Source organism: Bidens hawaiensis, unplaced genomic scaffold, assembly GCF_021521415.1.
Source record: "Bidens hawaiensis isolate Kalapana, Puna unplaced genomic scaffold, B.hawaiensis_p1.1 tig00020329_1, whole genome shotgun sequence".
NCBI lineage: Eukaryota > Viridiplantae > Streptophyta > Magnoliopsida > Asterales > Asteraceae > Bidens > Bidens hawaiensis.
This window is the reverse complement of record NW_027493092.1, coordinates 1-72,089: the sequence shown is the minus strand read 5'-3', so window position 1 is coordinate 72,089 and position 72,089 is coordinate 1. Positions and strand designations below refer to the sequence as shown.

Below are 72,089 nucleotides of genomic sequence, written 5' to 3'. Positions count from 1 at the left end.
GATATAGCACACTCGTACCCGAGGAACGTTGATCGTATACAAGTAAGTCGATACACGCTTCTTCACATATGGTCACGAAAACCGAAACTCTAAAAATTATTACAGAAAAGTCAATTGAGTGTTATAATCATTTCTAATTTTAAAAGTCCTTGAATTAACTTATTACTTTCAAACTTCTTAATTTAACCATTTAATGTAATCTATACCTTTTGGTTAGGACGGGCTTAATGGCATACATCGTATATGAAGTTGGATGTTCTCTTGACATTTCATTATAGCGTCTATCGTGAGAATTTAACACTTTACCTCATATAAATGGATACGTTTCAATACATCTTGATACCACCAAGCTACTAGCTCTTTGAGCATGGTTAATACTTATTTCTTTAAATGCCATGATACACAAGACAACTTTGTACCAAGTCGTCATACAAATAGCAACCCCCCCCCCCCCTCTCTCTCTCTCTCTCTCTTATTTTATTTTTTGTTTGTTTTCGCCCAACAAGGATGAATCAGCTGCAGCTAAAACTGAACTCAACTACAAATTCGAGGTAAGATCCAATTGCAACCATATACTAATTAAATCCCAAACTCTACTAGCAACCAAACACTCTCCCAAAATATGATGCGCCGTTTCCACATGAATCAAGCATATCAGGCATAGAACGTAAAGCATATCAATACTTTTATTCACTAAATTAACTCTAGTCAGAAGATGATTAACATCACCCACCAAGACAAAATATTGACTTTCTTATGAATGAATTTATTCCGTATATTATAGATACTACAATGCAAAAGCGTCTATCAATATATAACACGACTGATTTGACCAAGAAATAATCTTCATGGTCTAAATCTCAATCCCATTTGTCTTCATCCGGATTGACCGACTGTTAACGAGGTTGTTACTCGGTTTGAAACGATGCTCAACACAATAGATTAAACGATTTTTTTCTCTCAATTAGAATTTGGGTTTTATGCTAAAGTGAGATTGACAATTGCAAAGAAAAATGAAAATCTAATTTGCGTGTAACTAATTAAAGTAAATTCTAATCAAAATGGCTTATCTAACTACATGTCGATTAAAGGTTGATAGGTTGGGTTTAATTCTATGCATCTTTTTTCAATTTTTATGAATGTATTTTAACCATGACAATAAACATGCTATACTATATTTTTTAGATTTTAATATTTTGAGTATCTAACACATTTTGAAAGTAGATTACCATTTGACTTTCAACTAATTATCATATTTTACTCGGTTGACAATTATAAATTAACTATAAACTAATCCTAAACTCTATTTAAACAACTATTTGACTTTCAACTAATTATCATATTTTACTCGGTTGACAGTTATGTATAAACTAAACAAGTCAACAACATAATAAATAACATAAAGGTAATAATAAGAGATTGTCCAACATGCCCATTTAATTAAGATGCAAATGAGGATAAAATAGAAAGTGTTATTTTTGTAAGAATTTTAAAACAATTAAAATAGAGCAAATGAAAAATAATAATCAAATAAGAAGGATAATATGATAAAATATGATCTATTTAATTCCTATAATCAAGCATCACCGGTTACAATTTCCCACCATCTCTAATACCATCAATCAGGCGTTGTAATTCACTTAGCACATGTTTTATCAAACATCCCAAACACCTTAAACAAACCAACACAAAGATGTTATAACAACCCATCACAAGCATAATATTACCTGTAACCCCCACAATTGGAGAACATACTCCAACCAAATTAGGTTTGTTAGCTACACCTGGCATCCCAACACAGCCTAGATGCAACCACATAAATAACACAACTTATACCAGCATATTTTCCTCAAACACAGGACATAAATGTAACATTCGTTACTTTTCAAACCCGAAAACCCGAACCATTTTAAATTTTCGGTTTTGTTTATATATATATAACTAGTTTCGTTGCACGTATTTGTCATTTTTATTTGTAGTTGGATTTGTATTCATCTCCGTTAAATCGACCCGTTTCGTCGTTTCATTTTATTCATGCTAAACGTTCATCATTATTATTATGTTAATTATGATTTATTGTAACATCCTAGGCAAATCCCACATCGACGTGGTGGTGGTGGTGGTGGGCAAAACGGACAATATTGGTGGTGCGAGGGCCGAATGTTACATTTTCGATTATCGTTCATTCGTTTAGTGCAATAAACGAAATTCCGTGATTAACGTCTTTGTTTAAAGTGTTTATTAAAGTTTAAACAATTTACAAAATCCGGGTATAATAAATAATCCAAGAATATTAACTTTATCCCATTTATAAAACATTTCAAAGTACGAGGTTTAAATTGTAATTATAGTTTAATTTCAGTTTTAAAACCTATAGAAACTTGAGGGGCCAAAATATAAATTTATTTAAATTCATAATAATATTTTCTTAAAACATAACCCAACCCCCTCCCCCCCCCCCCCCTTTTCGGCGAACCCCCGCTTGCGGCAGCGGAGTTTTCCGGCGACCATTAAAGACCACCCAATAACGCGTTTAAACCCATTAAATTATTGAAATTCGTTTCTCCGTTAACATAAAACATTAATCAACGATTATAACTTGTAATAACAACATATAATGGCTAATTTAATCCCCCCCAATGGCCGGATTGCTATTAAAACTAACTAACGGCTAATTAAGCTTCAGCGGCACAATTAGAGCTATAAATAGATCAAGCAACATCGTGTAAACTTGCTCATAAACTCTTATTGCACTAAAATTCCCTGTAAATATTATTAATTCTCCGTCAAAGACACTATTTCCGGCCATCCCCGTTTACCATCAAACAAGTTCGTCCCCAGGTAACTAATTTAGGGTTTCTACTCGTTTTTACCCGTATACCAAAAGCCCTAACATAATTTGATCACACATGGAACCAATTTGAGAATTAGAATTCTAGGGTTTCATATTGAAGAAGATGAACTAGGCCAAGGTTAAATATAATCTGTTTCATCTTTAAATCAACTTGTAGTGTTAGCTCATGTAGTTAAATATAATTCGCACCCGGGTCAGCTCACATTTTCTTTTATTAAATTTTTAAACCTTTATCTTGTTTGTTTAAATCTAAACAATATATATTAAATTATTTAAAAATCATAATAAATCAAATAAATTATTTTAAACCAAATAAAATTTTTATAAAATAAGTATAAATTATGTTTAACCATTTCCCATACAAAACTAACTTCCAAAATCGTTAACTCTTTCGTTAATCTTAAATCGTTAAACTTTAATTATTTAGCTTATTCGTTAAAGCATTAAAATTAGTTTTAGCTCGTAAACTTTAACCCGTGCCTTGCAAATGTCACATTTCTCATATTTACGTTAAGCTATTTATCAAATAATATTAAATACTATTAAATCCTTAAAATTTCGTTAAAACATAAAATATTATTAAATGCCTTAAATTAATAAAACTATAATAAAATAATGCATTTCCCTAACAAATTATACAATAATTAACTTTAATAATCCCGTTAGTTAGTCGTTAAAATTTCGTATTATTTTATTTATAGTTCGCGAGGTTCAACCGTTTCGATTTCTTTGACGCGTTTTCGGCTTTTTCTTTATTTACGCTTCATATCAAAGGTGAGCTCCTCACCCCCCCCCCTTTTTAACGATTTTATTACTTTTGGGGGTAGCATATGTATCTTACAACTTCAAAGTATTTACGATTTCGTTTACAAACTACAATTCATTATATGGATTTGTGTGTTTACTTGATTACCTGCTCAGAATTATTTGCTCATGGTTGCCTCAATAATTATGATCATACACCCCACTTTGCACTCAGGACTATTTGTTTCGAGTGGAAAATGACCTCATTATTCGAGTACATTGGTTGTCCCCAACTGGAAAGGATATTCGTTTATTCTTTACACTCAGGACCTTAATTTGAGTTTAAAGAACCTTTATTTGCGTTTTTCATAAGTTTCATGAAATTGTATGTTTTTTTATGTACTTATACAAAACTATGTGAACTCACCTACTATTCATATAGTTAACATTATTTTATGCATATGTTACAGGTATAATTATCAGGGGTTGACACACAACGAAGACATTAGACTTAGGTTACAATAATAAATGGACAAGTTGATTTAGTTTTCGTCATTTAATGTATTTCCTTGCTTTAAACTTGTGTATTTGAGATTTTAAATAAATTAATGATAATATTGTCACATAATAGTGTCACGTGTGTTTGAACAATCTGTACGTCACACTCGGGTGTTTCCGCTTAAGACGGGGTGTTACAATAAACCAACACAACCCTAACCCTAACCATAACCAAGGACAATATACTTCAACCTACATATTTATCTTACCGACACGACACAAACCAACACACTCCCAACCATCACAAAACCTTACCATCAAAACAACGCCCACAAACACAAACTTTTAGGCATGCCACTCATAACAGCACCAGTCGTCAATTTAACACAATCAAAACATGGAAAAATCAACAAGCCAACTGCATGTTCATAAAATATATTAGCAATTAAACTAAGAGTTCTGTAGAAAACTGTCAAATGATAGGGCGTTTGTGCTTATATGTTATTGGATTTCGAAATTAACAAAGCAAAAAATATAAGGTTGTTTTTACACATTAATGCTAAAATAAACACAAATAGGATGCACTTACTAGTTGAAATCCTTTCGATGATCTTCAGTTTTATTAATCGGTGGTGGAGTGAATTCCATGAGCGAACAATCTGTTTAGTCGGACTAGATGTTGAAGGCGAATGACCAAGCAATTTTTAAGCACACTACTTTAAAAAAAAATACTTGATCTTTTTGCCCATTATTAACCATTTAAACATTAAAATAAATGGTTATGGTTGTTTCCTACGTTTCCTATCCAATACATAGTTTCTATCTGAAAAAACGGTAAAGATTGATTTTCTTATTGATTATGATACATCATACACACACACGTAAATAAGCAATGATCTTAGGAGTGAATAACTAACTATGAAGAAACACTAAGTGAACCCTGGACAGATTATAGATAATCTGGGGTTTAAGTAATGTTTCCCACGGATGAGGTCTAGCTGAGAAGGCTGTTCTTCAGGAGACCTGCAAAACAAACACCGTAAGCTCGTCACTGAGAAGGGGGGGGGGTTCCTCCTTGTGACCACCCTCCGGCGTGAGAATCAGACTAGATTGCTCTGAATATAAGTGTATATTAGGAGATTGCTAGATAACTGGATAGCAGATGATCTTACCATTCCAAGATGTTGGAGTATTTATAGCCGAAGGTAGGTTTCCAAGCAGGTACAGCCGGCTGAATAGTATTCCTGTTCTACCAACAGTGGATTATGCACAGGCCATACTGGTTGGTGGATAAGTTACGGCCAACAGTAACAAAGTCGGCTGCACTATTCCACCAACTGTAGATTATGCACGTCCCACCTACTGTGGATTATACGCAGGCCATGCTGGTTGGTGAATAGGTTACGGCCAACAGTAACACTATTCTACCAACTGTAGGCTACGTACGCCCGTCAGTAAGAGTTGGTGAGTAGGCAGCGGCTAATAGTGACAAACAGTACTAGAGGGTGCTCCTCCTCGTACTGTTGTCGGTGAGCTGTCACCCTGTGATTGGCTCATGGGTTGTTCTGGTCAGATCGTCTGTCCTATCCATACCTTGGTAGGTATAGTACAAAAGATCTTTCAGAATCATACGGACTGGCTCATTTTGGCGGGATTGTTCCCGCCTTGCTCATTCCTTCATGTGACTACTGAAGTAGCTATTGCCTTGTGCGTGTAGCCCTGCTGTCTGCGGGTAGCCTTCCCTGATGGCTTGTATCCGCAACTGCGGGAACAGGCGGGGTACTTCACCATTGGGAGGCTTTCCATGCGTGTACAGCTTGCGTACTGCGCGTAAGATTCTATGAGCATGGTGGGTCCTGCGGGAGCAGAAGGCCTTTGCGCAGACGTCCCTATTCAAGGTGAGTCTTGCGGGACCAACTGGTCTCTGCTGGGACCTACCTCTTCAAGTCCCCCCAGTCCAATGTTCTTCTCATGAATGTTTAATAAAGTGAGGTGAACTTTTGGACTTTAAGCAAGGGGTTTTGAAAAGGGTTTTTAGTTTTTAGGTTCTCCGTGGGGATTCTTCCCGCGGGTTTCCTAATGTCACTTGCAAAAATTCCCGATTTTTTTGCTTGATCTTTGGGTATGATGCGGGTAGGTATGTAACCTTCTCGCAAGTCAGGAGCGTTGAGTCTCACTTGTGTGGATTCTCCTTGAGGTTTTAGTGGTTTTGAACATAGTGATCAATTATGTTTAAACCACAAATTCCATCCTGGAGCCTCAAACAATGTAGTTCTCGACGTTCCCGCTATGCGGGGATGTTATTTCCGTTTCCGCAAGCATTGCCCAGAAGATCCTTCTTGGTTTCAATTCCCTGCGGAGCGCTAGGTATGTGAAGGGTTTTGCCTTAACACTGTACCCGCGCTTGTCTTACGGTTACTTTACTTTCAAGGTACCCCTGGCGTCAATTCCCTGCGGGTGCTAGGTATGTGAAGGGTTTTGCCTTAACACTGTACCCGCACCCGCCTTATAGTTACTTTGTTGCCGGGGTTTTCTTGGCTTCAATTCCCTGCGGGTGCTAGGTATGTGAAGGGTTTTGCCTTAACACTGTACCCGCATCCGTCTTATGGTTACTTGGTTGCCAAGGTAAGGGGTATTTTCCCGCTTACTTTTGAATCTTTTTGAATTTTGAATTTTGAAATTCGAAAGGTTGGTGAGGATAAGAACAGTCCAAACATCTGAAACGTCGTGCGACGGTTTCTTCTGACTGTGTCAGGACGTGCAGGAAGTTATGGTGACGTGACAGTACATGGTCATTCCAGACGCTTTTTCAGGCGCGTGGGCGCGATTTTCCGGGCGCGTGGCCGCGAAATTACTGGCACGCGTCCTTTTTACAGCTGTTGCCAGCTTGCTTTTTGCCACGCGTCATAGTTTCATTGCACCCTCGATTTCTCTCTCCTCCGCATTAAATTCACCGCATTAATTGCGATTAGTATATAAAGGGGGAGAGGGTCCTTTTTAATTCACACCTTCACCCTTCTCTTCTTCTTCTTAGCGATTTCCGGCAAATACTCCCCTTTTCAGGCAAGCATTTTCCCGAAATCGCTTTCTTTCTGCAAGATGTCTTCACATGATCTCGAGTCTACCACCGATGACAGGAGTACTGCTGGCGAGTGCCAGTGTGCTCTGCCCGGCGATCAGTACCGGTATGTTAGGAAGTTCATGCTCGATCCTCTCGAGCCTGAGTTTCCTGAACCCCATCAGACCGTGTACGATGCCCCCAGTGGCAAGATCGGGGTATATGCTGCATTCTTTGTTTATGGGAACCTTAGGTTCCCATTGACAAAGTTTGTTTACCGTGTCCTCGAAAGGCACGGTGTTCATCTGACCGAGCTGCACCCAATGGCGATCGCGAAGATTCGCCACTTCGAGTGGGTGTGCCGGATATTGGGTGTTGAGCCCTACGTGGACCGCCTGATGACCTTCTATACTTGGAGGTGCATCCAGGGGTGGTACACCCTGACAACCCGGATCAAGGGTTTGAAGATTTGCGCGACCGAGTGCAGTCTCCGATCGTGGAAGCGGGAGTTCTTCTACATTTCTGCTCGCGCCGTCCCCATTGCCATGAAGTTTAAAAATGGCCAAGCCATTCCGAGCCACCACGCCACCAACTACCAGGAGGCGGAATGGTTTGCAAAGATATCCCGGGTCCAATCTCCGGTTTACCGGTTTGCGGAGTCCGGGATGGTGATGTTGGGGATGAGCCGGGTATGGAAGGAGGCGTCTCAGGTTCCCATCCTTCTCGAATACGGTTTGAACTCTACTCCTTATGGTATGTCTTGTCTTTCTTGCTGATATGAGTTTGTCTTCTAACTGTTTCTTTTCTTTCAGAGGGGAACAATTTGGAGTCGCTCCTGTACCCGCGGGAAGCTGACGATCCCGTGCGGGTGGGTACTCGTGCTCTTGACGAGAATGAGTTGCCCATCCTGGAGCAAACAGCGGATCGGTTTGTGGAGGTCTACCCGCTGGGCCACGAGATCCTGAGCCACCGGCGGCCAGGTAAGGCGTTATTCTCTCCTCCCCCCCTCAGTGCTGTACCCGCTTCTGGAATTCCTGACCTGTCTTCTTCTGAGGAATCCGCAGATGGTCCTCCGTTAGTGCGGAAGAAGAGGACTGCCGGCGGGAAAGGGAAGGAGAAGGCGGCCTCCACAGCCGATCCAGTGCTCCTATCTGACACTGAGTCAGATAGTGAAGAGGTGGCGGGGAACCCCGGTGGTGAGAAGACCACTGTTCCGGAGGCTACGACTGTTACCTCCGGAGAACCAATGACGACGACGGTGACCGGCATCAAGAGACCGGCTCCATCGGGTTCGTCCCCGCCCGTCCGTACGTTCAAGCTCAAGAAAACCCGTAAGTACAACTCTTGGCTTTTATCTTCGTAATTTAATCTTCCAAGTCTTTTAACACTTTTCTTCTTTACGCAGGTGTGGATGTTGGCGCATTCCAGGGTGAGGGGCCGAGTACTACCTCTCCGCCAATGACGGTAGGCTTGGTCAGCCTACCTGAGGCGTCGACCCAGGCGCCTGCGCCTGCTTCCGCTGGTTCAGTTGCTCATTCTGAGCCGACTGTTCCAGCCGAGATGACGTCACCGCCGGCTGTGAGTGCAATTTTTACAGCATCCTTCACAGAGCCGGCGGTTACTTTTGCCGCAGATTCTGCGGCAGCGACCGCGGCGGCAACCACGGCTGCTGCTACTACGCCCCCGGCAACGATGGCCGGTCCCTCAGGTACGCGTGGGGCTTCTCGCATCTTTCCGCCACCTTCCCATCTGTCTGACCTCTTGGATGGATTTCCATTGGGTTCAGGTGATGGGTTCGGCGGCTATCGGCCTGTAATTGACCCTACAGGTGCGTAGGGTTCCTTTGGCCCTTTTTCACTTATATATTTTATCATCTTTTCCTAACTGCTTTTTGTTTTCTGCAGTTTCGGATTCCAATGAAGTGTATGTTCCGCGATGGAACATACGCCGAGGAACAACCCTTCGTACCCCTGTGGAGTGCGTGGAATGGGCTCGCCACGCTGCTCCCCATGGTGCGTTGGGGGAAGCCATGGCTAGCTACCAGGAGGGTAGGCTAACCAATGAGCTTCGGGTTCTCCAAGCCCGGATGCAGCCGCGCGTCGAGCTGCTTTGTCGTGAAAACGACAAGTTAAAAGCAGCTCGCGCCAAGGAAGTATCTCAAGCGCGGGCTCTTCGGGAGGAGAACCAAAAGTTGGCCGCAGCTGCTGCGGAGAAGGAGAAGGCCTTCAAGGCCCTCGAGGTTGAGGTTCAAGCGCGACTCGAGGCCCGCTCCAAGGCTGCCCAAGCTGTTAACGAACAGCTTCGGCTGGCTAAGGAGACTGCGAGGAACGCAACCGAGAGGGCTACCAAGGCTGAAGCCGTTGCTGAGCCTTTACGCGTGGAGAACGAGGAACTCAAGGCCAAATTGGAGGCTCTCCAACGTGCTCATGATGCCTTGGCGATGGAGGATGCCAAGAAACTTCAAGAGATCCTGGACCAGAGGGGCGTGCTTGATCACACCGAGCGGAAGCTTAAGGGCGTCGAAGAGGCTGCCGCAAAGGAAGTGCTACTTGCCAAACTTAACAAAAGCGAAGCCGAACGCGCCTGCACCCAAGCTCAAGCCGCCCTTAAAGAAGCTCTGGTTGCCAAGGAATGGCTTTTTCGAGAAGCGTTGTCTCAGGTAAGTCTATCTTCATGTCTTCACGCTTATCTTTGTAATTAGGGTGTTGACACTTGTATATTTTCTTATGTAGGTTGTGCATCGGGTCTTCTCAGAGACATCTTACGATGATGCAATGAGCGCAGCCCTCAACGCTTCTCACGAGGATGGGGAACGGGTCGGTTTCCTGCTTGGTCTAGGGTTTGTTGAGAAAGGCGTCCCGCCATCCAACTTCCCTTTGTACAACGTAGATACCGAAGCCATATATGACCAAGCAGTAAATCAATACGCTGCCTTCCCACATCCGGTGGTGGAGAAGGTGAACCAAGTAGCTGCTGCTGATGATGGGTTAGCTATCCTTAAAGCTTTCCTTGAACCGCCCCGTTCCTCTGATGGAGCAGGTCCAAGTGGAAGCGGCCCTGAAGCTTGATCCCGAAGATCCCTTCCCATTGCTAGGATAGTCTTGTACGGATGTATTTATTTTTCTTTTTGTAGGCGGGTAGTTACCCGGCCATTCTTGTAATAATTTATTTGTGAAATATAAATCTTTTTGCGTATAAAATTGTTATTTCTTTCTTTGGGTTCCTTGCTTTATAAACTTATGACTTGCATACTTAGTTTAAATTAGCAATTTTCCAAGTGTTTAGAATAAGTTAACCTGTTGAACGTGGTTGATAATGGGTTAAAGTTTTGCTTCCTCTTTCGTGATTGTGCGGGTAGAACCGTCACTTGCACTTAGTAGGATGGTTAAACTTTAACCTTCATCTGACCTGCGTGTAGGTTTTCCTCATCTTTTGAGGATAAGTTAACCTTTGAACGTGGTTGATAATAGGTGTGAAGTTTTGCTTCCTCTTCCGTGATTGTGCGGGTAGTACCGTCACTTGCACTTAGTAGGATGGCAAAACTTTACCCTTATCTGACCTGCGTGTAGGTTTTCCTTATATATATATATATATATATATATATATATATATATATATATATATATATATATATATATATATATATATATATATATATTTTTTAGGATAACCTTTGAACGTGGTAGATGATAGGTTGAAGTTTTGCTTCCTTGTTTGTGATTGTGCGGGTAAGACCGTCACTTGCACTTACAAGGATGGCTAAACTTTACTTACATCATACCTGCGTGTAGGTTTCCCTTATTTTTAACGTTGTGTTTATGCGGGTTTTGTCGCCTTCCACACGTAACGACTTACTTCTCCCCGTTTATGCGGTAAATACCGGCACCAGTGGGAAGTTCTTATGAAAGGAGAATCATTTCCATTAGAAGTGGCTCTAGGCCTTTACAAGTTTTGGAATTGATCTACATATAACATTTGCGTAATTGAGCTCCATTCCATGTTCTTGGGATGGGAGTGCCATCGAGCCTTTCGAGCCGGTATGCGCCCTTTCCCAGGACTTCTTTGATAATGTATGGCCTTCCCAAACCGGGGCCAGCTTTCCCGGGCGCTCTTGGTTTGAAGCCTCGTTGTTACGCAGTATGTAGTCTCCTATTTTGAAGTTGCAGAGTTTTACCCGCGTGTTGTAGTACTTTTGCATTTGTCGTTTGTAGTTCTCTTCACGCACTGCGGCTAAGTCTCTGCGTTCCTCGGTTAGCATAAGATCCAACCGTCTTTCCGCATCATTGTCTTCTGGCTGAATCAAGACCCTTGGCGAGGGTAGACCAATTTCGACCGGGACCATGGCTTCAGTGCCATAAGTGAGGCTGAACGGGGTTTCTCCCGTACTGGCCTTCTTCAGCGTTCTGTTTGCCCAAAGGACGTGCGGAAGCTCGTCCACCCAGCCGGATCTGTGTTTTAAGAGTCTTTTCTTTATGCCATCGACGATGCTCTTGTTTGCTCTTTCCACCTCACCATTACCTTGCGGGTGTGCCACTGAGGTAAAGGTGTGGGTAATTTGAAGTTCTTTCAGCCACTGTTGTAGCTTCTTGTCAGCAAAGTTGGTGCCGTTATCGCTCACCAAATTCTGTGGAAGTCCAAAACGATAAATAATAAATTCCCAAATAAATTTTTTGATATGCTTCGCGGTTGTTTGGGCTAAAGGTTTTGCTTCTATCCACTTGGTGAAGTAGTCGATGGCTACCACTAGGAACTGAACATTTCCTGCTGCTGTAGGAAATGGGCCTGTCACATCGATGGCCCAATTCTGAAATGGCCATGAAGAAGTGACTGGAACCAGTTCATTCTTCGGGCGGTGAGTGTTGGGTGCGTAAAGTTGGCAAGACTTGCATTTTCTGATGTATGCCAGTGCATCCGTATGCATCCCCGGCCAAAAGTATCCCGCGTTGTTTAGCTTGGCTACAACAGCGCGAGGACCTGCGTGTACTCCACAGATGCCTTCGTGTACTTCCCTTAGGAGGTAATCGGCATCTTGGTTGTCCACGCATCTCAAGAGTGGGCCAAGAAAGTTACGTCTGTAAAGGATGTCGTTGACGAGCTGATAATTCAGTGCTTTACAGCGTAGTTTTCTTGCCTGTGTTTTTGACTCTGGTAGTGTTCCTGCTGCAAGGTAATTTATTATTGGTGTCATCCACGTTTCTGTACCGGTTTGGATGACACAAATTTCCTTGTGTGGGACTGATGGTGCTTCGAGGAGTTCAATGCGGATGTCCTTTCCCAAGTGGGTGAAGGCTAGTGACGCAAGCTTGCTTAACGCATCCGCAGATTTGTTTTCGCTGCGCTTGACGTGTATGACTTTACAATCACTAAAATCACGCGAAGCGGGGACTTCTGCAATAAAATCGGCCAGGACCTGGCCTTTAATGGCTGGTCTTGGCTTGTACTTAATTGCATATTCTCCCAATTCAATTGCCCATTTGGCTAGACGTCCCGATAATTCGGGTTTGCCTAGAACGTTTGAGAGTTTGAAGTTGGTGAGAATGGTGATTGGGTGGCCCTGGAAATATCGTCTTAACCTGCGTGAAGCGTGTATAAGTGCTAAGACCAATTTTTCGAGGGTAGAGTACCGGGTTTCTACGTCTGTTAGTACACGGCTAACATAATAGATTGGCATCTGGATGCCTTTTCGTTCTGTTAGCAGGACTGCCCCGGTTGCTCTATCTGTTGCGGAAAGGTATAGGATTAACTCCTCTCCCGCTTGTGGTGCTGTAAGTGTTGGGAGTTCGATCAAGCGTGACCGAATCTCCTGAAAAGCTGCTTCCGCTTCTGGTGTCCAGCGGAAGTGCGTTTTCTTTAAGCAGTTTCTCAATGTTGACACGAAAGGAAACGACCTATCCGCATGGTTTGCCAAAAAGCGATTAAGTGCGACTAGTCGTCCATTCAGTGTCTGAGCCTGTTTGATGGTGGTAGGTGATTCCATTTTAACAATGGCTTCGACCTTTTCAGGGTTCGCTCTGAAGCCATCTTTAGTAACAATGACTCCCAAGAACTTCCCTTCTTCCATCCCAAATGAACATTTGCTCGGGTTGAGCTTCATGTTTATCTTTCTAAGCGTGTTGAAAGTTTCTTCAATGTCTTTCAACATTGCTTCTGGCTCGGGGCTTTTGATGACCAAATCATCCATATAGACTTCCAAGTTTCTCCCGATTTGGGCATGAAACTCTTTGTCCATCAGTCGTTGGTACGTGGACCCTGCATTCTTAAGTCCGAATGGCATCATTTTATAACAAAATGTACCATCGGGCGTCCGAAATGCGGTTTTGTCCTGGTCATCTACGGCCATGTGGATTTGATGGTACCCCTTATACGCATCCAGGAAGCATTTAAGGCGAAATGGTGCCAACGAATCCACCTTAAGATCAATTTCTGGTAACGGATAACAATCTTTGGGGCATGCTTTGTTCAAATCTTTGAAATCTATGCACATGCGCCATTGTTTGTCATTCTTCGGTACCATTACGGGATTTGCAACCCATGTTTGATATCTACTAACGCGTATGATGCCTGCGTCAAGGAGTTCCTTGACTTGGGTTCTACACGCGTTAGTTTGTTCAGGCCCCATTACTATGCGCTTTTGTACGACTGGCGTGACAGCCGGATCGCACTTGAGCTTATGCTCCGCCTTACTTCGGGGTACACCAGTCATGTCAGCTGGTGCCCACGCAAAGATGTCAGCATTTTTCTGCAGTAAGCGTTTGAGTAGGGTGCGGGTGGGATCCACGATTGTTGGTCCAATGGTAACGGCCTGGTCGGGGTATTTGCCATTGAAGGCCCATTTTTCCGGTTCGGTGATGGTTGGTTTAGCCATCTTTGGTTTGGGTTTAGATGAGACAGATGCGATGCATACCTGAGGAATGCCAGTGATCATCGCCACACCCTCAGCTGTTGGCCATCCCATCATGCCGTGGACTGAAGATACCACGGCGTTGAATCTTGCCATCCCGTCTCTCCCGAAGAGGATGTCGTACGTGTGGTGTGGCTTCCTCATCACGACAAAGTCCACATCCTCTGTGCGGGAGTGTTTTCCATCTGTAAGAGTGACGGGGAAAGATAGGATACCCAGGGGGGTTTCTGTACTGCCGTCAAACCCTTCCATTGAAGCGTAGACCGTTTCCAGGCGTTCTTTGTCTTCATCATCCAGCTTGTCAAAGAACTGCCTGTACATCACTGTTGACGAAGCGCCGTTGTCAACAAGAGTGCGGGAAGTGATGTAATGCCCCAGCTGGCTTTTGATGACGATGGGGCCTTCTTTGCTGGGGCCTCCTGGCACTCGCGGGAAGCGCACCTCAGCTTCCTTCCACGCGCATGGTTCTGTCATTCGTCTTTTTCTTCCTCCGACCTTGCCATGAACCATGTTGATGCTGATGTCGACGGGCTTTTGTCCGTTACCTCTGTACCGGTTGTCATTCCTTCCTCCCTTCCTGATTGATGCCACGAGATGTGCAAGTCGTCCATCCTTGACAAATGTTTCAACAATGTCTTTCAAGGATGTGCACTCTTCAGTACCATGACCCTTTGTCCCGTGAAAATCACAGGACTTGCTTTGATCCGCATTAGGTTTCTGCCGGATCAATGGGGCTTTTGGCCATGGCAATTTTTCCGTGGCAAATATCTCCGTGACGCTCTTCGTGAGTGGCGTCCACCGGTGTTTTCGGTTTGAAGGGTGTGTGTTGTCTCTTCCGCCAACAAGAGGGCGAGAGCTGGATGAGGTGTCAAAGTTTACCCTTGACTGCCAAATACCTAGCCTCCTCTTTTTGTTCTGCCGGGCGGTCCTAACGTTGTTCTCCCTTGTCCTCTGCGTGTAGAGGTGTGTACTCTGGGGAAGATCCCTTCCCAGTTGCTTTTCCGTCTCGGCAAAGCGCTTTGCCGCCGTCATGATGGCATCCCAAGTTGATGGCATGCCATCCTTACCCGTCAATGTGCGGATAAGTTCTGGGTATTCGGCGCCTTGGATGAAGGCGGCGCGAACCAGATCCTCACTTATGTTGCCGAGACTTAGCTTTTTGGAGTTGAAGCGAGTGATGAAGTCTAGTAAAGATTCATCCTCCTCTCTCACGCAGTTGAGGATCGTCCACTGCTCTTCAGTGTACTTCCTCTGTTGGCTGAAGTGCTGGCTGAACTTGTTCTGAAAGTCCGCCCAGTCATATATGTGGTGGATCGGTAAACGATCGAACCATGCCCTGGCCGCTCCGACCAGAGTCATCTGGAACATGTAGCACCACGTGGGTTCCGTCCAGTTGCTGACGGTAGCCCCCGCAATGAACCTGTTCAAATGGTTGTCTGGGTCGGATAGACCATCGTAAGTGCCAATGTTGGACATCTGTTTGGCACTTCTCGGGGCGATTGCTTCCGCAATGTCCCTTGCGAATTTTGACTTTCCTGCATTTGTAGCAGTTGGTCTAAAGGTTTTGGAGAAGTCACGCGGGTTTCTCTCCGTGATTGGTTTAAAAGCTTCCCCAAAATTCCTTTTTGGTTGGACGTCCGTTTCCTTACGCTTCCCTTTCGCCTTATGGCGAGGGTTTGCGTCGGTATCGGACTCCAACTCATCTGAGTACTCACCGTCACTGCTCATATTGAGGTGTTGGCGAGTACTGCCGAACTCGTCAGCCTGTTGAGCTGAACGCAAGCGTTCATCTAATTCGGCTTGGAATTCTCTTTGCCTTGCTTCGGCCCACGCCTTCACTTGATCTAGTGTTTGGCGAGGGGCCCTTGTTCGTTTTTCCAACTGGGTGTCGGTGAACCCCAGTGGAATATTTACTGCACTTGCCCCGGCTTTGGTAGTCGGGGTAGTGTTCGTAAGGATTGTATAACCGCCGGTATTCCCCCCAGTTGCTGGGGTTGTTACCGGGGTTTCTTGGTCGGTTACTGGCCTTTGGACCGGAGTAACGTTAACCATTTCTTCAAAAATTGTGAAAAAACTAAAATAGTTCTAGCTTTTATGCACGGATGGCGCCAATGAAGAAACACTAAGTGAACCCTGGACAGATTATAGATAATCTGGGGTTTAAGTAATGTTTCCCACGGATGAGGTCTAGCTGAGAAGGCTGTTCTTCAGGAGACCTGCAAAACAAACACCGTAAGCTCGTCACTGAGAAGGGGGGGTTCCTCCTTGTAACCACCCTCCGGCGTGAGAATCAGACTAGATTGCTCTGAATATAAGTGTATATTAGGAGATTGCTAGATAACTGGATAGCAGATGATCTTACCATTCCAAGATGTTGGAGTATTTATAGCCGAAGGTAGGTTTCCAAGCAGGTACAGCCGGCTGAATAGTATTCCTGTTCTACCAACAGTGGATTATGCACAGGCCATACTGGTTGGTGGATAAGTTACGGCCAACAGTAACAAAGTCGGCTGCACTATTCCACCAACTGTAGATTATGCACGTCCCACCTACTGTGGATTATACGCAGGCCATGCTGGTTGGTGAATAGGTTACGGCCAACAGTAACACTATTCTACCAACTGTAGGCTACGTACGCCCGTCAGTAAGAGTTGGTGAGTAGGCAGCGGCTAATAGTGACAAACAGTACTAGAGGGTGCTCCTCCTCGTACTGTTGTCGGTGAGCTGTCACCCTGTGATTGGCTCATGGGTTGTTCTGGTCAGATCGTCTGTCCTATCCATACCTTGGTAGGTATAGTACAAAAGATCTTTCAGAATCATACGGACTGGCTCATTTTGGCGGGATTGTTCCCGCCTTGCTCATTCCTTCATGTGACTACTGAAGTAGCTATTGCCTTGTGCGTGTAGCCCTGCTGTCTGCGGGTAACCTTCCCTGATGGCTTGTATCCGCAACTGCGGGAACAGGCGGGGTACTTCACCATTGGGAGGCTTTCCATGCGTGTACAGCTTGCGTACTGCGCTTAAGATTCTATGAGCATGGTGGGTCCTGCGGGAGCAGAAGGCCTTTGCGCAGACGTCCCTATTCAAGGTGAGTCTTGCGGGACCAACTGGTCTCTGCTGGGACCTACCTCTTCAAACTACTTGACTAAAATAGAAGATATTACAGTAAATACAAATAAATACATGGTCAACCCCATTTGAATATTGAAGTTTGTTTAGCTGCTATTACTATTGTATCCAAATCCGATTAAAAAAATTTTAAATGTGGTTCAAAAAACTCCATTTAAAATAGTTAAAAAAAATACGCATTTAATATTGTTTTATCGATTGCAAACTCTACATTTTTAGGATATATCTATAGTTGTAAATCACTTTGTTTATTTATCGATTGTTTGTTTTTTTTAAGTTGTTTTTGTAGTATAAAATAGAACTTTAAAACAAAAGAAATAAAATAAAAAGGAAAAAAAGCCAGGAGGAATTAAGTGTCAACGCACCTAATTGATTCGTTTGGTGACGCGGCGACACGAGACAGAGTGCCTGCCAGCCAACCAATCAGAATCAAGATAATTAACGTTAATAAATAAATTTGAATAAAATAAGGAAATGAGCTGTCGATGAGTTGGCTCAAACCGACACGTGGGCTTTCAGAATGACTTTTTATGATGGGTCCACATCAACCGACCTCCTTTCCCGCCATTGGTCGCCGACACAGCACGACTTGACGTACGAGGACCCTTTCTATTTCTTTATTATTTTTGTTAAGAATTTTTTGAATAAAAGTTGAATATTTTGGTAATTTATGACTTGTTTGTTTTTGTTTTTTAACATACCGCATGTCTTAAATATAACTTAATTTAAGTGCTCCTTTTAAGATTATTCAAAATTGTCTATTAGCTGGTGGTGGAGTAGTAAGAGAGATACTTTTTGTGTAACCCAAGTTTGATTCATGCTTCTAGCATTTAGTTTCAGAGACACCAGTGTAATGATGAGAGGCTAGACAAGTAGGTGGTTTTCAATAGTTGGATCCTTGAACTGAACGAGTTTTATCTCACGCACTATCGTGCCTTTGGGCGAGTGCTCACGGGCGTTTACCTTAGGTGAAGGTTTTTCCCGGATCGAAAGACGAGTGTATCATGATGTAGTGAATTTAGCTAGTAGTTTATTTGGAGTATTTATTGACGGTTAAAAAAAAAATATTTAGAATTAATAAAATAAACTTGGATGAAATGATTTATATTGTTTAGGCGGGCCCAATATCTGGACAAGCCAAGACACGTTTGGACAATCCTCGATGACTAACTAATAGTTTGAGTCTCGGGAAAACTAGTAAGTAGAAAACTACAAGACATGTAGAAAGAACGGCCCTCCCATGAACTTTGATACTGATATGTTGACAGAAGAACGAATCATTACCACAACTGATATTTTAGAAGATGACAAGATGATTATGGTTGTTAACTATGACTAATAAATGATACATGACAAAACACACGCATCTATTGGTGGTGGTATGACAGTAGAATGGCAATAGTACATTGACTAGCATGACAAGGATATACACCTCAACCAAGCTAAGAGTAGCATGAGAGGCTATACAAACAATAGTAGCATAGTGGAGCATCATCGAATTTTCAACACTTCTATGCCAGTGGCATGGGAGGCTACACAAACCTTAGTGTGGATACACTCGGTCTATAAATAGGGTCGTCTCATGGGTAAGCTAAATGAGGCCATGACTTTAGGCCTCCAGTTTTATAGGCCCTACATCTTAAATAGGAGTTATGTATTATGAAATTTTGAAAGTAAAATTCTTTTAGAATAGTAATCAATTGATAGGCCATAAGCCAAGAAGGATTGCTTCATATCCATTATCACTATATATAATTCATATTCTGTAATTCTTGTATACTCTCTAGCGTTATATGCATAAAGAAAAGAAAAGAGAAGGGCCTTAACATTTTAGTTAGTTTTAAGCCTCCGAAAACATTGAGCTAGGCCTTTCTATAAAACAACACAATAGTAATTCCAACCAAAGGCATATTGAATCACTTGGTTCACACTAAATATTGAAGTTTATAATCTCAATTTTGAGTGATGAGTGGTCAATCAAGAAGAAATATACATTTCATAAGTTTTTAATTGACCACTGCTTGATCCCTTATGAATGAATTAATGGCTATTTTAGCCATAAAGTTCGATCGTTACACTTTTAATCCTAACAATCATTTTTCTTGACTTTTAGCTTCAATTTAGTGAGATGACAAAACTAATTAATATCGACACGTCATAAGGAATATTCTTATTTGAACTAAATATTCTATATATTCAACATAAATTTCAATCACCTATAACAATTAGAAGTGATGTATCCAATTAGAGGCCCATCATTGATGATAATTATGAAAGAAGACAACTAGACATTCGATTGAGACCATCGTACACATATTGATGACCATAATATAGAAGGTACAGGAAACTCACAACCCTCAAACACAAGAGACACCAAAAAGTATTATAAGTTTCATAATGACACATAACACACCGATTATTATCAACTAAAAAGCAAATCGAGGAGGTAAGAAAGTTCATTAAGTTATCCCACCTTGGAAAAGAGGTCAGCTAGACAAAGTTGAAGCAAGAAAACTAAGCTAGACAACTAAGAAATAAGTAAAAAAAGGGCCAAGTGATACGCCTAAATAAAAGTTGGAAGAACTAAAAGATCACATCAATGAAGTTTATCCAACGCATGCCTATTATTATTGAAGCGAGCACTAGAAACAAGAGAGTTGGTTGAGCCAAAGGCCCGGTCCAGGATAAGAAGTATGATGTCTGGCTAATATGTTTCTCAAGAGAATGGGTTGAGCCGATATGTCAAATTTAATTTTCAATTGCAATAGAAAACTTGTGACTCTAACGAATCAAAGTGATGGACTCCTTAGTAGTCCATTCATGATGACAATATGCATGGTCTTTGCTACCCTCGTCAAATCTTGTAATGCGCACGTACAATATTGATATATATGAATGAAAATAAGAATTACTACATTGTCTTTTCAGTTTATAAGGCTTTTCAGTTATTTACGATATAATAATCATAGAGGGTGTTTGGGATTGCTTATTTTCACCAACTTATAATTTATTAAGTTTTTAAAAAGTAATAAGGTGTTTGGGATTATTTTTGGTGTGAAAGAGAAAAGTTAATAAGTTGTATTTTTTAAACTTATTAACTTATTAAATAATTATAAGGAGGTGAAATAAGGAATCCCAAACACCTCCGTAATATAAAGTTTAAGAGCTGGTGGAAGTTAAAAAAAGTATTAGGAATGGACGATAGAATGGAATGGATGAGGGAATAGAATGAACAAAGGAATGGAATGGATCATTACCATTCCATTGCCTTGTTTGGTTACCATCTAGATAACTAAAAATGAAATTAATAATTAATTAATGTTGTTAGTCAGACAAAAAAAAGAGGGAATAAAATAAAATTGGAGGTAAGCGGTGGTGAACTGGTGATGGTGAGCGGTGGTGGGCGGCGGTGGCGAGAGTGGGAGGCGATTGGTGATGGTGGTTGGCGGTGGTCAATGACGGTGGTTGGCGGTGGTGGTAGTGAGAGGTGGTGGGTAGGTTGCGGTGGTGGGTGGCGGTGGTAGTGGTTATGGATGGTAAATGTGGCGGCGGTAGTCGACGGCGACGGCAGTAGTCGGAGGCGACAACGGTGGTCGGCGGCGGCGGGGGTGGGGGCGGTGATGGTGGTAGTGTTGGTGGTGGGTGGTGGTAGTGTTGGTGGTGGGTGGCGGTGGTGATGGTTATCGATGGTAATGGTGGGAGGGTGGTGGAGACGAGTAGGGTGAAAGAGGAGATGGAATGAAAAAAAAAAAGGGTGGATGGAATGAATTTGGGGTGTTTTAAAGAGAATAGAATAGACAAGGTAATGAGTGATTCAATTCCTTTAACCAACCAAACACACTTTTCATCATTCCTTCGTAATGGTCCATTCTATTCCACCTTCCATTCCTGCATACCAAATGCTACTTTAGTGTCCAACACATGTTTGAAGTATATTTACTTAAAATAAAATATGAATAAGAATATTAATGAACTTTGGTCCCATAGTTTATATAGTTGAAAGGGGAATACACTTTCGGTAGATCACATATCAAGGTCTTCGCATAAAGTTGTTATTCTAAGTTCTAACAGAAAAAGAAAGAAGAATATACTCTACGGAGACAAGAAAATAAATAATTGGTTATATTATTATTATTATTATTATTATTATTATTATAAGCTAAATGCTACATGTCAAAAAAAAAATATTGCACTTTATATAAATCGAACCCTTAACCTCCTATGCATTCTATAAACCTTATCACCCTATCAAACTGGAAATGACGATTATAATATTATTTTCAAGTTATTTATCAAAATGCATTTTGTGAAGACGAATATGAAAATTTTTGCAGATTTTTTTATTTCATCTTTTTAGTAATAAAGTAACGATGTTTGATGCTACAGTTGATAGTAACTAGGAAACTAATCAAAAAACAAGTGGTGGAAATTTGGAGTCAATATTCTAAATCCAAGACAATCATATACGTAGTGTTAAAATCAAATATAAACAACTTTTAGCGTAAAAATGTTTATATAATTTGAGTAATTATCATAACGCTAGAGTAATTATTATTATGTTACAATGTTTGAACTAGAGTAATTATTCTTGTTAAAGAAAGAAGTAATTATTATTACACTCCTTCGTTTTTCGTAGTGTAATAACTATTACAGTACAACAAACTTAAGTAGCGTAATTATTACTCTAACTTTAAACTGCAGCGTGATAATATTTACTCTAGTTCAATCATAATACTTTATTATTTATGCTATTCTCACGTTAATATCTATTTGTATCGAAACTCACTTTGTCACTCCTATATATCCGGCTAAACCTTATTTGAAATATAACATTTAAAGTATACAAAATGCCAAATTGTCAAAGTAAGAAGGTTAGATATATACATAATCAAAGTTAAAGAGAGGACCATAAGAAATTAAGAACCATATGAAAACATGGACATTGTTGTCTATATTGTCAAAATGGAACGATTATAACTTTACGTAACCATTTACATATCACAATTAACGTGATAGTTACAAATAAAATTAAGATTCTTACAAAATTATTATTTATTTAAAACTAGATACATATGTTCACAATATTACCACCCCACATGGAAGTATAATGCAAGCCCACCATACCAAGCAGAATAAATCATTTCTTGTCATTTTGTTTTCTTTTAGAAAAACCAAAATTTTGTAACCAACACAACAAAGTGTACCATCCGACCAGCTATGTATTCTGCATTATACAGATTAACAAAAACATAACAGCGGAAAACAAGGAAAACAAAACAAAACTAGACAAACATACTTGAAATATACCCCACTCCCACCGCAGCTTTAATCAACATCTTCATCACTTATTTCATCTTAAAATATTTCCCATGCATCTACATATCAACCCCACATATAACTTCACCAATGACTACCACTGCACATAGCGACTCACAAACCTGACTCGAAACGGATCCTAAACAATATTGGTTGTGATTCTCACCAGTGGTGAAGCTTGGACTAAGACACAGGGGGGCCGGACTCAAAATGTATACAAAAATTCACAAACGATGGGGGGCCGGACTCAAATTTTCGGCCGAAAACACCTAAATTTACACTACGCATAAAAAATTTAGGGCGAAAACGGGTAAATTTACACTACGCGAAAAAACCGGAGGGTGGGGGGGCCCGCCCTAACTAAGCTTCGCCAGTGATTCTCACTATAAGCTTCGTTTTTCGACTTGTTTTTAGACAAACACTATTCTATTTCAGTGGTACCGAAAGTAAAATAAGATGTAAATATTTACACCACTTTTAATTTGTCTTTTTTAATATTGCTTGAAAGTTGAAACTACCTAGTACTTCTAATACTTGAGTGAGTCCTTTTAAGACAAGATGTCAATCATCCAATTTTGATGCTTTAGACCTGACTCATCCATAAACATTATCAAAGAGGAAACCAACTACTGTGAGAAAACCAAGTAAGTCATGTTTCGAATCCCAAGCCTTAACCATCACCTTCATATCATTGACTAGAATGACAACTGCCCACTTTTAATTTGGTATCCTTCAAATCAACAACTTGAGATGTGAAGAAACACTAACCGGACCCCGGGCAGATTACTGGTAACCTGGGGGTTGGATAGCTGTTTCCCACGAGGGGTTAGACCCTTGGAAGATGGTTCTTCTGATAACCTGCAAAACAGACACCGTGAGCTCGTCACTGAGAAGGGGGGGGGTTCCTCCTTGTGACCACCCTCCGGCGTGAGAATCAGACTAGATTGCTCTTTAAATATAAAAGTATATTAAGAGATTGCTAGAGCAGAAATCAGGTATATTATGATGATAATATGATAATGTAATGTGTCGATGATCATACCATTTGGGGTATTTATAGCCGAAGGTAGGTTTCCAAGGAGGTATGGCCAGCTGCAACAGTGTTCCTGTTCATCAACAGTAGCCTACGCACGTGCCCTGCTGGTAGTTGGTGGGTAGGCAGCGGCTGATAGTGACCAGGCCTGCTGTATACTGTTCCCTTTCCACCAACTGCCGGCTACGCACGTGGTATGACAGTAGTTGGTGAGTAGGCAGCGGCTAATAGTGATACAGTACAGGAGCATGCTGCTCGCCATGCTGTATCAGTGAGCTGTCGTATCTCTGATCAGATCTTTCGCCCATACCTCGTCAGGTACAGTAAAAGGTCCTTCAATATACAGACTGGCTTATTTGGGCGGGAGTATTCCCCCTCCCGCCTCTGTGCGGGATTGCTCCCGGCTTTGCTCATTCCTTCAGGTGACACTGAATGATCGAGAGCTAAGTACCTAGTGCGTGTAGCCATGCTGCGCGGGTGGCCTTCCCTCATGGCTTGTATCCGAGGCTGCGGGAACAGGCGGAGTCCTTCACCATGGGAGGCATTTCCTGCGGGAACAGCTTGCGTACTGCGCGTAAGGACGTCACGTCTCTGAGCATGGTTGGTCCTGCGGATCCAGTTGGTTTTTGCGCAGACGTCCCTGTTTAAGGTGAGTCTTGCGGGACCAAATGGGCTCTACTGGGACCTACCTCTTCAAGTCCCCCCAGTCCAATGTTCTTCTCTCCGCGGAAGTCCTTGTCACTTGCAGAAATGCCCGAGTTTCCTGCTTGGTCTTTGGGTATGATGCGGGTAGGTCTGTAACCTCCTCGCAAGTCAGGAGCATTGAGTCCCAGTTGTATGGATTTTCCATGAGGTTTTGGTAGTTTTGAACATAGTGATCAATTATGTTAAGACCACCAATTCCATCCTGGAGCTTCAAACAACGTAGTTCTCGACGTTCCCGCTATGCGGGGATGTTATTTCCGTTTCCGCTAGCATTGCCCAGAAGATCCTTCTTGGTTTCAATTCCCAGCGGAGCGCTAGGTATGTGAAGGGTTTTGCCTTGACACTGCACCTGCGCTCGTCTTACGGTTACTTTACTTCCAAGGTATTCCTGGCGTCAATTCCCTGCGGGTGCCAGGTATGTGGAGGGTTTTGCCTTTACACTGTACCCGCACCCGTCTTGTAGTTACTTGGTTGCCGAGGAATACTTGGCTTCAATTCCCTGCGGGTGCTAGGTATGTGAAGGGTTTTGCCTTAACACTGTACCCGCGGCCGTCTTACGGTTACTTGTTTGCCAAGGTTTATTTGGCTTCAATTCCCTGCGGGTGCTAGGTATGTGAAGGGTTTTGCCTTTACACTGTACCCGCATCCGTCTTACGGTTACTTGTTTGCCAAGGTTTATTTGGCTTCAATTCCCTGCGGGTGCTAGGTATGTGAAGGGTTTTGCCTTTACACTGTACCCGCATCCGTCTTACGGTTACTTGTTTGCCAAGGGGTAAGGGGTATTTTCCCGCTTACCTTTTAATATTTTCAAATTTTTTGAATTTTGAAATTCGAAGAGTTGGTGAAAAGATAAGAACAGTCCAAACCTATGAAACGTCGTGCGACGGTTTCTTCTGACTGTCAGGACGTGCAGGAAGTTATGGTGACGTGACAGAACATGGTCATTCCAGACGCTTTTCCTGGCGCGTGGGCATGATTTTTCGGGCGCGTGGCCGCGAAATTACTGGCACACGTCCTGTCAACAGCTGTTGCCAGCCTGCTTTTTGCCACGTGTCATAGTTTCATTGCACCTTCGATTTCTCTCTCCTCCGCATTAAATTCACCGCATTAATTGCGATTAGTATATAAAGGGGGAGAGGCCTCTTTGTAATCCACACTTTCACCTCTCTTCTTCTTCTTCTTAGTGATTTCCGGCAAATACTCCCCTTTTTCAGGCAAGCATTTTCCCGAAATCACTCTTCTTTCTGCAAAAATGTCTTCTCATGATGCTGAAGCTGTAGCCGACGATAGGAGTATTGCTGGCGAGTGCCAGTGTGCTCTACCTGTCGATCAGTACCAGTACATCGTCAGGAAGTTCATGCTCGAGTCTCTCGAGCCTGAGTTTCCTGAATCCCACCAGACTGTGTACGATGCCCCCAGTGGCAAGATCGGGGTATATGCTGCATTCTTTGTTTATGGGAACCTTAGGTTCCCATTGACAAAGTTTGTGTACCGTGTCCTGGAGAGGCACGGGGTGCACCTGACCGAGGTGCATCCGATGGCGATTGCCAAGGTCCGGCACTTCGAGTGGGTGTGTCGGATTCTGGGTATTGAGCCCTACGTGGACCGCCTGATGACCTTTTATACTTGGAGGTGCGTCCAGGGGTGGTACACCCTGACAACCCGTATTAAGGGTTTGAAGATCTGCGTGACCGAGCGCAGTCTCCGATCGTGGAAGCGGGAGTTCTTCTACATCTCTGCCCGCGCCATCCCCATTGCTATGAAGTTCAAGAAGGGTCAAGCGCTTCCGAGCCTTCACGCTTCCAGCTACCAGGAGGCTGAATGGTTCGCGAAGATATCCCGGGTCCAATCTCCGGTTTACCGGTTTGCGGAGTCCGGGATGGTGCTGCTGGGGATGAGCCGGGTATGGAAGGATGCGTCCCGGTTTCCCATCCTTCTTGAATATGGTTTGAACTCTATTCCTTATGGTATGTCTTGTCTTTCTTGCTGATATTAGTTAATTTTCTAACTGTTTCTTTTTCTTTCAGAGGGGAATAATTTGGAGTCGCTCCTGTTCCCGCGGGAAGCTGACAGTCCCGTGCGGGTGGGCACTCGTGCTCTGGACGACAATGAGTTGCCCATCCTGGAGCAAACGGCGGATAGGTTTGTGGAGGTCTATCCGCCGGGCCAAGAGATCCTGAGCCACCGGCGGCCAGGTAAGGAGATATTCTATCCTGAACCCCTCAATGCTGTACCCGTTGCTGGAAATCCTTACATCCTGTCTTCTTCTGAGGAATCCGCAGATGGTCCTCCCCTTGTGCGGAAGAAGAAGGCTGCTGCCGGCGTGAAGGGGAAGGAGAAGGCCTCCACAGCTGATCCAGTGGTTCTCTCTGACTCGGAGTCAGATAGTGAAGAGGTGGCGGGGAAGCCCGGTGGTGAGGAGACCACTACTCCGGAGGCTACGACCGTTACCTCCGGAGAACCAACGAAGACGACGGTGACCGGTACCAAGAGGCCGGCTCCATCGGGTTCCTCCCCGCCCGTCCGTACGTTCAGGGTCAAGAAAACCCGTAAGTACAATCATAATGTCTGCAGATTTATCACTATAAATTTATCTAACACTTTCTTCTTTGTGCAGGCGTGGGTGTTGACGCATTCCGAGGTGAAGCGCAGGGGAGTATCCCCCCGCCAATGACGGTAGGCTCGGTCAGCCTTCCTGAGGCGTCGACCCAGGCGCCTGCGCCTGCATCCGCTGGTCCAGTTGCTCATTCCTTTGAGCCAACTGTTCCGGCAGAGATGACGTCACCGCCGGCTGTGAGTGCGATTTTTACAGCATCCTTCACAGAGCCGGCGGTTACTGCTGCTGCTTACAAGGCGGCGACCACGGCGGCGACCACAACGGCGACCACGGCGACCACGGCGGCTGCCGCCATGCCCGCGCCACCGGCACCGATGGCCGGACCATCAGGTACGCGCAGGGCTTCCCGTCGATTTTTGCCACCTTCCCGTCTGCCTGACCTGTTGGATGGATTTCCTTTAGGTTCAGGTGATGGGTTTGGCGGCTATCGGCCTGTTATTGACCCTACAGGTGCGTAGGGTTCCTTTCTTTTTCCCTTATGTTTTTTATCATCTTTTCCTTACTGCTTTTGTTTCTTTTGCAGTGTCGGATTCCAATGAAGTGTATGTTCCTCGATGGAACATACGCCGAGGAACAACCCTTCGCACACCTGTGGAGTGCGTGGACTGGGCTCGCCACGCTGCTCCTCCGGGTGCGTTGGGGGAAGCCATGGTTAGCTACCAGGAGGGTAGGCTAACTAATGAGCTTCGGGTTCTCCAGGCCCGGATGCAGCCGCGCGTCGAGCTGCTTTGTCGTGAAAACGACAAGTTGAAAGCAGCTCGCGCCAAGGACATATCTGAGGCGCGTGCTCTTCGGGAGGAGAACCAACAGCTGGCGGCAGCTGTCGCCGACAAGGAGAAGGCCTTCAAGGCCCTCGAGGTTGAAGTTCAGGCGCGACTCGAGGCCCTCTCCAAGGCTGCCCAAGCTGTGAATGAACAGCTTCGGCTGGCCAGGGAGACTGCGCGAAACGCAACCGAGAGGGCTGCCAAGGCTGAAGCCGTTGCTGAGCCTTTGCGTGTGGAGAATGAGGAGCTGAAAGGCAAATTAGAGGCTCTCCAACGCGCTCATGATGCCTTGGCAATGGAAGATGCCAAGAAACTCCAGGAAATCCTGGACCAGAGGGGGGTGCTTGACCAGACCCAGCGGAAGCTTAAGGGCGTCGAAGAGGCTGCCGCAAAGGAAGTTTTACTTGCCAACCTTAACAAGAGCGAAGCCGAACGCGCCCATAACGAAGCTCAAGCTGCCCTCCAATGGCTTCTTCGAGAAGCGTTGCCTCAGGTATGTTTAGTTTTATCTTCACGCTTTTCTTTTGTAAGAAAAGGTTCTAATACTTGTGTTTTCTTTGTAGGTTGTGCGTCGGGTCTTTTCAGAGACCTCTTACGATGATGCTATGACCGCAGCCCTCAACGCTTCTCATGAGGATGGGGAAAAGGCCGGCTTCTTGCTTGGTCTAGGGTTTGTTGAGAAAGGCGTCCCGCCTTCCAACTTCCCTTTGTTCAATGTGGATACCGAAGCCATTTATGACCAAGCATTGAATCAATACGCCGCCTTCCCGCATCCAGTGGTGGAGAAGGTGGACGAAGTAGCTGCTGCTGATGATGGGTTAGCTGTCCTCAAAGCGTTCCTCGAACCACCCCGTTCTTCTGACGGAGCGGGTCCAAGTGGAAGCGTCCCTGAAGCTTGATCCTGAAGATCCCTTCCCATTGCTAAGATAGACTTGTATAGTTTTTTTTTTTTTCTTTTAGGCGGGTAGTTTCCCGGCCATTCTTGTAATATATTCTTGAAATATTAATCTTTTTGCGTATAAGATTGTTATTTCCTTCTTTGGGTTCCTTGCTTTATAAACTTATGACTTGCATACTTAGTTTAAATTAGCAATTTTCCAAGTGTTTAGAATAAGAACCTTTGAACGTGGTTGATAGTGGGTTAAAGTTTCGCTTCCTCCTTCGTGATTGTGCGGGTGGAACCGTCACTTGCACTTGGTAGGATGGCTAAACTTTAACTTATATCTGACCTGCGTGTAGGTTTTCCTTTTCGAAATTTCTAAGGCATTAAGATAAGTTGACCTTTGAACGTGGTTGATAACAGGAAGTCTTGCTTCCTCTTTCGTGATTGTGCGGGTAGAACCGTCACTTGCACTTAGTAGGATGGCAAAACTTTACCCTTATCTGACCTGCGTGTAGGTTTTTCTTACCTTTTGAGGATAAGTTAACCTTTGAACGTGGTTGATAATAGGTGTGAAGTTTTGCTTCCTCTTTCGTGATTGTGCGGGTAGAACCGTCACTTGCACTTAGTAGGATGGCAAAACTTTACCCTTATCTGACCTGCGTGTAGGTTTTTCTTACCTTTTGAGGATAAGTTAACCTTTGAACGTGGTTGATAATAGGTGTGAAGTTTTGCTTCCTCTTTCGTGATTGTGCGGGTAGAACCGTCACTTGCACTTAGTAGGATGGCAAAACTTTACCCTTATCTGACCTGCGTGTAGGTTTTTCTTATCCTTTTTTAAGAATTTTGTTTTGAACCGTTCGACGCGCGGTTGTCGATAGGTTAGTGTTCATTTTCCTTTCATGATTCATGCGGATAGACCGGCACTTTCATTTAATGGGATAACTGAACTTTTCCCCTTCAACTGACCTGCGTGAAGGTTTGTCACGTTGCTGGGTTCGTGCGGGTAGGACCGCCTTCCCATGCAATGACGACGTAATTATGCGGTGAAAACCGGCATATTAGTTCAGAAAAGTATCAATGTAAAATCATCAGCTTCGGTGTTCTTAAAGAGAATCATTTCCATTAGAAGTGGCTCTTGGCCTTTTCTTTACAAATTGGAATTGATTTACATGCAGATTGTGTAAATGAGCTCCCTTCCTTGTTGGGATGGGAGTGCCATCGAGCCGATACGCACCTGGTTCGGGATCTCGTTCTTTACGCAGCATGTAGTCTCGATTTTGAAGCTGGAATTGATTCGTGTTTTCCCCAGCTGGGGTTCTATACGCACTCGCCTGCTCAGCCTTTATTACGCCACGAGGTGCGCGAGCGTCCCATCTCTGACAAATGCTTCGACCATATCTTTTACATCTATGCATTCTTCAGTGTTGTGGCCCTTTGTCTTGTGAAAGTCACAGTATTTGCTCCGATCAGCATCGTGACGATGTCGGATTATTTGAGGCTTTGGCCATGGGAGCTCTTCAGTGGCGAATATCTCAGTGACGCTTTTGGTGAGTGGCGTCCATCTGGAGTTCCGGTGCGACTGTACATTATCCCTTCCGTCCAACCGATGTTGCAAGCCGGATGAGGTGTCAAAGTTTACCCTTGACTGCCAAATGCCTAGCTTTCGTTTTTTATTTAGTCGGGCGGTGAGGACGTTGTCTTCTCTCGTCCTCTGGGTGTAGAGGTTTGTGCTCTGTGGGAGATCTCTACCCAGTTGCTTCTCTGTTTCCGCATAGCGTTTTGCTGCTGTCATGATGCCATCCCATGTGGATGGCATGCCATCTTTACCCGTTAGGGTGCGGATGAGCTCTGGGTCATGTGCGCCCTGGATGAAGGCAGCGCGAACGAGATCTTCGCTGATATTGCCCAAACTTAGCTTCTTTGAGTTGAAGCGAGTGATGAAGTTTGGCAGAGATTCATCTTCCTCTCGTATGCATTTGAGGATTGTCCATTGCTCCTCGGTATACTTTCTTTGCTGGCTGAAGTGTTGACTAAACTTCTGTTGGAAGTCTGCCCAGTCGTAGATGTGGTTGACCGGTAGACGATCGAACCATGCTCTAGCAGCCCCCACCAGCGTCATTTGGAACATGTAACACCACGTGGGTTCCGTCCAATTACTGACGGTTGCCCCCGCTATGAACCTGTTCAAATGATCGTCTGGATCAGATATACCGTCATATGTGCCTATGTTAGGCATTTGTTTGGCACTCTTTGGGGCGATTGCTTCAGCAATGTCCCTTGCAAATTTGGACGTTCCTGCATTTGCAACGTTTGGTCTGAACGTTTTAGAGAAGTCCCGTGGACTTCCACCTGTGCTTTTTGGTTTGAAGGCTTGTCCAAAATGCCTTTTCGGTTGGGATTCCGTTTCCTTACGCTTCCCTTTTGCCCTATGGCGAGGGTTCGCGTCGGAGTCGGATTCCTCCGAGTCATCCTCCCAGTATTCGAATTCGTCGGCCTGTTGCACGGAACGCAAGCGTTCGTCCAACTCAGCCTGGAATTCCTTTTGTCGTGCCTCCGCCCATGCCTTAACTTCATCGAGAGTCTGGCGGGGGAGTCTTCGTTTCTCAAACTGGATATCGGTGGATCCCAATAGGTGATCATTTACTGCACTTGCCCCAGCTTTGGTAAGTGGGGTAGTGTTCGTAAAATTTACTTCACTTGCCCCGGCTTCGGTAGCCGGGGTAGTGTTCGTAAAAACTGTGTTGCCGGTGTTCATCCCAGTAGCTGGGGTTGTGGTTACCGGAATTTCTCTAACCATCTTTGTAGAAGTTTGAAAAAACTGGAGAAAAATAAAGTTCTAGCTTTATGCACGGATGGCGCCAATGAAGAAACACTAACCGGACCCCGGGCAGATTACTGGTAACCTGGGGGTTGGATAGCTGTTTCCCACGAGGGGTTAGACCCTTGGAAGATGGTTCTTCTGATAACCTGCAAAACAGACACCGTGAGCTCGTCACTGAGAAGGGGGGGGTTCCTCCTTGTGACCACCCTCCGGCGTGAGAATCAGACTAGATTGCTCTTTAAATATAAAAGTATATTAAGAGATTGCTAGAGCAGATATCAGGTATATTATGATGATAATATGATAATGTAATGTGTCGATGATCATACCATTTGGGGTATTTATAGCCGAAGGTAGGTTTCCAAGGAGGTATGGCCAGCTGCAACAGTGTTCCTGTTCATCAACAGTAGCCTACGCACGTGCCCTGCTGGTAGTTGGTGGGTAGGCAGCGGCTGATAGTGACCAGGCCTGCTGTATACTGTTCCCTTTCCACCAACTGCCGGCTACGCACGTGGTATGACAGTAGTTGGTGAGTAGGCAGCGGCTAATAGTGATACAGTACAGGAGCATGCTGCTCGCCATGCTGTATCAGTGAGCTGTCGTATCTCTGATCAGATCTTTCGCCCATACCTCGTCAGGTACAGTAAAAGGTCCTTCAGTATACAGACTGGCTTATTTGGGCGGGAGTATTCCCCCTCCCGCCTCTGTGCGGGATTGCTCCCGGCTTTGCTCATTCCTTCAGGTGACACTGAATGATCGAGAGCTAAGTACCTAGTGCGTGTAGCCATGCTGCGCGGGTGGCCTTCCCTCATGGCTTGTATCCGAGGCTGCGGGAACAGGCGGAGTCCTTCACCATGGGAGGCATTTCCTGCGGGAACAGCTTGCGTACTGCGCGTAAGGACGTCACGTCTCTGAGCATGGTTGGTCCTGCGGATCCAGTTGGTTTTTGCGCAGACGTCCCTGTTTAAGGTGAGTCTTGCGGGACCAAATGGGCTCTACTGGGACCTACCTCTTCAAGATGTTAACCCAAAAGTATTGTGTGTTTTACCAAGTCTGTTGAAGTGTTGTGATTTTACCTTTTGGCTTTTACAACTTAGAAGCTAGTATGTTATTATAGTTGGGTTGGTGAATGTAGACTCAACTGCCTCTAAAAAGTGAACATTGCTATTGCTTGTAAGTTTTTTTGGTTGGTTTTTAAATGTTGGTGATATAATATTATCAAGTTATTTTGATTAATCATGATTTACCTAATACCAAAGAAATATAAAAATATAGATCGATAATGTTAGTGTTAAAGACATATCTCATGTGTCAGTTAAAGTCTAGGATATTATGACAATTCAGTATAGTTGGCATGTTTGGTTGTAAAGTGTAATAAGTCTGAAACTCTGGGGGGGAGTGTGTCAATAAGATAGATATAGCCATTAGAGTCTATTAGAATATCACATTAGAGCATTCTCATCCAACCTCTCATATTACGTGAGAGGTGTTTTTATAATTTAGAGTGTGATTTAGGGTGTTGTGAGTGAAGAGTTTTTATATTTTAAAAAAAGTAGTGATTTTTCTGTATATTTGAAAAGTTACTGTTCATCTCTTATAATTTTTTAATATATTTTGAAAGTGGTTGTGAGTGAAAGAAAGAGAAAAAGTAATGATAAAAGATATAAAAAATATTATTTAATTGAAATAGAGATAGAAAATAAAGTGAGTTTTAGTGTAATTTTTGGTTTGGAGATAGGGAGTGGGATGAGAATGCCCTTAGGGTTTTGTTCGGTTAGTTCAATTCATTTAATTTCTTTCTTGTTTTTTGTAATCTCAATTCTATAAATACAATTGAGTTCTTGATTTGTTTTCGTCCTTGATTTGTTATTAGATTTATCGATTCGGCTTAAATCGTTATAAGCGATATCAGAGCTACAAATCTCTATCAAAGAAGGTGATCAACTAATTGATCTGAAGAGAAATTGAAGGTGTGTCACACCCCAACCTAATACGGAAATGTCGGGGCGGGATCCGATTGCTCACAGCTCGAAGATACTATCATACATAAAATGTGACAATATCTAATTAATTATTTTATTGAAAATAAATACACACAATATCCAAATACAACAAAGCTATTCAAGTAAATAAATTTAATAAGCTTAAATCCATATTTGTTTTCATTATAACCCTAAGGTCTTTTATGTGTCCATACTTCAACTTCAAGCAACCTGCATATGCGTAGAATACAGAGTTTGTCAACATAAAGTTGAGTGAAAATATCACCAGTTTTGCATGTCAATATAAATAAGCATAACGTGATAAAAATGGTAAATATAATCAAACCATAAACAAGTATGTAGACCGTTGCCAAGCGAATCAGGCGTTGGTCAATAGCATGAGAACCCAATACATAGGAGTATGATGGACCCCTCCGAATGTACGAATGAATGAATATTAACACAATATACAAATGAATGAATATTAACACTAAGTAAGCATGTAACACGTATATTTGATTAAGTCACTCACAATTACACGTATGCATTTGTTTGATATATATATATAGTATGAAATACGGATAGGTACGCATATGTCCCCAAAATGTTTAGAAAAGTTGGTAAAATAGGGGAATGATAAACTCACCTTAGATTATCGACAAACGAATACATATGAATAAGCGAGTCGTCCACTACATGTCAAACGATATAAACAATTTAGAATCTGAGATTTTAGGATATGATAATATAAATAAAAATGAACTCATTTCCGCGGGAATCACTCCAAACGAACGATTAGAACTCAAGTTATGTTTGTTTTAAAATTTAAACGAGCTGGTACTGACCAGAATCCAAACAGCGAATCGGAAGTCGGGTTTTAGTCAGTAGCCTTAAAATTTCGTTACGAGAATAAAAGTCTTCTGGACCGAACGTTGAATCCGACCAGAAGTATGAGAAAATGTTAAGTCAAATTTGTTGACTATTTTGTCCTTTAACGAGTTTTAAACGCACTGACTAGTCAACACCCTTCAACCACCGAAATTGATTGAAGGTTATTGACTAGGGAATGTTAATGAACGATTTTTATGTGTACAATTTACCCAGAAAGTGAAAGAATCAGGAGATATGATGAGTCAAAGGTCCATACGCATGCAAAGTCAAACAAACAAGCATTGTGTCTTCAACGAATAAGCAAAAACCGAAGGATTTGATGATGATCAGAGGTAGGACGACTAAGAAGGCTCCTCTAGGGTTTGTGTAAAGTGTTATGGAAGGAGATTAAGGGTTGTTTATATAGGAATAGCAATAACGAACCATATTTGGAAGATTTACTCATTTAAGTAACAAAATATGATTTTAATGAGAATATCTATGAAATAAACCAGAGATTTCGTGCTTGATCAATAAGTTAAGAGTATGGACTTGTATTTTGGTTAATATCCCTTTCTTGGACCTTAATTTACTCAATTTATGCCTAAAATAAGCAATTTAAATGCTAAAAACGAACTAGGAAACGAAATAACTTAAACGATTTGATCAGAACCTCCATAGCGCCGCTGTAACGCCCGTAAAATTTCGTTGAGAAAAGAAAAGATGTTTATGCATTGTATGATTCTATTTTCTATCGGGACTCGTCTTGGATCTTCGGAGACCTCCTAGTCGTTCCCATAAGTTGAACTTCTTAGCTTTCATCCAAGTGTCGCAACTCTCAACTTAGAAGGGCCAGAATGTAACATCTTTATTTTATAATAAAAATAAAAATAAAACCCTAACCCTCACCCCCTTGGTCCGATCGGCGCCCCTCACCCCCTCCCCCCTCCTCGTTTTGCGTGCAATCAACCACCGTACAGCCTTCGAAAGTTCAATTCCAGGTTGGTGCTAAATGTCTACAACTCTTTTTCACCTTAATTCATCCTTGTGGCTCGTTTATTCGTCGTTAAACCGCTTGTTTTAGGCTTACCGGGTGGCTGTCCAATTGGGCAATTTCGTGGCTGTTTCGGCTAGGGTTTTTGCACCAAAATCTTCCTAGGTATGTCCCATATAACATACTTTAAAATCATGTCCTTTGGTGTTCGTTTGATTGGTCAACTAGTTGTAGATTGAAAACTAGTTTTCGGTTGTCTAGAATGGTGATTTGTTGCGTTTAACGCGAGGGATGAAGTAAGTGATGACCAATTCAGTTCGGATAGCTTCGGTTTAATGTACGGGCTGTTGGAAAATGATTTTTATAAGTATTGGGGCTGAATTGGTTGTCGGTTACTCTAAACGGGTCGGTACAACGCGCATTCGCGTTTATTGAATAGTTGGTGCGTTGTACTTGCGAGTTACCAACCCATTTGACTCGTGTAGCGTCGTGTGGACTTGTTGGCTGTGAATTTGTCATATTGGGTCCACACAGGGCTGAGTTGGATGTTAATTGCCTAAACAACTCTTAAACGCGCGTGTTAGTATCACCTAGTGCTTCCGGGGGTAATTTGGGAATTCTTTATTCCCGGAAGTATCTATGGGTCGTGACGGTAAATGTAGGGCCCCGGAGGGCTGTTATGATTGAGTTTAATGAGGTCAAGGCTTTAGGTAACTCGAACTACGTTAGAACATCTCGTAGGGTAAACGAGTCATTTCGGTGTCGTTAGTAATGATTGTAAGTAAACCGACGAAAATCTATCTCGAGAAGTACAATGGAAGGAACAACTTCAGTCTATAGAGGGTTAAGATGTGAGCTCTCTTGGTTCGTAAGGGGATTTCAGAAGCGTTGTTAGGGGAGCCTAATATGTCTAAAGGGTTAATTGATAAGGAGAGGAAGGATATTCTAGAAAAGACACACAGTGCAATCATTCTGAGTTTGGGAAACAGAGGCTTGAGAGAGGTTTCCAATGAATTGAGTACAGTCGGTGTTTAGGCGAAGCTAAAATCATTATACATGACCAAATCGCTTGCAAATAGGCTGTATTGGAAGAAAAGATTGTATGTTTTTCATATGACTTGTGCGAAATCTCTTGAAGATCACACATGTGAGTTTAACAAACTCATACTGAATCTGAAAACATTGAAGTTATACTTGTAGATAAAGATCAGGAAATTATTTTTCTGACTTCTCTTGTAACATTCGGCCCCTCGCACCACCAATATTGTTCGCTTTGCCCCACGAAGAGCTCACGGATTTGTTTTTGGTTGCCTAGGTGGAGACTTCCGAGGAGGTCACCCATCCTGCTACTACTCCCATCTGAGTACGCTTAACTGTGGAGCTCTCATCTCGTCCACTACCATTAAGCCCAAAACACGTTGGTGACTTAAGAGGCGAGGCATTTACTTATGAACCAAGGATCTCTCTTGTCCACAGCCAATGTGGAATTTGCCAGGGTGTTACATCTCTCCTTTTCAACCTCTGTTTTCGGACATTGGAATAAATCGAAAAGGTCTCCTTTAACTACTGGAGCTGTAGTTGGGTTTCAATTGCATGTTATAATGAGTAAGGACACGATCAATGTAGGCCTTTTGAGATAATCCTAAGATCCATTTGTGTCTGTTCGGTGAATTTCGATGCCAGTAACATAAGAAGCATCTCCGAGATCCTTCATGTCGAAGTTATGCGAGAGGAATCGCTTCGACACATACAACGTGTCTAAACTATTACTTACCAATAAAATATCATCTACGTAAAGGACAAGTATAGTAAAGTTACTCCCAATCATCTTGATATAGGTGCATTGATCCACTTGATTCTTTGCAAAATCTTGCTTCTTCTTGACTTCATCAAACTTTAGGTACCATTGACGTGATACCTTTTTCAACCTATATATTGACTTCTTCAGCTTACAGACTAGATGCTCTTGACCTTCAGGTTGTTTCATATACACATCTTCGTCTAAATTTCCGTTAAAAAAAACGGTTTTTATGTCCATCTGATGCAGCTCTAAATCAAAATGAGCTACTAGGGCCATAACGATCCTTAATGAATCTTTTCGAGAGACATGTGAAATGTCTCTTGATAGTCAATTTCATTTTTCTGAGTGCAACCCTTTGCAACCAGTCTCGCTTTATAGCGTTCAGCGTTCCCATTTTGATCCAGTTTTGTTTTGAACACCCATTTACATCCTACGGGTTTGACACCGTTGGGTTTCGGGAAATTTTTTAGTGTATTGTTCACGAACTTTTTCTCGAGAATAAGGGTTTTCGGGTTTTATGTTTTTCGGTAATTTGATGTTTTCTGGAACTTAATGTGTCTGGAAACTGTTTTAACCGTAAACACATACACACATGATTCCATGAACAGTTACATGATAAGATTCTATCTAAATTCTTAGGGATTGTTTGTTTATCCGATATTTGTTGATTTTTGAAAAGAATTCTTTTATTAACTTTCAAGAATTCGAAATTATATTGGGATAAAGTTTAACCAAAATAATTGGAAAAACATTATAACAATCCAGATCTTGAACAAGATTATATGTGATTTTTTGAAAACTATGATGAACACGATTGAATCAAACAAATTTTCAAAAAATCTTAGGGTTATATCAAATACGAATTTTAATAACGAAAACCAAAAATTGTTAGGGCTTACCATATTTTAATTCAACCTTCCTGTTTAAATCTTGATTTCATGAAAAACATGAATAACCGGTTAATCAACATCACTTTGATATCACATGATAATCAGTTATTCACGTTGATAACGGAAAATATGAATAATATGATAAACCTATAACTAAAACATACATGTTACAGCAGAGAGAGAAGCCACGACCGATGAGAATGATCCAGATGACATGATTGTCAGCTTGGTCGAGTTCCTCTTTATGATGGGGATTATGGTTCTTGAGAAAACCGAATATATGGAGAGAGAGAGAGAGAGAGAAAGAGTTACGAATTTAATGTGAGGATTAGTGTTATATTATAATGTTAATTAATCTCTCCATATATTTATATACATCCAAGGAGAACCCTTAATTAGGGGTAATATGGTATATCAACAATTATCTAGATAATATAATAATAAGGTATAATTTAATTATTGTAATCTATTATTATATAAATAAAAAATAATTATCACATATAAATATATAAACACATATATTTATTCTTAAATAATCATCTATCATTAGTAGACTTTTAAATGGTAGACATTTTGTTCTTTATAAGTCGATGCAGTCCCTCATCTCAAATCATGACTTTGTATCAGAATATTATTTTATACGTTCATGATAGGTTTGTTAAAACGGCAATATTGGCTCTAATCGTAAACTTCATAAAAAGTTATTTATATCACATGTTATGCTGGTGGTTTTGTAAGTTTAATCAAGAAATCGGTTTTGTTGATTCGTCACTTCATAATAGTTCAATTATTATATTCAATATTACAACATCAACAAAAAAATTACTATGCATGAAAGGTATAGAGCCATAAACTAACAAGAATACTAAAAGTATAAAATGAATCTACACCTTCTAACCTATTTTATGCATCAACACCTAATATCATATGCTACATATGTTTTGTTTACAGATGTAGTTAAATAGTACTTACCAATAAAAAAAGAAAAAATGTTTATTTTGAGAATGATAAATAATTACTGGGTAGGAGAGTTGGGGTTGAGCTTAGCTGGAACAGAGGAAGACAGCTTTCAACTTCTTTTTACCACCACAATATTCTAAATGACATTCATGTCCTTACCCTCATTTCAAGGACAGAAATATGTAATTTTCCTCTTCCCAAAACCATCTTCAAAGAAAAAAAAAAAAAAGAGTAATGCTCTCTATAAAATATGATGTGTTTTCATCTTCGAATATGTAGGCTAACCGAATTTTTTAACTTATTCTTAATTATAAACTATAATAACTCTTTAACTCTAAATTTAAGAAAAAAAATGTGTGAATATACACACAAGAGGAGGCGTTTTGGCCATGGGTTGCACTAACGAAATGTAACTTTCAGTGTTCTTCTAACTCCTGGACTGTATCTTCAACTGGGTCTCTTTCAAGATAGAAAAACTGTTAAACAGAAAAATAATAACTGTTTTCAGGTCCCATAAACGATTAAACGTCTTTGAAATCTCTATAGTTTGGTCCGCTGCCACCATGCATATAACTTACATAAATTAATTAAGTGGTTAAATGTCTTTAACTTGGTAGTTAATTGTTTTATTATTTATATTGCTGATATTCAATTGTCTTTTATACTTCCGTTACATCTTTAAAAGAATTAACATATGCCAATTGAATTTTAAAAAATGTGGGATAAAACACATGGCCATGGTTGTAGAGTTGTAGCTGTCGTATTCTTTGGGCCCTTTGAACACAAATAATTTGACAGGAGAGTAAAATAACGAGGTCAACACAAGGTCACTTTAGTCTCACCGCTCCTTGGTAAACAATGTTTTAAAAACCAATATTTTACTTATATCGGATTGAGTTAATGAATGGAATACTGGTTGAATCGAGTTGTATCGGGAGGTTCAACCAGACTAAATAATTTAACCTATATATTTATATAAGCGTAACATTCAACTAAAACAATAGCCCAAAAGTACATTACTCAATAATAAAAATAATCCAAAAGCTAATTCATAATAAAAAATAATACAAAAGTACTTGATTTACAAAAAAAGTTTTTTTAAAATAAAAGTGTGCAATAGGTGTATAATATCGTTTATTGGTTTACTCATTTTAATTTTATCTGTTAGGTTAAAAGTCACTTTTAAAAAATATGGGCTGTAAAAAAATATCAAAAATCTATTAAAAATATCAAAAATCTATTGGGTTTAAAACCGGTATGCCGGTTTAAACCGGTATTTAAAAAAAATAATGGTTCGATGCTCTAACAAACCACCTAAAAATACCGAGCTCTAAATATCGGCTACTTATTCAAAACCCAATATAACCCAAGCGGCCGCTACGAACCGGTAAAAACAGTGCTAGTAAATCCCCCAAAAGGTTCAAGTGTAATAGCATATACTATCACACATGCCACTCAAAATATACATTTTTAAGTGAGAGTTATTATTTATTAAATAACTTTAAATAAAACAAATAGTTGTTTTCTTTATGAATTTTTGTTGGTAAATTGGTATACTACCCAACCTAGAGGTTGGACTTGGAAACCGTAAAATAGAGTGTGTGTTTAACGAAAAAGAAAAAGTTATGAATTTATCAAAAGTTGGAAAATTATTCCACCTGGTTGCTAGGTTAATTTCATTACACATATTTGTATCTATACATGAATGCATTGTATCATTTTTCTTGGATTTTAAGGTGATGTCATACATGATGTTGTATAGTATCCAATAGAGGCCAAAGTTTTAAAATCTTCAAACAAATTCACACATGCTATTTTCTTTGTAACAACTAACAAGATATGACATACCAACAATCTACGTCTCTATACCTTGGTTTCTTTATTTCCAAATAAATTAACAACTTTTATAAAATTACTTTTATATACCTTTTCAACCAACAACATAGTTTTTTAGAAATGAATCTTAAAAAATCTACCTATTCTAATAAAGTAAAATAAATGTGAACACTTGTCATGTTTTGGTTAATTCTTATAATTTTTCCCTTCAAAACTAATATACCATAATATATGTAATAAATCAATAATTATTCACTTTTCTTTTACACTATATTTATATAATATCTATATATTTTTAAATATAAATATTAACATATTATTTTACTATATATTCCAAAATACTTGGTGAATTACAAAAATCAATAGCAAATCATGTTTTTCAAATGAAATTTGTTTTGGTTTTTTCGTGGAACTTAAATTTGATTTTATGGGTCAAAAGTTGGTAAATAGGTTGTTTGATACAAGTTAACTACATTTAGGTCAAAATTTGTTACGGGTCAAAAATGAAAATTTTGAGTACTTTTAAAAGTTTGAGAATGTAAAATAGATTTATCGTCAAATTTGTTATGTGTTCAAAGTGTTGGCTTTAAATTGTCAAAAGTATGAAAGTTATAATTTTAAACATGATTCGGGTTTCAAATTTATTTTAAGGACATTTTTTGAAATAATCAAAAGGTTTGGGATTTAGCAAATTGACTATTTTTCCCTCAACTATTGAAACTTAAGAAAAGATTATGAACACTTTCGACATACCAACCCCATGCCTATCAATGCTTCTAACTTTTATCAAATTTAAAATATTTATGTCAACATTAGTTTTTCCTTAAATGGTGTTCGGAACGTTGTAGGGAAGCATGTCATGCAAAACTATGCTCAAATGAAACAAAACATTCACAAAATTGAATGAGTTAACATGTTATTTTTTATATTGTCATTATGACAAAGTCGAGAAGCCATTTGAAACTTTTCAAAATCTTTTGCATGGTGTATCTCAGAAAAACATAGTTCTTGAAGAACATTCACTGCTACAATTTAATGCCCTACTTTCCTTTGATGTGTGGTAAATTGATAAATATATCAATAAAGGTAACGTCGCCTCTTTTGTATTTAGGCTGGGTGGTTAGAACTACTATCGTATGATAAGTCTTATTTCCGAAATTGGTTCATAACTAAAATTCTTTCAGTTATACATATATGACACCGAGAATAAATTTTTCAATAGAAAGAAGCATTATTGGGTACGTTTTTGTTCGGGCAGTTTTTTTTATTAAGTTCATTTAAAAAATCATTTTGTGATATAAATAAAATCAATTTGTGTACACATTGTATAGATACAAGCATAAATGTAATACAAATTTTTTCATATACACTATGTAATTATTTTTTACTTATAATTTTATAATTTGAATTATCCCGTATGTGACACGGGATTAAAACTAGTATATATAATAATAAAGGAAAATTGGAAATAAATAATCTCACTTTTTGTGTATTGGCCGATAATAATTCCACCTATAAAAATCACTAGCAACGGTCCCACCTTTTAACTATTTTTGTCTCACTGGTCCTCCGTTAAAAAATACTTAACGTCGTTATGTTTTTCCCCTAGTTTTAAACCAATGTTTTGGGGCTTTTGATCGGAAGAAGGATATGATTCGACTGACGTAAACTTATCTCGAAACGATGATTCAAATGACTTGATTTTTGTTAATTGAAAATTCAAGCACACGAATTGAAACATGGTTTCATCGTTTGGATCACCATTTCGAGATAAGTTTTACATCGGTCGACTCGTATCCTTCTTCTGATCAAAAGCCCTAAAACATCGATTTGAAACTAGGAAAAAACTTAACGACGTTAAGTATTTTTAACGAAGGACCATTGTGACAAAAAATAGTTGAAAGGTGGGACCATTGGTAGTGATTTTTAAAGGAGAGATTATTATCGGCCAATACATAAAAGATGAGATTATTTATTTCCAATTTTCCAATAACAAATTAACAAATTAATTATTTAAAACCTAACGATTTTCTTATTTATTAGTATCATATTATTTATAAAACCCCATTAAATCTAATAAAAAAATATTGTATCATGTGAATCAGGCTAAAATAAAGAAATATTTGTTTAATTTGGGAAGGTGATTCTGATTAAGGATGCCGGTACCGGTACCGAAATTGGTACCGATTTGGTACTGTCGGTATCGAGTTTTGAGTTTCGGGATCGGTACGGTACCGATACCGGTATTTCACGAATTTTTACCTTCAATACAGGTATTGTCCCGGTATCCTACAGTTACCGAACCGAATATATCGATACCAGTACCGGTACAAAACATGTGATTTTTGAGATCGGTATTTTCGGTACGGTACCGAGCTTACCCCTCCGATTCAAAGAAAAAGAGAGAGAAGTAAAAATTAAAAAGTCCAAGGGCAATCCCGTCATTTAATTAATAAAATATAAATACCCACCAGTTCGCTTTCCAAAAAAACTTGGTTCTCTCTCACGCATTTCATCAAACACCTTGGCTGCGTTTCATTTCATCACCGCCGTTACTTCACCGGAACAGTATTCTCCGGCCGTTAACTCTTCAAACAGTTTCCGTTAACACTCCGTCAAAAAGAATCAACTACTCAGCACATGTCTTACAACACGGAAATTGGTTAACCGGTTAACCAATTGGTTATTATTAAAGAACGTAAGAATAATAATAATATGGGGAAGTTAGGGTTAGGCATAGCGGTAGGGTTTGCGGCGGCGAGTTGTGCGGTTGCGGCGGCGATGGTGACTAAAAGAGTAAGAAGCAGGAGACGGTGGTGGAAGGTTGTTACGGCGGTTGGTGAGTTTGAAGAAGCGGCGGCGACTCCGGTCGGACGGCTACGGCAGGTCGTTGATGCGATGGCGGTCGAGATGCACGCCGGTTTAGCCTCTGAAGGCGGTAGTAAGCTCAAGATGTTACTTACATTTGTCGACAATCTCCCTGACGGGTTCGTATATTATATTATATTATATTATATGAATTATTATGAATTAAGTTTCTGTTGCTAATTTGATTGTTTTTTTTTTTAAATATTTTTGTTGTTATTTGTTAGTATTTTGGACTCTAATGTGGTTAATTTCAACTTCTTGTGCTAATGTGTGAATTGTGATTATTGTGTGTGTTAAAATATCTAAAATCTGATGTTAAAAGGCTGTTTGCATAAATATGTGTATTGACTTAGAGGTGCAAACCGGTCGGTTGAGTTTGGTTAACAAAAGTCAATACCGGTTTATGATCAGTTTCGGTTGGGGTTGAAACTGGTTTCTTGACTGGTTTATGATCGGGTTTGGTTCAGGTTATGATCGGTTTTTGGCCAGTTTCTGACTGGTTTCGGTTCGAAACCAGTTTCGGTAGAGGTTCGATTTTCGGGTAATTGACTTGGTTTAGGGCTAGTTAAGGTAGTATTTGGTGACCTGTTATTATGATTTATGTTACATTATGCCTTCTAGAAGCTTGTTTGAACTTTGGGGGTTAAAGTTTGAACCGGTCTTTTTGAAATTTATGCTTTGAATCAATCTTTTTGAAACTTTTTGTTAACCAACTCTTTAAAGAAGTGTTGTCTAGTAATTTAATGTAAAGAACTAATTAGTTGTTTAGTAGTCCTTTATGTTGTGTATGAATTGATACTGGTTTACAACAAGGCTGACTATTGATGAACTTTAATTAAGGTTGGTGAATTTGTGACATCAATCATAAGATCCTTACCTTTTTATAATTGTATTGACCAAACAGAATTAAATGGACACATACTATTTTGAAACATCATAATGAATGCTGTATTTCAAGACATTTTGTCATGTTGTTGCTGTTTAACTCAGTTTGAACTAAATGCTTTTTATCATCATAATGGTTATTGTTATTGATGTTAATGGTATATTTTTGTTTTTTTAGGAGTGAAAACGGAATATATTACGCCTTACATGTTGGAGGCACCAATTTTAGGATTCTAAGAATCCAGCTTGGCGGTCAAAGGTCAATTCTTGGTCATGATGTTGAGAGGAAGCCTATTCCACAGCTTTTAATGACCAGCACGAGCGAGGTGTTCACGCGCTTACACTTTACCCAACATGATTTTATTAGGATTATGTGAATTAATGTGATGCTTTTTTAGTTACAGGAATTTTTCGATTTTATTGCTTTGTCTTTAAAGGAGTTTATTGAACAAAAGGGGAACAATTTACAGCTTTCACAAGTTAGAGGAAAGGATCTTGGATTTACATTCTCATTTCCTGTGAAACAGACATCTGTTTCATCAGGCACTTTAATCAAGTGGACTAAAGGTTTTGCCATTGAAGATATGGTTAGTTAAACAACATACTAGGATTATAACTGATTTGAGACTTGAAATGTGAAGTTTGTAACTCTATTTTCATGTATCTAACACCACGTGATTATTATTTCAGGTTGAGAAAGATGTTGTTGAATGTCTGCAAAAGGCATTGTCCAGAAGAGGTCTAGATATGAATGTTGCTGCACTCGTAAGAACTTCACTACCCTTTTCTTGTTTTCCTGACCATGTATTTTACCTTTACTTTTTAAGATCAAAACATTTAATTCATTGGCAAACAGGTGAATGATAGTGTGGGAACGTTGGCAGTTGGCCATTTTCTTGATAAAGACACAGTTGCTGCAGTTGTAATCGGGACCGGCACTAATGCGTGTTATTTAGAGCGGGCCGATGCGGTTATCAAATGTCAAGGCCTTCTCACGACTTCAGGAGGCATGGTATCCTTGGTCTTTGAGTCTTTTTACTATTAACTAATAAAAGAATAATAAATGTTTTGGCTCGCTTATTAACTTAACTTCAATCAGGTTATCAACATGGAATGGGGTAACTTTTGGTCCTCACATTTGCCTAGAACATCATATGACATTGATCTTGATGCTGAGAGCCAAAACCCAAATGATCAGGTTAGTTAGTAATTACCTGATTCATCTTTATTAATTATGTGACTGATAAGAGGGCATTGTTGCAGGGCTTTGAGAAGATGATATCGGGAATGTATTTAGGTGACATTGTAAGAAGAGTGATTTACAGGCTGTCTTTAGAATCTGATATCTTTGGACCGTTGTCTTCTAAGCTGTCCACACGGTTTGAGTTGAGGTATGACTTTACCATTATACCCTTTTATTAAATGCATTGAGAATGATTCTTTAATTGAGTCAAAAAGTCGACACTGAAATTTGAAATTATGATGAAGGTGAAAACAAGCATGATGTCAGTTTACTATATTTAGGAAGCATGTAAAGTCAAAGAGAAACTTATGTGGGCTCAAGTTAATTATTAGACAACCGTTTTTTTTGCAAGTAATAGTGCTTAAAGAGTGGGTTTTACATTGTTATTATTAGTGCTTTTCAATAAATATGTATTAGAGGTAGGGCTGTTCAAAAAGCTCACAGCTCGAAAAAAGCTTGTTTGTAAGCTGAGCCCGAGTCAGGGTTGGCTAACTTCAAATTTTAACATATATAAAAAAACAAAAATAATACGTATAATATGCCTCTCGATCTTTAAACAATATGAAAAAATAATAATCCATTTAATGTTATAAGTTCTTTAGTTTATAAATTTTGTATTATGTGTATGTTAAAAAAATATTTACACACATATATCAATCTATGTATAAATATTATATTAAAACATAGCGAGCTGGCTCGAGCATTTTACGAGCCAGCTCGTTTAAGTTCGAGCTGAAGCCCATGCCCAGCCTGGCTCGGCTTGGCTTGTTTACAGCCCTAGTTGGAGGTTATTTACGTCTAAATTTATGTGATGATAGAAACCTTTCAGGATTATAAAAAAGCATTATATAAGTTAAAGAACTGTTACTTTTTTTCAATTAAACTTTTGGATTATATATAACATACAACAGTCTGGTGAATTAAAATGTTGTCATTTCCTATATTATTGTCTAGCTGGGGTCTAGTACTCATTTGTACCTTTATTCATTCTTCATTAGATTGCTACTTATAAGGTTGTCTTTCATGTAAAAGAACCGACCTTTTATCTTATATAGTGGTGGTCCTGTTAATATTCTAATCATGTATGGGCTAAAGCCGCCTACTTTTCATTTTTTTTTCTCTTTTCAAAGTGGCAGTCGTCTTTCAATTATAAAAACATCTTTCCCATTACGCCCTTTTGATATTGATTTAAATTACTACATTAACATAGGTCGAATGTGAAGAACCTTAAAATAATATATGTTTCTTGATGTCACACAGTACACCACTAATGGCAGCCATGCATGAAGATGACTCACCCGATTTGAGTGAAGTTGCCAAGATTTTAGAAGAAACTTTGGGTGTAAGATTTTCTTGCACAACTTTTATTTAAAGATTTAGATTATTATTGTAACAGTATTGTGTTTTTAATCAATGTTTAACGCATTAGTTAACAAGGCACGGACCCAACATGAAATTAGTAAACATTTTAGTAGGCCTGTGAACGAACTGAACGTTTAGTGAACCGTTCTGCGAAAGTTTACTTATGTTCGTTTATTTAATAAACGAATGAACATGAACAAAAGTTGTTCCTTTATTTCCGTGAACATTTGTTTACATTCATTCATTTAAACTCGTTTATGTTCGTTCGTTTACATTTATTTAAGTTCGTTTGTTTACGCTTGTTAACGTATTCATTTAAATTTTAGGTCCATTGGTTTTAACTCAGTTATGTTTGTTCATCTATGTTCATTTATGTTCACCCATTTGCATTCATGAACCGCTTGTTTATACTGTTAATGAACGAACATAAACGAAAACAAACACGAACATGAAAACCCTGTTTGGTTGGTTGTCTGGTTAAGTTAAGCGAACAAACACGAATTTTTTGTGTTCGTTCGGTTCATTTACAAACCTACTGGTTAGATGTAGGTTGGGTTCAGTCAGTTATAAATTTTTTTATGTTTGGTTATATATCTTTCTGTAAAAGGTGTCTTTTTTATAAACAGATATGCGATGTCCCGTTAAAAGTCAGAAAACTCGTAGTCAAAGTATGTGATGTGGTGACGAAACGTGCTGCCAGGCTGGCGGCTGCAGGCATTGTCGGGATCTTGAAAAAGATTGGTCGAGACGGGACAGGTGGCATTTCAAGTGGAAGAATCAAAGGTTATAAAATTGGTAAAATGAGAAGAACAGTTTTAGCGGTTGAAGGCGGTTTATACACAAGCTACACTATTTTCAGAGAATATTTAAATGAAGCTGTAGCTGTAATATTAGGTGAAGAGATAACGCCGTTTGTGATATTGAAAACGATGGAAGATGGGTCCGGGATCGGGACGGCTATGTTGGCAGCATCGAATTCAGCTCGAAGTGTGGATACTGTACAGGTTCTATGAACGTATATATTGATATATGGCTATGATATATATGAATATATATGAAAGTATACATATATAGTGCCTGTAAATTGTAAATGTTTCCATTTTTATATGATCAATATGATGTATAGAAGGGAAGGTTGTAAATAGGTCATATAGTAGTAGATTAAGGTTGTGGCAGTTCTTTGTAGGATCAGAATGTGTTCATTGTTTCTTAGGGTAAAATAGTAGCAATTTGAATTAGAATTTGTGTTTTTGGTTTATTGAATTATGTTAAAACTTAAAAAAGCTTCTGCAGTTTTTAAGGTTATTTATGCAAGCAAGCCATTGGGTCTTCTTTAACCGATAATTCTTGCATTTTTGATGGGGCTAAACAGTAAGGAGCCTTGCCCACGGGCATCACGCCGGGCACAAGATCGATTCAAAATTCAATCGGACGAACGGGTGCAAGACCGGTGACATCGTCGGGAAAGACATCGAGGAAATCACGAACAATAGAAATATCTTGGATTTTCCTTTCCTTTTTGTCTTTTGTCGCCAAAAGAGCTAGGAGCGGAGCATACTTTTTGCGTAAGTATTTTTTCGATTGAGAGTACGACATGAGATTAAGCCTTCTCGAAGTAGCTTTTCCGAATACCTTAAGGATTTTACCGTTGACAAGCGGAATGCGAATGAATTTATCGAAGCAAACAACTTCAGCATGGTGCAAAGATAACCAATCCATGCCTACTATGACATCGAAACTTCCCATTTGCATTGGGATGAGATCGATGGAGAATTTATGGTTAGCAAGAACGAGAGTACAATCGCGGACGACGGAATTTATGGTGATGGATTTCCCATTGGCGACTTCAACAGAAAACGATCGGGAAAACTTGGTTCGAGACACGGGAATTTTCAACTCAAATTTCAAAGAAATGAAACTTCTATCGGCACCCGTATCAAATAAAATGGAAGCTAAATGTTGTTTCACTAAAAACATACCGTTCACAACATCGTTTGCCGCTTGAGCTTGATTAACATTCATCATGAGAGCTCGTCCTTAATTTCCTTGGTTGACTTGAGGTGCTTACGGTGGTGGAGGAGGTGGTGCTTGTATGGCTTGGATGGGTTGGATGAGTGGTGCATTGAGTTGGGAAAGTTGAGGTTGGTAGGTTTGAACTTGGTAAGCTTGAGTTTGGTAGTAAGGTGCGGTCATGGTTTGGTTAGTAAGGATGAGGCGAGGACAATTGTTGTGGAAATGGTTAGGGTCACCGCAATTGTAGCAAGCTCGGGGTTGTTGAGGTTGGTTTGGTGGGTAGGGTGCATATCGGTGTTGAGTATTTTGGGGAAAAGTTCTTGGTTGGTTTGGTTGGTTAGGTTGGGTTCGTTGTGCGGATCGGCATGTGGTGTTGAGATGACCAAGTCGGTTACAAATGGTACAATGGCGACAAGGCATGTTTGGTGGGTGATGGAGTTGGAAAATGTTGCATAGTGGGGCGGTACCGGTATAGGGTTTTCGGGTTTAGGGTGGAATTTGGGTTTGTTGTTGAGGTTGGGGTTGGGTAATGGCATAGTTTCGGTAGTTGGTTTTGGGTTTCTTGTTGTTGTTGTTATTGTTGTGACGGGAAGAGTTGGAGTAGTTAATGGCTTGTGGTGCGGGTTCAACCTTGGCTTGTGGTGCGGGCTCGGGTTTGGCTTTTTCGTTTGGTTTCTTGAGGGTTAGGGTACCCGCTTTCACATGATTCTCCGATAGCGCACCGTCTAGAGTAATGGCATCCTCAAGATTCACGGGTTTGCTACTCATGACTGAGTCCCGAATTTGCATAGGTAAACCCCCAACGTATTTGTCAAGCTCACGCTCAGCCAGGGTAACCAAATTAGGGACGAGAATGCTCAACTCATGGAAACGGAGTGAGTAAGCGGCGTTATCACCACTATCTTGCTTGAGGTTCCAAAATTCCTCCTCAAGCTTTTGAAGTTCGTGTTTGGGACAAAACTTCTTCATCATGAGTGCCTTGAGGTCGGACCATGGAAGAGCCATAGCCGTTTCCGACCCTTGGAGATGCATGACACTACCCCACCATGTTAGAGCGGTCTTTCTAAACATGCTTGAAACGAAATTTGTCTTTTTTGCTTCGGGGCACTCGCTATATCTAAACACATTCTCCGTAGACTCGAACCATTGCAACAAGGTAGTCGCACAGTTCGTACCATAGAATTCGGTTAGGTTGGCACTAGTAAATTGCTTATATGGGTAGGATACGGGTTTGGGTTCAACGGGTGCAACAACGGGTGGAGGAGGTTGGGTAGCTTGGATTTGAGTTACAAGTTCGGGAATCACAGCGGCCATTTGCTTGACGATAAAAGCAGCCATACGTCGGTTGGTGTTCTTGCGCGGTCTTAGTGGAGGCATGCTAAAAGATTATAAAGAAATGGAATAAGTTTTAGGTAAAAAGAAATGGAAATGAGAGTGTATAAAATAAGAATAAGGTGAAGTTAAATTTTCTTTTTGATTGTGAATCCTAGAGTTAGTGAAGAGTAGATGTTAGTGTTAGATAAAATATAAATCTTTGTATATAAACAACAAACCAGAAACAATCGTAAATGATTTTGAGATTTGAGGGGTTAAAGTTTAAAAATTTGGGTTTATAGAGTCGGAAAATCGTACATGAACCACCATGATTTAATATTCCAACTCAAAAAAAAATTTTTTATAAAACACAACGTTTGAGTCTAAACATGTGCACGAATCACCGCAACTTTTTCATGTTTTCGACTCAAATAACGATAATAACACCATAAATCGGGATACAACGTCATGTCAAAGCACTAGTCCACGAATCACCGTAGTTCTATTGTTTTGACACCGAAAAATTAGGATGGCGACCGGAACGCTCGCATTCGACTACTTAAAGTATTAACATGTATAACACGGTTTGTGGCCTAGAAAACGAGCACTATAATCCCACCATTCCTGGTAAGTAAATCACCTTCGATTCTTGGAATCTTTTTGTCAAATGGCCTTTTTATAATGTCTCGCTTCCTATGAGGGCTACGAACCCGATATAAATGCAACCTTTAAGGGATTATAAACAATGGGATCCAAGTTAATCTTGTAATCCATAAAACACAATGAAAATCTACTTTTTGCGTTTTAAGGTAAAGATACCTTAGAAATACTATGAAAGTGTGTGTATGTGAACATTTGGGATATTGGTGAATTTTAAACAAGTTTATAAATAATATGCGATATGAACAATCAAAATAGAGTAAACATGTATGAGCACACGTATAGGACCCTAAGCATAACAATACTAGGTCGTTATGTCTAACCACCTATCCTATTGTCAGGGCTCTAATACCAATCTGTCACATCCCGACCAAAGGCGGCGGAACATGCCGAGGTGTAACAATTGTCCATAAGCACATGACACTAATTAAAGTGACAGTATTTAATAAACTCATTTCATTTCACAACATCGAAAATGTCACATAACAATTATCCATAAAATAACCACAAACAAGATATCATCAAATATGGAAAATTTGATATTGTTCATTTTTACTAATATCCTAAGGTCTTTGACGTCGTTTTCTTCACAATCATAAATCAACCAAGATGCAAACCTGCAACATTTCATAAAATAAAGTTTGTCAACACAAAGGTTGGTGAGCAATTCATAAGTTTAATCATATTAGTATATAATAAAGATAGCCACAAAACTTGCATATGAAACGATAAATAAAAGTGGTAATTTGGATAAACAGATATAATGCAAAACACATTAGCGACACCTAGCTATAAGGGAATGCCAAATAGTCTAGGATTTTATAGTTATCGTTAATTGCATTACGTTAACGACACCTTGCTATAAGGGGATGCCAAATAGTCTAGGATTTTATAGTTCCACCAACCAAAAGCGATAAACACATAGGCATATAAGCATAGAACACCAAATCGAGCAATTATTTAGGTAAAGTATACAACTACGTTTGTGGTTTAAGATTCAAATATAAAGCATTTTGTTGAATAAGTATGAAATGTCACCCCCAAAATAAAAGATGGAAAATGGGGTATGAAGTACTCACCTTCAAGTAGTAAATTTGAAAGATGATAATTTGGAGATTTGTCGGAACGACGAGTTTAACGCACAATGCCTAAAAAGAAAAGAAGTCTTGAATTTAGAAAGGTTGTCTTGAAGGTCTTTAAACAAAATAAATGTTGAGAAATGTAAATAATTAAAGTTCAAGGTTTTAAAATGTAACTATTTAAGAATTTATAATAATAACCCTTTAAAAATGTAAGTTTGCTCGAAACCGGGTTAAAGTATCTAACCTTTATATTTACTCAACCTATGTTAAGTAATAAGGTGGATAAAATGCAAGAATGCAAATCCCTTTGGAATAAAGATACTAAAACGGTTTTTTTATCGAGTGTTCGGGTTGTCGGTTCGGGTCTTGATAATTGGTCAAACCCAAAGTCAACTTTCCAAAATATTGAATGTTATGAGATAACTCAATAAAATTTAATAAGACTTAACCAAGTATGTAGTTCCATTGTTTTAAAACTAACAACGCACGTTAAGCGAGTGTTCGGTTTTGTCGGTTCAAACTTTGTTATGAGATCAAGTTGGATCCAACATTTCCAAGTACTTAAGAAAATATTTAAAAATCAATTTGTAACTATTTTTAAAGAAATATACAAGTCTTGATGGCTAAAAAAACACATTTGTGTGTCTTAAGCGAGTAAGAATCGGTTTGGTTCGGTTTCCATCTCACAACAAGTTCATAGATGGTTTCCACATGTCCAAACACTAAAGAACTTGTATAATAATGTACAAATAAAAAATACTAAAAGTTAACAATAAAGTCTTTAAACAAAAGTTTGGTTTTCGGTTCGGATCGTGTTTCGGGTTAATACCGAGGTAAGATTCTACAAACTCATAACCATAGAATTTGTAAAAATGATTTTAGAAACTTAGATCTAACAATAAGTATGTTTAAACAATTATTTAACAAAACTAGTAACAAAGTTCGGTTTACGGTTTAGAGCTATTTACGGTTAAACCGAAGCATAGACTCTTAAAAACCAATAACCATGGAACTTGTAAACATGACCAACAAACTAAAATAAGCAAGATTAATATGTATGAACAAGTTATATAGATGTATATATATCAAGTACACGAAGTCCTCCATGAAGCCTTGCCTTATGAGGTCCGAAACCTCACCGACCGGAATCGGAGAAGTAACTACCAAAGGTAAACAAGGGGTGTATATTATATATATGTTGCACAACCATAAACAAGTATTAATAAGGCTACATAAACTAATTAAGATGAAAGACTAAAAACCTTCAATAACACTTAAGAAGATAATCTTGAATGTTTGATGTTTGAGAGAGTTTTTTTTTTTTGGTGTTGTAGCAAGGGGAAATGAAGAGGAAAGGTGGTGTATATATAGGGTAATGTTGGTGGTCAAATATGGGTGTGAGACACAAGAGTTTTCATGCAAAATGGATCAAGACAAAAACACAAAAAAAACCAAACAAAAATAAATTATAAATAATAAATAATAAAAATAAAAATAGGATGTTTTCAAGACCCAACAAGTGTGAAAAAATATTGTAACATAAATCCATCATTTTGATTATAACATAAGCTTCGGTTTACATAATAAACAAATACAAAAACGAATACAAACAAGACCTGAAATTGACGAATGTCACACTTATTTTTATCTATGTTTCAATTTTGGTCTTGTTTAATATAGAGTTGAGCATAATAATGTACAAATTGTCTAAGTATAGACGAACAAGCCGTTAATTTTTTTTAACATGAGTTTTTTTATTGGAAAATTGGATTTTAATAATCTCAACTTTCTGTTATTGGCCGATATCGTCTCTTTGATATCAATTTATTTAGTATTTGAATTGGAATAATATTTGGAGATAAAGATACAAATAAATATCATCAGAATATAGAAGGCGTTACAACGTGTACAATACATACAATACGTCAGTCGGTTTACGAAACAGGAGACACCAAAACCCGTATCGGAGCGAACGAAGTAAAATAAAATCGAAGGAGATGAAGAAAGCCGGAGCCGACAAGAAGAAGGCCCGGCGATCTCCTGATACTCCTCCTTCTACTAGTAATAACAAGGTATTATTATTATTATTATTATTATTTGCCTAGGGTTTCATATAATTGTGATTGATTGAAATTAATTCATTAATCATAACAATTAGGTTTTAGTTTATAACAATTGCTAGCTTACTATGCTGCACTGAGGTTTTCATCCATCACTTGGACCGGATCACTCAACTTTACACAATTAAAATCTTGCATGTAATATGAAATTGTTATCTGTTTACCGTCAAAGAGTGCATTATATATGTTTATGTTTATGTTGGGGATGGAAGCTAAGCAGTTAATGCGGAAAAATATCGGATATCGGTTAAGGACCGATGATATCTGAGATATGTTTATCGCAGTGAGATATCGGTGGGATATCGGCAATTTTAAATAATGCAAAATTCATATGTATAGTAATTTAACACTAATAATTCAGTATATTCTCCTACCATTAACAAATTAACCTTTTGCAATTTGCAAAACACTACAATTGTAGCAAGTAAGAATTGATTAGGACTTAAAACACTAACATTGAACACTAAAAGTTGATAATTAAGACTTCAAGCACTGATATCTGGAATATCGGTGATATATCGGTCAAATATTAGTCCAATATCGGTAAATATCATTGATATTATCGGTACCAATATTCTGAACTGATATTCTGACTTATGTATCGCCAATGGACCGATAACTGTTATATCGGTAATATATCGGCGATATCGACTGCATAGGATGGAAGTGAATGCAAGTTATGCCTCAAGTGTTTGTAATTTTGGTAATTGTTACAGTTTGTTCTATTGATACATACATTTGGTGTTTCCTACTGTGTTTAGTTGGTTAGCATTTGGAGAGCCCTAAATAAGTCAAAGTTTTGTTGGATTTATTGATTGTAGCTAATAGGTTTACGGAGGACAAAGGTATTCGGCCTATATCAGGACTTTTCACTAGCAGAAGTGAGATCTTGTAGCTGCATTGGTCTTTCGATTTCACAATTTCATATTGCCATGTCATACCATAATTCTTTGTTTATTGTCGATGCATGTCTAATTTGGAGGATGCTGTGTCAATGTAATGCTTATCATTATGTTATCACTTATCAGAGTCTGCTATCGGTCTCCTTGTCATTGATAATGTTTGTCTGTTTGTACTATTTTGATTTGTAGAAGTCTGTCGTCAATAATGGGATCTTATCAACAACCATATTACAGAATGCTTTCTCACAAGCACTATAAGGTGCAGGTTTTATTTGAAATGGAGTCTCTGATATTGCACTTGTATTTACACTTTAGACTTTACCTTGTTCACGTTGTCATTTAATTCATCATGCTTTGAAGGGTATTGCATTATAAAATTATTATTATATTGGCAATCTTGATTTATCAATAGTGTTCATAAGTTTGGTAGAGATGGAAATCAGTTTACTGTGGGCACATGTCTAGAGTTCTAACTGAAAGTGGAAAGGCTGCTACCCATGATTATGTTGATCATGAGCATGATGAAACTACAGATTACAAAGATCTGCACAATGATAATATATAGGAGATAATAGATGTAAACAGGATTACAATTATATTTTGAAAAAAGGCATATTATGTATTTGATTTTTATGGTTGAGTGAATTGAGAAAGTACTATTTTGATCTTAATTTAATAGGTAAAATGACCAATTTGTCCTCATGTGCAACGCGTATAACCTAACTTAACGAGAAAAACTAACGGGGTTATGGCCAAAGGACAAGCATTGTTTGATTTGTAAACGTAAAGGTTAAAGTAGATCACTTTTAAAGGTAATATACACTGAATGAAATTGGGTACAAACTATAAAGGACAATATCTGTAATTCTGTTTTTTTTTTTTATAAATACAAAATTGTGGTAGAATAAGTTTTGGTTGTCTGTTATGTTTACAAGTGTCTGAACAATTACAGAGGTAATTTCAATGCAAAGTTTACCAAGTACCAACAAGGCAACAACATAGAATGTAAATGTTTCAACTTTCAAAGAAGCAACTGCTAGTTATCAAAAGGATATTGTGGTGGCAATGAAAAGCAATCCATTGATGACATGAACCGGAATGTAATAACCATAACCGAGCGAGTTACAAGTTAGGGTCCTACCACCTGATCTAAATGACTAAATGTTCGCATTGGACCGCCTCTACCCCGAACTATGTTTACTGCTGTGAATTCTTGGTGCTTTAATGTTAAAATGTGAATCCAATCCAAAGGCCTTTTTTTATATTTTATTTTATGAAAGTACACTTAATTAAGAAATGCATGATTTGAAAACAACTCTTTAAATGCTTAGCCTTGAGTTTTGTAGGATATTTTGATATCGATCTCGATTTGTTTAATATCTTCAGAACTCTCATGTCCATCAAAGTTGGATGTTGGATTTTGCATTTTTAAGTGTCAACCCATTCTTTATTTTCTTCACTTATTAGATCTTGTGGACATTTGTTATTGATAATTAAGAATGTAGTATATGAACCAATGGGTAGTTATAGTTAATATTTGTGTCGCATGTATAAAAGTTTTTGTTATCAACATAAAAAGTGTATTTAAAATGTGACCATATGCATACATGCCAATAAGAATATCATAAATTAATAGTTTTGTAAAAGTTGCTTTAAATTTATAATCTATAAAAAACTTGCTTTAGTGATGAAAAAGTATACTATGTATGTATAGACCAAGATTCATAGATGGCACATGCAACTATGTAGAACATGAGTCATGGATGACACATACAACAAAAGTCAGAATCCTAATTTTCATTTGAATCGTAGGATGTAATATAAAAAACACTATGGTGATAAAATTAGAATCTTTAGTGTAATTAATGCTCGCTTTCCGAGGACTGGTCCTGGATCCGAGTGGGTTACAAAAAAGTTACAAAGTTCTTATAAATTGTAATATGAAATGGCCCGACAGGACTGGCCCTGGATCCGTTAGGAACGACTGGTCAAAAATATTGGGTCATTAACAGTTAGCTGCATCGAGTGTTGACCTTAAATAAATCAAACACACTGTGACACTTTTTGCATCGTTATATTTGGTTCGTTTAATAAAGGGATCGTGTTTGGTTCATATATTTAACTCATTTGATTAAATGAGTCGTGCTTGGGTTGGTTTGTTTAAGTTGTTTGATTAATCAGGCTAACTTGTCAACTCGTTTAAACTTGGAACAAAAAGTATAAAAATAAAACTTACAAGGTCAACCCACAAACACATCTGAACATATTTGTTACAGCCCGTTTATATAAAAGGGTTTAATGGGCAATGGGACGTGATTGGAATGCACAACTTTAAGCGTTTACTAGTTAGCGTTGATGTCCAGAACACAAACAAATACAAGTAAAAATCTATTGAATGCTCAATAGTCATGCCACATTTCGTGTGAATTTTAACCTCTAAAATCTTAAATTACAAGTGTAATTTTATTGTGTAATTATATTGGCTCATGAGTTTTGCACCAGCCTACTAAGTACACAGTGTTATTAGCATGACTACAGTATGCAGTCATTAGCTCTAAAGTAACAAAGTGTTGTGTATGCATCTAAAATTCACATCTAAAGAAAAGTAATATCTGAATCGTTATCTGAATAACTATTTATACCTCTTTCCTCTGTTTCTTCATCGGTAGTATCCTCCATCACAGGAACCGGGTCAACTTTAAGGAGAGCCGGGTCAACTTGACCGGGCAACGGGTCAACTTTAACAGGCAAGGGACCTTGTGGGTTGCCAAAAACCATGGTCAACATCTGTCTATGGCATTCGTCACAGAAGTAAAAGTAGGTGAAATGGCCCTCGTAAAGAAGCTTATGCACCATTGCCCCCGGTAAAACCCGATGCACATACTCACTCATTGATGGCGGCACCACCCTATCTTCCAACCCCTGTTATTATTTAAATAAAAAATATATAAAAAGATAACTATTATATTGATTTGATGTGTATTTAATGAAATTACAAGCTTAGTCCAAGTGGGTAACAAAATTTATGGACAGGGTTATCCTATTCTGTTAAGTGAGTGTGAAATGACCAAAATATACCCTTGTTTAAGAAGTTGTTTGTAGTAAAAATGAACCTTAGGCAACTTAAAACCATTTCTGCCATCCCCCCTTTAACTAAACTTCTTAATCTGAACTTTTAATTAGTGTAGGCGGCAATTTTGACCCCTTTATTTATGAATAGGTTGATTCGAGTTATATTTTATCTCTAACAAGTCAAATGGGCAAAATAAATTTGAGTCAAATTACTCGGATGGTCCATGTGGTATGTCCATATTTTAAGTATGATTCTTTGAAAAATTACATTTGACTCCTGATTCCCTGAGTACTTTGAAATTGTAACATGGATGGTCCTCGAAATGGATGGGAGTTGGTTTTTCTAGTTCAATGCCTGTGAATGACTAAAATGCCCTTACTGCTAAAATGAGCCAAATGGGTTGAAAGTCTACCATAGTGTACTTTTAATGCATAATATAAAACCTTCTAAGTCATTTTTAGTTTTTTCTCAAAATTATAATTACGGAAGCAATAAAAACTTTCTAATCATATCTAATACACCAATTATTTATAAAAAAAGGTTTGACAAGTGAGTAGGGTCAATCCAAACCACTCTGCATAATGAGAAGAAAATGAACGAACCTGCCATATATGTATCGGGCCAAGAAACCCGGTCAACTCTTGAGGCCGTCGTTTATATATAGACTTGAGCCAAAAGATGATACCTTTCCCTTGATGCTTCTTCTGGACATTAAGATCACTAATACTAAATCCCCAATTTGATACTTGCAACACTGCTTCCTCTACAAATGGTTTAACATTACCCTGTCGAACCGACTCCCCTAAATCCCGCTTCCAGAACTCTTGATATTTCAATTCTTCTATCATAACTGTGTCCTGCCAAGTCAACCAATTCTCCAATCAAACATCTACAAAGGAAAAAGATTTTAAGTAAAAACCTAAACTTAAAAGTGATCTTCAGTTGAGATTACTAACCCTTTTTCCAAGTGACAATGCGAGCCACTTATCTATTTGATCAACGTTTCCCGACAAGAATGTGTGTCGGTAAAAGTATGGAAGAAGGACTGGAAACTTCCGTGCTATAAAGTACATAAATTTCCTTCTAGAAGTCCATTTATCCCACGTCCTTCGTCTCTCAACTTTATTCATGCTCGGCTCATAGGGGTTGATCATAGGTGCCACCATGAAAGCACCTGTAAATTGAGTTGATATCCCATAATCACTTTCAAAACACACATTCAAATATTATCCAAAGAATCTCGTTCAGCATGAATGACAACGAGAAAGGTAACATACCTGCAATTCTATCGGGTATGTATTTGAGGGCAGCCCAGGTGTGTAAGCTTCCACCAGAGTATCCAACCACCCAAAACTTGTCGGTTATATGGACAGCATATGATAAGTATAACATATCCATTGCTGATGACTCGAGGTTTCTAGCAGGATGAGGATCACTTTCCCCAAATCCAGGAAGATCGTATGACACCAATCGAATGCCAAATTCTTCTAGTAGTGAAGCCTTGATTCCAGGTATTCCTAATTATCGTTCCTCATAGTTTTCATAAAGCAATTTTCTAGAAACTGATTAATTAAATCGTGTTTTTACCTGCTAATCGAGATGAAAGGAAAGAATGTGATGTGACCAGGGTAAATCGAGCTTGCTCAGACGAAACGCCTTGCTCATGATAAGCCAGGTGTCGGCCATCCGGTAACAGTATACGTGTAGCATTTGCAGGATGTATGTGCAGCTTTTGTATCATCGGAGTCGGGGCATCACATTCAGAGGTTACAAATAGAACTGCATTTAGTGGATCATTGTCAGTGAGATGCTTAATAACATTCTTGAATCACACACACACACACGTATTATTGACTTCCAGTAGGTAGAAGTTTACAGGGAACAATTAGGTGTATAATTCTTTTGAAGGAGAGCTCGAGCTTCAGCTCGGCTCGTTTATGATTTATTAATTGATCCATATACGTTTCTAATTATTTATAAACATTTTGAGAAAAGCCTTAAATGAGCCTCAGCTCAGCTGCTTGAGCTCGTGTAGTACCTTAAACAAACAAAAGCTCGGCTGTGTAATGTGAAACTAATACATAGATGTCCAAGAGGAGATAAAACTTAAAAATAGATGAACCTAACAAGCTTCCCATACAAGGCTCGAGCTCGGGCTCGATAACTAAACGAGCTTTATTTGAACTTTGAAGTATCGATTCGAGCTTGAGTAGCTCGGCTTGTTTGCACCCCTAGGAAGTCGGAACAATAAACTTTACTAGTATATAGATGGCAATCAAATCAGAACATAGAATAGCTAAGTGATTAACTTCTAAAACTAAGAAACAGCATTATTTTCATCCTTTAGTTAAGCATACTGAACAAGTAATTTGAAGTGCCAAAGATGAAGATGCTTCATTGAAGCCATCAATTAATAATAAGATAAGTTTATCATGTCTGTAAACTATATAATTTATATAATTAATCATATATTATCATATCTGTAATTTATATAATTAATCATATTCCTCTTTTTCCTAACCAAAAAAAGTCAATAATCCATTCTCTATGCAAAAAGGTTTAATAATGAATATCCAGATCAATTTATTTACAAATTATATCATAAATTGGGTGTAACACAAATCAAATAACTGTAACAAACAATTCAATAATTAATCAATATTAATTACTTCAACTACCTGCAATCACAACGGCGAACACGAACGAAATGACGCTCCACGAATGCATCGGATCACGATCTTCAGGTAAATACTCATTCAAAAACCTCAGTTTCGTACACGCGGACTTACACGGACCGCCAAAATTCCGTACGACGAACGAATCATCTCTCAATATGCTCTGTTTCACCACATCTCTGCATCCTTTACCAAACTCAACGCTCAATTCCGCCACTCCTTTAGCAAACTCCGTCGCGTGGTACCTCCAGTCCTCCGTCGACACTCTCGGAACGTAACCGCCGGCGTACGGCGGATTGACTCCATCCATAGATCAGAGTTCAATCGTCGGTGTGGATTGAATTAAATCATTATTATTATTAATAGATGTGGACTTTGCAGTGGTTGCATGAAGGAGAGAGAAAGAGAGTGTGGTGGACTGATGATGGAGGGGTGGAAGTGTAGAAATTTGAAAGTATAGGTACTGATTGTGTAAATGTGATGGATTGCTAGTCGCTAGATGATTAGGATCTGGTGGGATGATGGGGATCTACGGCGGATAATTCGCCACGTTGGCGGGATGGAGTTAGTGGGACGGTAGATGATGACAACGGTGGTTGGGTTTTGGGTGGGTCCCAGGGGAAAAGTAACGGAGCGGTAGTTAACCTGATTTTGCCGGTTTAGTCACCGGAGAAGCTTTTATTATCGTAATTTTATAAAAAAGAAAAAATTAATTTTTGATATGCATTTAAAATTTTGTTTAAAACGTTTTGAATGAATTGAATTTGGTGACATAAGTATAAAATACGATAAAACTGATAATGCTAAAACTTATAAAATCAAAATAGAAGGGCTATGGAAAAGTACTAGAAAGGGGTACAGAAGAGTCACCACTCATTTTAAGACCGTAAGGTGTGGGTACCGATTCACCGAATTCATATTACGTGGTCATAACCATCGATTAGCACCATTCCTATGAAATTGGTGCTGTCATCGGTGAAAAATCGGTGGTATTTCCACGAGAATTCCACTATTCAAACTAACTTTTTCTTTTTCTTGCTCTTTCTTCATTATCTATTTAATTTACCACCTAAACTAAATTTTGATTAACAACTTGTTTTTATGAACATCACAGCATAAATTTTAACGAAAACACATTTGTTTTGAAAAAAAAAATGTTTTTTTTTGTCTCGTAAATGACTTTGACGTGTGTTTGGACCGATAAGCTTAGCGAAATATATATGTTTTTTGATTGTCCGACAACAACGGGTACTCAAAATTTAATATTTTTTAAATTTCACGTTTGTACTCAAAATTTAATATTTTTATTTTAGTTATATTAAATTAATATTGTTACTATTTTATTTGAAAATGGAGGGAAGTGGTTAATTGGTAAATTAGTGACTATTTGCATGGTACTGTGAAAGATAGTAAATTGCTAACACATACTCTTACAATTTACAAATATTATTAATTTTTATAAAATAAAAGTTAGGTTTACATTTTTATAAAAATGAATTATTTTTTTTAATCAGCTTGTTTAGAGTGAATTCTACTTATTCTTAATAAATTATGGTTTTATTGGTTGATTTTGTAGCGATCTTGAATTTTATATTTTCATTTGAATCAAGGTTGACGTTTATTGACAAAGTGATTGTTTCATTGTCATTTTATTTTATACGTTTATTTAGTTTTCTATCATCATTATTATTGGAATAAGAGAACACCCAGATTATGCCAAATAGGATGATAAATCTAAATATATAATCCAGGAAGAACACATTTTTGTATTGTATCTTTACTTTGAATATGATTGATATATTTGTCATTACTATAAAAAACATTAAAATGATAATAATCCATGTCCTTTACGAATAATGTTGGAACGCTAGCCAAAGAATAATGCAGACCAAACATAGTAGAATACTTACGATTTTTCTAATACCGTGTTTGTATTGCTATATATGCAAATAAACAAACTAGTCGAACCGACATTAGGCCAACATTTGTATTTTTTTTAACAAATAACATGTTATATATTGGAAAAGCCTTATACTATCAACATATATAAAATTATAAATAACATATTAATTGTCTTATTCTTTTACAAATTATAAGTTAGTAGTTTTTTTAGTTAACCAAATATATAACTAAATTTATTAATTAAAATAAGCTTAAATTCACAAACGTTCAAACTAGTGGTTAGCTACTGGACCGTCCTATAAACGATAAATTTTTTGTTATTTATTATTATTTTTTTCCAATACTAAATAAATACTTATTTAAAGTTGTCTTTATAAGTTTAAAGTCTACAGACCCAAGTATTTACTAGAGTTCTGCTCTTGTGGTGGCACAATGGTTGTCAAGTGGCAGTCGGCGGTAAGGTTTTTCGGGAGAACGCCCAAGCCAAACTCTGAAGCCAGCGTGGGCCCGGTTAAGACAACATAGTCTGGCCAGAGTGGGGCACCGAGACTCTCCAAATTTGAAGAGTGCGGTAGCCTAATTATTAGAAAGTCGCCGTTCTAAAAAAATTACTATTACTAATAATAACAATTACAAAAATCCAAAACCACAATATATAATGGAATATTCTTCAAAATAATGTAGAAAAAAGTAAAATATAAAAAAATAGATTTGTTGATCCGATATTCCTATAAAGATTGAAGGTAATCGTATCCATGTGCCTATGAGCCGTCCGCGTGCCCGTTTTGTGCTGAAATGGCATGATGTCTTCTGTCTAATTTTACCTTTAGTTATGATGCGTACACGTTAGAATGAAATATTGCTTAATTGTTAAATAACTTTTACGGCTTTTGTAATATTTTTATATATAATAAAATAAGTCACTCTATTATTGGTATAGTAGTTATAAATGGTGTAGTGGTAGGAAGCTTGGGTTTTTCAATGGAGACCCAAGTTTAATTCTCACTTACAACACTTTAGCGATATGGGTGGCTCAATGAAAGAAGACTGAGATCTTTATGAACTCCAATTCGATCTTGAGGGCGTCCGGGTTTTACTACCAGTGGGCCTTCGGGCGGTGGGTTTTCCCCGGAACTTAAGGGCTCCGTACGGCTGGGTTGGGCCAACTGGCGGGCCTTTTGCAATTGGGTCACCCTATACGAACTACCTAGATATTCTATGTTTGTTGGCCGGTCAAAAAAAAAGTAGTTATAGATTGGTTCAGCCATGACCTAATGGTCAAGTCGTATGGTGTCCACCCTTTCAAAATGAAAGTGATGGGTTCAGATCCTTGCAAGTGCAAGATTTGAAGGATTTTAGGTGGAAATAAAATTTGTTGTTCAAAAATATAGTTATAAATTGGTTCATCACTTAATATCGTTTTATTTATTTATTTTTTTTTAATGATAAAAGGATTTTTTTTTTTTTTTTTTTGTCTGTTAGATTGTGATCTGGGACCACACCCAAACCCTCAACCCACGTTAAACATTTAGCAGAGGAGTGGATGGCGCCCCTTCCTTATTGGCATATTGGCCGCCTAACGGGCTTGGCTTAGAAAGATGTTGATTTGGCATGGGATGACACCCTAACTAGTCTCTACTACACAACCTTTTGTTCAAAACGTTAGATATATAACATGTGCAATAAACCCTGATAAATACATAGGACTTAAGGACATGTTCGAAACTTCACGTCTAGACATGATAACAAGCAAGTTTTGTTAGATGGTAATTTCCCTGAAAGTCTATAGAAACATACAAATTAGTTTTCGCCAACTAAATGCACATTCATATCATAAGTAACAACCTCCTGATCACACTTGTTGACATTTATCAAAATTTGCGATTTTTATCGTATGTCAACCTAGTGATCAATCCAAATACTCACCTAGCGACTAGGCTGCATACCTCAATCGATATCACATTTGATATAAATTTTCACCGAATCGATTCTGGAATTTTTTAAGTCTGCACGTAGATAAAAATAAGCAAGTCGTAATATATTTTAGAATTTTACAAAACATTATATTTTAAAAATTATAAAAAAAACAAAATATGAGTAAAATTAATTATAATAATATAAACTTCAAACCAGTTATATATATAAAAGAAATATTACAAAAGAAAAAACAACTATGTATGAAAGTAATGGTATAATCAATCATTGAATCATTTGAACCTACCTACCAATAAATTGTAAAACATCATTAATCTTCACCTTTCAACCAATGCCTAATAACATGTGAAATAAACCCTAAAGTGAAACCCGCAGCTCCAACCGTAACAAGGACTCGAACCACCAAAGTCGACTCGTATGCTTTATAAACAACCGCTTCCCAAGCCCAAAACCACATGACAGCAAAAACCGACCCCACGATCGCACCCACAATCACTTGAATTGAAGTGTGATAACGTTGTGACACACGTAACCATGACTGCACGGATAACAAATTCACATTCTTAATTATCTGATGACAAAATAATCAGAAAGTTATATAGAAACTTGTTATCGTGACGTACGAAATAAGAGCCAATCGCTACAACAAACATGCTAGCAATAGCTGTAACTCCACTGAATCCTTGAAATTCGACCACTGTCATAACAAGCACAAAAAAAAATAATAAAAAATAAAAAATCATATTAACTATTTGAATATGAAACTATAAACGAGTCGTAAAGAAGACTACATGAAAGGATAATACACACGATGGTGTAAAAGATGGCTTGAGCATGAGAAGATGGCATCCCGTGACCTGAACTCACTCTAGAAACAGGTCGTTCTTGTTTCAAAATCTGCTTTAAAGTGACTGATAAGATCATGTTTATAACCGACCCCATTGCAGCCCATAGTGCAAGAGCATCACGCCTCAAGAACAAGAATCCACCAAAACTTACAGCAACAATCCATTTACTCTGCGATCAGTTTAATTTGTAAAAACACTTATAGTCCTCAAACGTAAAATTCAAAATCCCAACGAATTTGACACTCGCAGTCAAAATATGAACTTTTTGGAAAGTTTGGGCGCAATCAATCGAATCCTGGAACCTATATAGTTTTGTGACCGAGTTGGGGGTTCCAAAAAGCTTGTGGCTCAGAGCTCACTTGAAAAGAGCTCGAAAAAAACTATCTCAAATTGGCGTGGTTTGAAACAGGCCAAGCCAAGATGCCTTGGTTTGAAAACGAGCCAAGCCCTAGCCTAGGGTGACTGGCTCGCTAGCTCGGCTCTGTTTGGCTCAAATTATATTACATTCACTTTATTATATATATACCGTATACGTGCATACATATAAACAACCCGTTTATTATATATCTTGCTGATTCAAATGGGTTGAAATTCCAAGTAGTGTTTGAATACTATATTCAGTTCTAACTTATTTAAATATTTTTAATAAATTTCCTTTTAAACAGATTCAAAACCAAGCCAAACCCGGCTCAGCTCGAGAACAGCCCTAGACCAAAAACAAAGTAAACTAACCATAAGATTAACTATAGCGTGTAGCCGCCCACCAGGTGTTTGGTGAAATGACAAACCATCATTTTCATTTTCATTTTCATTTTCATTTTCAATCAAAGCTTCCTGTTCCAAAGCAGAAAGTGGCAGACTAATAGGTTCATCACCTTCGAGAATACCAGCCTCCAACGACCCAGATGCCATCGTTCTAAAACGCTTCCGATTAACAAAAATCTTGGATTCTTTCAATTTCAACGCGGGTGGTGGCCGATTAATATCTAATTTAGGAAATTGGTTGGAACCTACTGATGGGTTTTTAACCAACGCTACTGCCGACGAGAGCATGGTGCAATCGGAACAAGCGAAGAAGATGGAATCTGCATAGATGAGGGTTTTAGGTCAAGAAGTTATTATTATTTATTTATTATTTGAGGAGTAGATGTTGACTTGTAGAAAACTGAAATAGGTCATGTGATGATCGAATTATTAAGAATCTAATTGGGGGTTTGGATTTTTCTGCCTCTGAATAATCGATAACTTGAATTGAGAAGATAAAACAAGTTGGATTGGCAGACTGTTGGATTGATTTTGACCAAACAAATGGAATGCAGAAAACTACAAAATTAGGGTTCCTTTGGAATTTTGGTTAAAAAGAGTAAAGTGTCATTCTCGTGCTTCTGGTTTGGCAAATAATGCAAATTTAGTCTAAAAAGTTTATTTTTTGCATATGGACCTTTCACGTTTCCCAATTACATCCAAATCACTAACTCTGTTAAATTGAATCGTTAACTCGGAGGTAGACATGTCTTTTCACTCTTTCTTTATTACATGAGTACAATGCCAAAATCGTCCCTGAAATTTGGTCACATTTGCTAATTTCGTCCAAAAATATTTTTCTTCGCAATTAGACCCTCGATGTTTCCCAACTGTTGCCAATTTCGTCCAATTTGTTAACTCGGTCTAAATTTAACGTTAACTCAGGGGTGTTTACTGCCCTTTACATATTTGGTACTGTCGGTACCGAATCGCTACCAAGGTTTTGAGTTTTCGGGACCGGTACGGTACGGTACCGGTATTTCCCGAATTTTACCTCAAATACCGGTATCGTCCCGGTATTGGTACCGAACCGAACATTTCGGTACCGGTACCGGTACCAAACATTTGCGATTTTCGGGATCGGGATTTTCAGTACCGGTATGGTACCGAGCTCATCCCTAATATATGTCATCAAACAAACACATAATAACAATAATGTAAACAAACATGTAAAAGGACAGTAACACCCATAAGTTAATGTTGAATTTAGATCGAGTTAACAATTTGGACGAAATTGACAACGGTTGGGAAAAATTGAGGGTCTCCTTGCGAAAAAAATTTTTTGATGAAATTCGCAAATATGACCAAACCTCAGGTACGATTTTGGCACTTTACTTATATAATAAAGAAATAGTGAAAAGACATGTCTATCCCTGACTTAACGATTAAATTTAACGAGGTTAGTGATTTGGATGTAATTCGCAAGAATTGAGAAACGTGGAGGGTCCATATGCAAAAAATAAACTTGTTAGACTACATTCGCATTATCTGCCAAACTACAAGGACAAAAATGGCACTTTACTCGGTTAAAAGTTAAATAAACAAAATTTAAAACATCACCCAAACAAGCCCTAAACCTGTCGAAAAACCAAACTTAGTACAGGTGTCACGGAAAAATATGTTTTTAAGTCTCGCATGGGGAATAAATGGAAAGTACTCAGATATGATAAATTATAAAGAAATTAATTTTCTAAAAATTATATATATGTCACGTATTATAAGATTATTAATATTTATAACAAAAGATGTGAATATCAATATTAATCACCTATATTCGAGTGATCTCCGAGTAGCTCCGAGGAGTAGTCGCCAAGTAGCTCAGAGTTGAACACTTAGTCCGAGTTATATAAGTTGTGTTAGAGAAAAGCGCCTTGGTAGAGTGTCAAGTAGCGAGTACTAGCCTTGTATGAATAGAGGCCGAGTAAAGTGTCATTTTCGTCCTTGTAGTTTGGCAAATAATGCGAATTTAGTCCAAAAAGTTTATTTTTTGCATATGTACCCTTCACGTTTCTCAATTCTTACCAATTACATCCAAATCACTAACCTCGTTAAATTTAATCGTTAAGTCTAGTGTAGACATGTCTTTTCACTAGTTCTTTATTATATGAGTAAAGTGCCAAAATCGTCCCAAAGGTTTGGTCATATTTGTCCAAAAATATTTTTTTTCGCAAGTAGATCCTCAATTTTTCCCAACCGTTGCCAATTTCATCCAAATTGTTAACTTGGTCTAAATTCAACGTTAACTTATGGGTGTTATTGTCCTTTACATGTTTGTTTACATTATTGTTATTATGTGTTTGTTTGATGACATATAATGAACTCGATACCGTACCGGTACCGAAAATCCCGATCCCGAAAATCACCAATGTTTGGTACCGGTACCGGTACTGAAATGTTCGGTTCGGTACCGGTACCGGTACGGTACGGATATTTGAGGTAAAATTCGGGAAATACCGGTACCGTACCGATCCCGAAAACTCAAAACCTTGGTACCAATTCGGTACCGACTGTACCAAATCGGTACTGATTTCGGTACCGTTACCGATTTTGCTCATCCGTAACATATATTATATTTCATGATTCCTATGCTTGAATCCAATATATTATCCATTTGTTTATTCTTCTTTATTTTTAGTCATATAAGGGGTTTAGCTCAGCGTAATATTAATAACAATGTAAACAATAAAATGACAGTAACACTCCTGAGTTAACGTTAAATTTAGACCGAGTTAACAAATTGGAAGAAATTGGCAGCAGTTGGGAAACATCGAGGGTCTAATTGCGAAAAAAAATATTTTTGGACGAAATTAGCAAATGTGACCAAACTTTAGGGACGATTTTGGCACCGTACTCATGTAATAAAGAAAGAGTGAAAAGACATGTCTACCCCTGAATTAACGATTCAATTTAACGGATTTAATTATTTGGATGTAATTGGCAAGATTTTGGGAAACGTGAAGCGTCTATATACAAAAAATAAACTTTTTAGACTAAATTCACATTATTTGCCAAACCATAAGAACGAAAATAACACTTTAACTCATATAGGCCACATGCCAACCTTATAAGGTGAATCGCAAAAGTACTAGTTTAAAGTAATAAAAAATTCTATAAGTGTTAGGTTGATTTGGTGCATAATTCTTCAAAAGTTAGAACTAAGATACAAGCCAACCAACTTGGGCTAATTATTGGGCCTATTTCTTACTCTAGAATGAAGCCCAGAAAAAAAAATTAAAACTTTGTATGTACATACTGTATTTAAGTATACAACTAACTATACATAGATGGACTATCATGCATTGTTATCACTTTACAGCCTTTGTTTTCAAGAGCGCCCACGGCGATCGAAAAAATGCATTTGTTTCTTGGTCAAATATAGGGGTCAGGAGGGATGTAGAGATTTTGAATGGTTGAATTAACAAAAAGGTTGATATGTAAAAGAAAAAGAGAGATTCGACTTTTAGGTTATATATAGAAGGTGAAGCTCTCGCTTCACCCTTTTCACGTCATGCCTCAGTTTTCAGGTTCTAATTGTCTTGACTCTGAGTGCTTACTCCTTTTTTTAAACGAAGTTTACGACTCTACTTTCAGCTATTAGTTCTAGTTTCTAAACAAGTTGGCATCATCGTTAAAACATCTTGTTTAACAAAATTATGCTCTTTGACTCTTTGAAAAAGATGTGGTTACAAGATGTGAGTCACACTTACAGCTGACATGAATAATATCCCAGTAAGCAAAATATCAAGTTCATGGCATCAAAAGATTTGGTATCTGAGTCACCTAACAAATTTATGTTGTGTACTTGCTTGGAGTGTTAAACCCCGAGGACTTAAGAAACCACTTTAGCCAGTTTGGTACCGTGATTACTGGTTTAGGACAACAATGAACAATGTTACATAGTCGTAAAGCACGAAAACGCTACATACTTGATCATTGTGATACACATTCAAAGTTTAAAGACAAAAACTAGATGCAATACTTTCCTTGTCTACTCAAAAGTCAAAATAGTTCAGAGATGTTCTAATCATTTTTGTATATAGTTCACTCTTTTTACCATGTTTCAAAAGTTCACATTATTCATAACCCGTCCCATAACTCAACACACAACATTTATTAGCCTTCTTTCCACATTCATAAATACTTTCTCATCCTTAACCCGCATTGCCACATTCGATAATCATTCCACTTAGCCAGTCACCTCAACGTCTGGTCAACACATGGCCCTTCACCACTAAACCGATGATCTATCCTTGCCAACATGTGACCCTTGTTTGGCACTAACCAATATCATCATCACCCATTACATGGCTATACACTTAATCACTCTCAAAACCGAACTTCGTATTCTAATGGAAAGCCTTGTCATTATTTCCGTCTCAAAAGTCAAAACCAACCTAAACTGTTTAACTGTTTATAAACTAATTAGAAACACAACTATAAACCCATAAAGTCACACATGATCATTCATAGCATAATCACACAAATTACATGTCTCTACAACGTCTACCCTCATTCACATTCACATTACATGTCTCTACACGTCTACCCTCATTCACATTCACATTCACTTTCACATTCACACTCACATTCACATTCACATTCACATTCACATTCACATCACATTCACATTCATCAACATATACTATTTTATCGTACATATAAATTCAAAGAAATCATATGAGATCATTCAAGCTTAAGTCACATCATTGCACTTCAAGCATTTCACCACTTCCCATATCACACTTTTACATAATTCGATACAAAGCATGCATCGTCTTTCCCCGATTATATGTATAAGGTCCTTCCCGAGTCATGTATGGTTAATTCAAAACCTCATATCACACAACTTGTACATCAAACCCTTCACAACTCACCATAATATTCCCATAACCCAACCCACATTAACAATCACACATATTAGACATTCATTTTGCATGATTAACGGTTTAAACGCATCGTCAAATCGCTTATTTCATCCCAAAACTTATCAAAAAGGGCACATATATAGTACGTCGCCTTAAAACCTTGTTTTCTCACGAACCCATGTCTACAAAACGATCACCATCCCCTTTATTTCGATACCTTATTTGCTAAAATTGCAAGCTTAAAGCCCAAATTTGTGAGTCGTAATTCTCAATCTTTGGTACGCAATAGCATGTTTAGAAGATCACCCCCCCTCCCCCCCCCCCCCCCCCCCGGACGGAAACCTACCAGTAGCAAGCTATTTGTGGGCTAAATCTTTAAATTCATGACCAGCATTGCTTAAAAAAGAAAATCTAGATTTGCATACCATCAATGACATCAATATGTCCAATAAAAAGGTTCAGGTTGGTAGACAGCACGTTCAAGGAACTCTAGTTAGTGGTAACCATACAAACAAAATAGCAAATACCAAATCAACATCCACAAGACCTTAAGTATTAATCCTTTCAGAAACACTAAAAAGGGTTTAGCCCGGGGATAATGATTGACGTCTAACGCCTAATTTATGATGGTGCGCTCATCCCAGATTGGGCACATGCATGTCGGTTTTCTTGTTGATCCACTCTGCTCCACATGTGTAGCAAAACTCATGCCCGCACCTGCGATGCCATTCCATGTTAGAAACCGTATTTACAGCAGCAATCAAATCAACATTTCTTCTTTATGGATTCAAGTCTTTATTTGTCTCACATATCATAAAGGAGTGTTCATTATTGAAATGGACTCGAAAAAAACCGAAATTCTTACCAAACCGAATTTGAATT

General features: G+C 38.8%; 3 protein-coding genes across 3 annotated transcripts; 1 reads left to right on the top strand and 2 right to left on the bottom strand.

The window, feature by feature from the left end:
- Nucleotides 1–43,296: 43,296 nt before the first annotated feature.
- On the top strand, nucleotides 43,297–48,264 carry LOC143560400 (hexokinase-3-like). Its single transcript, XM_077048709.1, has 9 exons — nucleotides 43,297–43,643; nucleotides 44,588–44,735; nucleotides 44,814–44,996; nucleotides 45,100–45,174; nucleotides 45,266–45,421; nucleotides 45,509–45,607; nucleotides 45,673–45,800; nucleotides 46,913–46,994; nucleotides 47,641–48,264. Exons 1-9 carry the CDS (start codon nucleotides 43,372–43,374, stop codon nucleotides 48,025–48,027), a joined length of 1,530 nt encoding a protein of 509 aa, XP_076904824.1. The 5' UTR covers nucleotides 43,297–43,371; the 3' UTR covers nucleotides 48,028–48,264.
- Nucleotides 48,265–57,542: 9,278 nt separating this feature from the next.
- LOC143560416 (uncharacterized) lies at nucleotides 57,543–61,204 on the bottom strand. Its single transcript, XM_077048723.1, has 6 exons — nucleotides 60,857–61,204; nucleotides 59,766–59,957; nucleotides 59,456–59,695; nucleotides 59,135–59,352; nucleotides 58,781–59,035; nucleotides 57,543–58,027 (listed from the first exon to the last, which is right to left on the bottom strand). The coding sequence occupies exons 1-6, from the start codon at nucleotides 61,161–61,163 to the stop codon at nucleotides 57,701–57,703; spliced, it is 1,539 nt and encodes a 512-aa protein (XP_076904838.1). The 5' UTR covers nucleotides 61,164–61,204; the 3' UTR covers nucleotides 57,543–57,700.
- Nucleotides 61,205–64,918: 3,714 nt separating this feature from the next.
- On the bottom strand, nucleotides 64,919–66,450 carry LOC143560427 (lipid phosphate phosphatase epsilon 1, chloroplastic-like). Its single transcript, XM_077048731.1, has 4 exons — nucleotides 66,271–66,450; nucleotides 65,482–65,707; nucleotides 65,314–65,387; nucleotides 64,919–65,228 (listed from the first exon to the last, which is right to left on the bottom strand). The coding sequence occupies exons 1-4, from the start codon at nucleotides 66,448–66,450 to the stop codon at nucleotides 65,001–65,003; spliced, it is 708 nt and encodes a 235-aa protein (XP_076904846.1). The 3' UTR covers nucleotides 64,919–65,000.
- Nucleotides 66,451–72,089: the final 5,639 nt, after the last annotated feature.

Bases quoted from the DNA above. Each gene is read 5' to 3' on its own strand.
- LOC143560400 (XM_077048709.1), top strand. From the start codon at position 43,372: ATGGGGAAGTTAGGGTTAGGCATAGCGGTAGGGTTTGCGGCGGCGAGT. The intron at 45,422-45,508 runs GTATCCTTGGTC...AACTTCAATCAG, and splicing joins TCACGACTTCAGGAGGCATG to GTTATCAACATGGAATGGGG. The intron at 45,608-45,672 runs GTTAGTTAGTAA...GCATTGTTGCAG, and splicing joins GCCAAAACCCAAATGATCAG to GGCTTTGAGAAGATGATATC.
- LOC143560416 (XM_077048723.1), bottom strand. From the start codon at position 61,163: ATGGATGGAGTCAATCCGCCGTACGCCGGCGGTTACGTTCCGAGAGTG. The intron at 59,958-60,856 runs GTAGTTGAAGTA...CACTAAATGCAG, and splicing joins GTTCGCCGTTGTGATTGCAG to TTCTATTTGTAACCTCTGAA. The intron at 59,696-59,765 runs GTAAAAACACGA...AACGATAATTAG, and splicing joins CCTTTCATCTCGATTAGCAG to GAATACCTGGAATCAAGGCT.
- LOC143560427 (XM_077048731.1), bottom strand. From the start codon at position 66,450: ATGGCATCTGGGTCGTTGGAGGCTGGTATTCTCGAAGGTGATGAACCT. The intron at 65,708-66,270 runs GTTAGTTTACTT...AACTGATCGCAG, and splicing joins ACGCTATAGTTAATCTTATG to AGTAAATGGATTGTTGCTGT. The intron at 65,229-65,313 runs GTACGTCACGAT...TTATCCGTGCAG, and splicing joins TAGCGATTGGCTCTTATTTC to TCATGGTTACGTGTGTCACA.